Below are 72,089 nucleotides of genomic sequence, written 5' to 3'. Positions count from 1 at the left end.
AGAAGATCATGCAAAGGACCAGTACACAAGAAATCCATAATGTTCAAGAGGAAGGGTGGACCAACCACCAATTCCAGAAAATCTGCAAGTCAACCAAGCAAGGTAAATTCATTTCAATTTCAGTAATTTCATTTGTATACAAGCTAAATTCATTTCAATTTTAGTAATTTCATTTGATGCATTTCAATTTGAATTGAATTGTTATTGCAGTTCTCAAATGCTTCATCTCAACAAGCTGCAAGACACACATCTTCATCCCAACCATCTGCCACTCATCATGTTTTATCCCAACAAGCTGCTAGTACTCATCCATCTTCTTCCCAACCAACTGTCACTACTCAGTCACAACCAACAATGCCTTGTGGAGCAAGTGCAAATGCAAGTACAAGTGGATTTGCAACAACTGGAATGAATTGAAACAGAAGAAGTTTTTTGTGATTGAAATGTTGTTGACATGTGTAGACTGCCCAAACTTGCTCCGCGCGCCCCCCTTTTAGAGAGGGCGCGAATTGTGTTCTTAGCTACTACAGTTTGGACTCCTATCACGATTCTGAATCTAATCTCACAAAGTGCAATGTAAGACTGATAAATCACCAAAGAGTCCAAATCCGGCAAATCGTATTGGAAAATCGATTTTAATCAAAAAGCGCCAAACATGGACTACTTTGCCAGATTTCAAAGTCGCCACCTAAATATTTTATTTTGAAAAATTTAGGAAACCTTGACTCATGCCTAAAGCCACGTGTCCGTCATCATCAAAGTTGCCTCGGCTCGAGAACTTGGGTACGAGGAGGGAAGGTCATGAAATGAGCACCCCCGCTCGCCCGATCAAAGATCGGCCTTTACTAAGCATGATATGTTGTTTTTATAAACACATGTGTTCTTATTCCGGTTATTAGCTAACATTACTACGTGATGCACACAGCACACAAGTATAGACTCAATCGCAAGAATTAGAACAAAACATCTCATGTTTGTTTTTCGAAAATGGTTTGAAAGTGCTACTCGCAAGTAGGCTAATACGCAGATTTGCCACCCTCAAGTGGGCTTTAGAAAACAACATGATTTTTCCACTCCGCAAAGTGGGCTTAAAACGCACATTTTGATGAATTGTTCCAATTCAAGCAATGAAGCCTTCATCCACAGGCATTCATGCAGTTAAACACTTAAGCAGTTAGCCTCATGGCAAGCATGCTATTATGGCAGTCACTTACACACATGCAATGATGCTAAAGCATAAACACTCACAGTGTACTCCGAGCCAAAACAGAAGCTATGTTAGAAATCAATGCATAATCCTAGCTATGTTTGAAATGCCTAATGCAACACATGCAAAATGCAACTAAGTAGGCTCGGCTATCTAAGATGGCATATGAATGCAACACTCGATAACATGTTTTGACACGTATTCAAGTAAGTATTGAAATACGATGCAGTTTGAATGATGTGCCGAGCCCGGTGCATGCAATACGAATGAATGATGCACGCATGCAAAACATAAGTATGCTAATTGAAATATGCCCTAAAACTAACCACCGAAAGCTGATAAGTAAAAGGGAGAAAGACGTGGGGTTGGAAGACATGCATCACACACACGCACACTTATTATAAAATTTGCCCTCTCGGCGGAGGGTCCGAATGAAAGAAAGCTAACTAGCTACGCTAATTAAGCTAACTATTACAAACCACTAAATTCATTAAAAACTTTAACTAATTAATTATAACACTTGCATGAATGAAATAGCTAACTTATTCTAAGTTAACAAAAGTGATTAAATGGCCTCAAGGATGAGGGACATGCATGCTCGGTCGGCTTCCTCCCGGAAATCCACTATCGTGCCTCATGATGCCTCTATTTGCACTCTTTTGGACTTCTGAAAATTGTGCCAACTTCCAGATTGCTTTTGACCCATCTCAGGAACATGCTGAGGAATGATCGGCCAGAGATGGTGGCCATCGGCCAGAGTTGATGGCCATCGGCCACTTCTGATAGCCGATCGGCAGCCTTGGTGGTCGGTCGGCAGCCTTGATGGCCGGTCGGCCACTGCATCCTATAATTTCTCCTTTTGCTGTAACAGAGCACAAACAGAGGCATGACAGTGTATTTGCAAGGGAATGTGTGTGCAACCACACTCCTTCTCATGTCTCTAGCTCAAAGGAGTATAGTGCTCGGCTCTCAAGCCACCAATCGCGCATTTCAATGCATGATGGCCAAAGAGTCAAGCTTGCACAATGTCGATGAATGCACAAATAACACATAGGACTCGAGAGGCCTCCACCCTATAAAACGCCCCTCATTTCTCGTGTTTGGATCAACATCCGATCCAAACACAATGCAATGCAACACACATGCAAACAACATGCTATGCAAACAACATGCTAATCTTGACATGTTAAGGTGGTATGCACAAGACTCTAACATGTAAACATTCACGCACAACATACAAGAACACTTAAGCATTAAACACTAGTGAAGGATACAACACTAGGACCATGCAACACAATGCTCAACGGACTAAACCAACACCAAACAAACCTCATGCATGCCAAAACAGTGGCCAAAATGATCTGAAATGATAGCATAAATGGCAAGAGAATGATGCTCATGCATTGGCTCACAAACAAGGCATAAAGGTGCAACTCTCAAGAGAACCTAAAGAGTGAAAAATATGGAAGTGTGGAAACACTATATGCTCTGAAATAACATGCCAAATAATGCCAAAACAAGCAAATACCTCAAGCCAAGCATGTAAGATACCTCAAAACTCAAAGCCATTCAAGGTAACAAGCATCATACGACCAAGAAGCCTCAAAACAGAGCTAAAGCATGTTAAAACATGAGTAAAAACTTGCTGGAGTGGAGCCAAAACATGCTAGAATAATGGGCCAAAACACCAAGTATACTAGGCTAGTGAGCAAGGTTTACACTACAAGTGTAAGAAGTATGCAAGAGGTGGCTCTACCAACCAAAATCAGAGTTAAAACATGTCAAAATAACACCAAAAACATGCTGAGATAGAACCAAAATAGGCTAGCATGATGGATCAAAGTATTGAGCACACAAGGCTAAATGGCAAGATTACACTACAAGTGTAAAAAGCATGCATGAGGTGACTCAACCAAGCCAAAACAGAGTTATACCATGTTGAAATAAGGCCAAATATAGGCTGAGAACAAGCCAACACATGCTAGAAACACATGCTCAATAATTAGGCCAACAAGGCAAGCAAACAAGACAAAAGGAGAGGGGACCACACCCTCTCATTTTGGACCTCAAAATCACATTTCTACCACTGAAAATCCACTGGATTTCAGTGGTTAAAAGGCCAAATAAATATTGCCTCAAAGGCCTTAAAAGATGGCACCAAGCTCAAGCCAATAAGGCACACAAAAGGATAGAACACCCTCAACACCAAAGAGGCCTCAAACAACCATTTTAAGCACTTAAAAACAAAGGTTTTTGTAGTTGAAAGCTAAGCCAAAAGAAGCATGCAAAGATGGCTAAGCACTTAAGAAAAACAAAGCTTAAAAAGGGTAACTACTCACCCTTGAAGAACAACTTCAAAACCAACAACTTCTGAGGCAAAAACCAACTTTTAGGATCCAAAAAAGATCCTCAAGCACCTCAGCAACAAAGTGATGGTGCTTTACTAGGTGTTGTAGTGCAAAAGTGAAGAGAAAATACACTTTAAGGCACAAACTAGTACAAATATAGAGAGAGAGAGAGAGAGAGAGAGATATGTTTAGCCCTAATCCAAAATTCTTAACCTCTGAAAGGGGAGAGGAGCCTCCCCTTATATAGAATCATAAGCCTCAAGCTTGTTTGACAAGCTAGAAGCTTGTTACAATCCCTCCATACACGTGTATGGAGGATGCTTTCTATGCCCAACAGCTGGCACAGCTGGCACCAAAATATCTACAAAAGCAAAGAAAAGGGCCTCGGCCAAAAACAATGGCCGACCGGCCATCAGTGATGCTGACCGGCCACCACTGATGGCCGATGGAAAGAAGGCACGGCCGATGGGCACGGGGCCTTGCCGATGGGTTGTAGGGCTGGCCAGCAGGCCACCCCCTTCCCTCAGAAACAAAGCCACAAGCTCTTGGTCCACAACCAAGCACAAAACAGACAAGTTGAAAGGATCCAAGGCAAGGCGCACAACTAAGACCTTCAGGAACTGAAAATGAACACGAGCATGGATGATCATCGAGTGTTCAAACGATGATGTCCAAGTCTTGAGGACGGTCAAAAATGGGGTGTCTACAACATGTTGGAATGTTATTGAATTTTACTGATAGCACCTGTTCTTTTTGTTTAGGGTTTAGATTGTTATCTTATGTTGGAATGCACAAGTTTTTGTAATTGATATGTTGGAATGCACAGGTTTTGTAATTCAATTGTTGACATATGTTGATATATTGATGCTTAATGAACATGCTTCACATGTTGGAATGTTATACAGGTTTTGTAATTGAATTGTTGACATGTTGGTCTTAGGGAGCAGGTTTTGTAAACATATATTGATATATTGATGCTTAATGAACATCCTTCACATGTTGGAATGTTATACAGGTTTTGTAATTGAATTGTTGAACTGTTGGTCTTAGACAGTCAAACAGCATAATGCTTCAAAAATATATTTCATTTATAGCAAAAATAGTCTTCAATATTACATACCTTCCATCCTCGTATTAGGTTACATAACACTTTTTTTTTTCTTTTTTTTTTCTTTCATTTGAGAGTATTTGCATTATAGCATAAAAATAGTATCCAACTTCCTAGTAACATTCTTCTATACAACTTTTCTTTTTTTTTAGCCTTTTCCACTTCTAACTCCATATGATTTATTCGTTGCACGAGTCTTGGTAGTAGATCACATGAGCGGCGGCACAATGGTGGGTCAATCCACTCAAAATATTCACAAGTGGCATGAATCTGAAATTTTTAATAAATAAGTTTAGATTTTTTTTTCAATATTATATAACATAAAAAATAAATTAATTAATTATTAAATATTGAAAGTGATTATCCCATAATTTGCACATCCTATAAATCTTCTTCCCATATTTGCATTTGTCCAAGCTGTTCTAATCGGAGATCTTTGGCCACAATAGCATGTACAAACTAAACTTTGTCCATTATAGTGGGAACCTTGAGAGGATGACATCTTTAATAATGGAAGTGGTCCTAGAAATTTTTTGGTTAGAAAAAGTGTTTGGAATTTTTTTTGGCTGGAAAAGTGGGTTTGAAATTTTTTTTTGCCGGAAAAATCTGTTTGGTTGCTTCATTTTTTGTTAGTAACTGGCAAAATTAGGGGCAAATTGGTCATTTCACACTTCCATTTTGGCACAAAACACAGCGAAGACATGCTTCTCTGGTGAGTGTTCCACATGTGCTGTTAACTCTGCCAGTTCCCGTCACTTTCGTACTTTAGTCAAAACCACCAGGTGTTTATGAGTTTATTTACAAACGTCAGGGGTGATGTAAAAAAGCGTTAAACCACAAAGGGTAAAATGTAATTATCCCTAAGATTTTATAACATAAAAGACATCTAATATTTTTATAATGTCTAATATCCCTCAATATCGATTCAGAGAAAATTCAATCCAGAGAAATTCTCTAGATTCTAGTCTAGAGATTTTCTTTGGATTTCCAGAGAATTTCTTTGGTTTTCGTAAGAATTTCCCTGGGTTCAAACCAAAAAATTTATTTGCCTTCCCAATCATGATGTGCAATACACAAATCGATCACCCAAATAAGCAACAACAACAACTAATATACATATATCCAGAGAATTCTCTAGACTTCCCAGAGAATTTCTCTCTAGAGAAATTCTGGGAAGGTCAGAGAAATTCTTTGGATTCCAGTCTAGAGATTTTCTCTGAATTTTCAGAGAATTTCTCTGAATTTTCTCTGGATTTCAAGTGAACAATAAAGCATAAAGTTTGTTTGGTTGCCAAGAAAAATAGGCGAAAAATAACTTGTTCAATATAAAAACACATAAAAAGCACAACATAAAAGTCCAAAGAAATTTGTCATAATTATAATTTTCTTTGGATTGTAATAACAAGCTTTTAATTTTCTCTGGACTCAAATAAAAATTTAGAGAAATTCACTTTCAAGATCACAAAAACAAAAACACATTAATATCAAAAGACAAAAATACTCTTTCTCTTCACTTTACCAAGAAAAAAATAGAGAAAACAAGAGAGAAAATCCACGGGCATGGAGTTCTGGGAATTTCTCCGAACTTCCTAGATCTCGAAAGGCTAGAGAATTTCTCTGATTTTTGCAAGAATTTCTCTGGGTTCAAATCATAAAATTTCTTTGCATTCCCAATCACGATGTGCAATACACAAATCAATCACCCAAATAAGCAACAACAACTAATATATATATAGAAAGAGAGAGAGAGACTCACTGAAAGGAGAATTTCTCTAGATTTCTAGAGAATTTCTCTAGCTTCAAGAAACAATAATGAAGAGTTCAAGGACCAAAGCATCTAACTTCATTGTGATTTGCATTTGTCCCAAAATAAAAATATCAACCAAAAAATCCAGACAATATATATTCAATGCAATTGATCTACAAAATATAGAACAACAAAATCTTCATAGCCAATTGTGGGAGCCGAGTTTTAGGGGATGTAAAGAGGCCGAATATTATTCTTGGGGAATCGAGATATATACACTGCATTCGGCCCCGTCTTATATAAATTCAGAGGTATCCTAATCGGCCATAGAACCAGTTGAGTGAGGAGCCGAGTGGGGGTTGGTCTGCAACAGAAGGAGCTGAGTAAATAATTGCACGGTGGACTAAAGGTGGGCCCAACCCTGAGGCCCAGAGGAAAATATAAATAGAGGAACATCAACCAAAGAGAGGCATGTGAGAACAAGTAAGCTTAACTTAAGATAGAAGTAACCAAGAGAGTAGATACTGACTTATCCGTCAGAGTGCTAATTCCGGCACCCCCGACCGGAGTGTTCATTCCTTTTTAGGTGACTTGCTGAGGATCTCGAGCGTCCCATTGGATCTAAAGAATATTTCCAAACCACTTCTCCACAATTAGTAACCAAGAGAGTAGATACTGACTTATCCATTGGAGTGCTAATTCCGGCACCCCCGACTGGAGTGTTCATTCCTTTTTAGGTGACTTGCTAAGGATTTCGAGCGTCCCATTGAATCTAAAGAGTATTTCCAAACCACTTCTCCACAATTGGCACCGTCTGTGGGAATACTCAAGCACATCCATGGCAGGCATGACGAAAGATCCTCCGGTAGTCGCTGGCGACCCTATGCCACAAGATGAAACCACTCCAAGCAATATGCTTGGGCCAGAGAATATTACTGCAAGAAGGGCCTTGAACTTCGATTCACCCTCGACATCAACACATGAGACAATGCAAGCAATTATGGAGCAAGCAATGCAAAACAAACAGAGGTTGGAAAACATGATGGCTGAGAACGAGCGCTTTCGACAAGATTTGGCCTTGGAGGTGGCAAAATCCCAACAAGCCGCGCGCCAAGACTCGGGACGACCTCTGAGAAAGGATAGTCGACGATCTTGAATTTGGAGACATGATAGTGGCAGTGGCTCTGACTCATCATCTCCAGAATCTACAAAGAAAGGACGAGTCGACATCTCCAGTTCTTCTGAGAGAAGGCCGCGTGCATGGAAAAAGCGAAGAATAAATGATTCAGATGAAGAAGATCAACATGACCCATTTGTACGACGGATTGCAAGGGCAGTGCTACCCAAAAAGTTCAAAGTGTCGTCATTCACCTTGTATGATGAAAAGCCAGACCCCACCGATCACATTCGCCATTACAAGCAAGCCATGACGCTTCATGCAGACGACGAGGCCCTCATGTGTCGAATATTTCTGAGCAGTTTGGGACCACTAGCTATCAGGTGGTATTATAAACTAGAGCCGGCATTGATCAAGAGCTTCCACCAACTCCAAAATCCTTCAGGGCAAGGTTTATCACTAATGAGGTCCAGCCGAAGCAAGCCGATTCTCTGTGGGCAATGCAAATTCAACCAGGGAAAACCCTTCGTGCATATTCCGCGCACTATTGGGAATGTTTTAATCTAGTAGATGATGCCTACAATGACTCCATGGCTATTACCGCCTTCAAGATGGGGTTGTATCTAGATAATGCCCTCCGCAGCTCTTTAACCAGACGGCCCCCAAAAACGATCTGGTCATTGATGAAAAAAGTCAAGGAATACTGCAAAGTAGAAGACGATGCCCTACGGGTCAAAGCCGGGAACAAAGCCACTAAGTCGGCCCCGCCTGAAATCGTGCAGCCGATAAGCATTGTACCACCATGGAGCCCTGAATCACGGAATCGGGCTAAACGAGATAGAAGACGTGATTCGCACCGATCGAATGACCAATGTTCACATCAAGCTAATGAGCAGCTTCAAGTGGATAGCAGGCGTGCAAGGCGCACCAACAAGAAATACACGGAGTTATCGGAGCCAATCAGTATGGTTATGTCTAAAGTTCAACACTTGCCGTTCTTTAAATGGCCGTCTAAGATGGTGGAACCTCCCGACACGAAGAGACGGGATAAGCGGTGCGAATATCACAAGGACCATGGTCATGATACTGACAGTTGTTATGCGTTTAAGGATCACCTTGAGGAGTTGGTACAAGACGGTTGGCTTAAACAATACGCCCGAAAGGACAACTCAACCAAAACAGTTGCCTTGCGGCAGGAGTCACCACCACTCGGTGTAATTCATATGATATATAGCTTGCCGACAGCTTCCGCAGTGCATACAATTCAGTCGTATCCTAACCCCCAAAAGCAAATCACACCGGCGAAACGCCCCCATGAAGCTGAGAGTATTTCTTTCGATGATTCCGATTTGGTCAGCGTAACGCTCCCACACATTGATCCATTGGTAATCAAACTACGCGTAAACAGATTCACCGTTGAACGGGTTCTCATTGACCAGGGGAGTACTTCGGAAGTTATGTACTACAAGACCTTCATCAAACTCGGCTTCACTGAGTTGGACCTATCTCCGACCTATTATCTGTTATTCGACTTCAACGCCAATCCAGAATACCCGTTGGGCAAAATCACATTACCAGTTCGAGCGGGCTCCCGATCAGTGGATGTGGAGTTTTTGGTTGTCAAGCTTCCTTCGCCGTATAATCTCATTATGGGACGAACTTGGCTGCATACCATGCAGGCCGTGCCAAGCACCTATCATCAACTGCTCCGCTTCCCGACTGAACGTGGCATTGAACAAATCCGTGGTTCCCAGAAATTGGCACAAGCTTGTTATGTCCTTGCCGCAAAGACACCAAAAGAGCTGGAAGTGAATTCTATTGAGGTGCCGGATCGAGAGAGCCTCGACGATGTTGGGCAGCTCCCAAGTGAAAAGGCCACGGAAGCCCTAGATCGAGTTGAAATTGATGGGAATCCTAACAGATTCTTCATGGTCGGCACCTCCCTGAATAAAGTCGACAGGCAACAGCTAATTACCTTTCTACTCAGCAACCTTGACGTATTTGCATGGTCACCGTATGAGATGCTGGGGGTAGATCCATCTATCTCTCAGCATCGTTTAAATGTTGACCCCAAATGTAAGCCGATTATTTAGAAAAGTCGACGGTCAGCCGTAGAACACACTGTTATCGTTGTTGAAGAAGTTGACCGGTTGCTTAATGCTGGGGCAATCCGAGAAGTCACCTATCCAACATGGTTGCCGAATACTGTGGTTGTAAAGAAGAAAAATGGGACTTGGCGTGTTTGTGTGGATTTCAAGGACTTGAATAAAGTTTGTCCCAAGGATTGTTTTCCCCTCCCCATAATAGACCAACTCGTAGATGCCACGGCGTGTCATCAACGTATGAGCTTCCTTGATGCCTACAAAGGCTATCATCAAATTGCCATGCATCCAAAAGACCAAGACAAAACTGCATTCCTCACCCCAAGAGGAACCTATTGCTATAAGGTTATCCCTTTTGGGCTGAAGAATGCGGGGGCAACTTACCAAAGACTAGTCACTGCCATGTTCAATGAGCAACTCGGCCGAACTATGGAAGTGTACATTGACGATATGGTGGTCAAGTCTAAAGAAGAGTGGACTCATCTAGCCGATCTGGAAGAGACGTTCGACATTTTATGCAAGTACAAAATGAAGCTAAATGCTTCCAAGTGTGCATTTGGGATCGGATCCGACAAATTCCTGGGCTACATTGTCAATCACCGCGGAATCGAAGCTGACCCGAGGCAAATCACAGCAATCCTGGAACTCGGTTCTCCTCGATCGATCAAGGAGGTCTAAAAGTTGATAAGAATGGCCGCCGCACTCAACAGGTTCATCAGTCGTTCCACTGATCGCTGCCAACAATTCTTTCATACCCTACGGCAGGGTAAAGCTTTTGAATGGACCTCTGAGTGCAAAGCCGCTTTCAATGGTCTAAAGACCTACCTCCGATCAGTTCCACTCTTGACAACACCTTCGGCAAGCGATCCACTCATTTTATATCTGGCAGTTTTCGACTGGGTTGTCAGCGCCGTACTATTAAAGGAAGAGCTTAAGGAGCAGCGGCCAGTGTATTATGTGAGCAAGGCAATGGTTGACGCTGAAACACGTTACCTTCCGTTGGAAAAACTCATCCTAGCCCTCGTCATAGCAACAAGAAAACTGATGCATTACTTTCAGGGGCATACCATTGGGGTACTAACGGACTACCCCCTCCGGATAGTACTCCGTAGTGCAGAAACATCAGGGTGCATTTCAAAGTGGGCTCTCGAACTTGGCCAGTACGATATTCAGTTTCTGCCTAGAACCTTAATTAAGGGGCAAGTGATTGCCGACTTTGTGGCCGAATTCACTGGAGGCCATAAGTCTGATCAGATTCAACCTAAGCTGAACTGGAGAATTTACGTTGGGGACATTTGGCAGTTGTATTGTGACGGATCATCCAACCAACGCGACAGTGAGGCAGGCGTAGTGATCATGGCTCCCGATGGGGCAATAATCGAGCAGGTGGTCAAATTTGGCTTTGAAGTATCGAATAATGAGGCCGAATACGAAGCATTGTTAACCGGCTTACGGAATGCACTTCTACTTGGTGCTCGGCGACTGCTCATCTTCTGCGACTCAAAGCCGGTCATCAACCAATTGAAAGGGGAATACGCAACTAAAAATGACCGAATGGCAGCTTACATGAAAACGGCGAATTCTTTGCTGGCAAAATTCGACCATCACGAATTAAATCAAATAACCCAGGATTAGAACACGCACGCCGACGCCCTGGCTTGCCTAGCCTCTGCCATCAACTCAGAAATTAAATGAACAATTGAGGTAGGATTCATCCCTGAGCCAAGCATTACCTCTTTAGAGTCAGTTCAGATCAATGTCATAGAATCAGGTCTGAGTTGGATGGACCCTATCGCCGTATTCCTCTCTTCCAAACAGCTCCCGACGGACAAGAAAGAAGCACATAAGCTGCGAAACAAAGCCCTATGATATTACTTGGATCCGCAATAAAGGCTCTACAAGAAATCCCTTTCTTGTCCATACCTAGAATGCATTCATCCGGATAATGTCGAAGAACTCCTGACTGAAATTCATGAAGGTAGTTGTGGTGCCCATTCTGGCGGACGCTCTTTGGCTCATCGAGCTATGACACAGGGGTACTATTAGCCGACAATGAGAGCTGATGCCGAGTGTTATGTCAAGAAGTGCGAACAGTGCCAGAAGTTCTCCCCTCTAACCCATTTGCCTGCTGAAGAGTTAAGTTCTATAACCAGTCTTTGGTCGTTCGCCCAATGGGGACTTGACATCGTCGGACCACTACCCCGTGCCCCAGGCAACAAGCGATTTTTTATTGTCGCAACTGATTACTTCACGAAATGGGTCGAAGTAAAGGCACTAACGCACATTCGAGATACTGATGTGAAGTGTTTTGTATGGAGAAATATCATAACACGATTTGGCATTCCAAGAGCACTTATCTCAGACAACGGCACCTAGTTTGATTGCGGCGTTTACCGAGAATTGTGCAGCAAGTATGGTATTCGGCCTTATTTCTCCACCCCAGCTTATCCACAGAGCAATGGTTAAGCGAAAGCCTCCAACAAAGCCATTTTGGACAGCATCAAGAAACGGTTGGAGATATGTAAAGGAAAGTGGGTTGAAAAGCTCCCCAGTGTATTGTGGGCTCATTGCACTACACCAAGGCGATCAACTGGAGAAACATCGTTCGCCTTGTGCTTTGGAACTCAGGCAATTATTTCCCCGAAGATCGGCTTACCCACTCTGAAAATGAAGGTCTTCAATTTGGGCCGTAATGACATGATGCTTACTTTGGATCTAACTCTGATAGAAGAACGACGAGACCGAGCCCTCGCATCTGTGGCACGGTATCAGTAGCAGCTCGTTAAATCATACAATCAACATGTGCAGTTGCGACGTTATATACCCGGGGAACTAGTTCTAAAGAAAGTTCTTCCTGGTACTAAGAACCCCGCCGACGGGAAGCTAGGTCCCAACTGGGACGGCCCCTATCAAATTAAATCAATCGCCAGCACAGGGGCTTATCGGCTCAAAGACATGTCTGGGAGGAGTTTGCCACGTCCTTGGAATTCCACGCATTTGCATAAATTCTATCGTTAACGCGACCTGTGGGGCATGATACTTGTTTTGAATGTTCACCATGTATACATTTCACTTTCGTAATGCAAAGTCCCATTTTCTCATTATGAAATTTCATTAAATCAGGAGTTTGCCAATTAAGCCTCCAAATTCGAAGCCCCATGAGTGCATGCCACTTTTGGGCCGAATAAGTCTCTAGATTCAGAGCGCCCTTCGTGGATATTACGATTGGCCAAGTTAAAAGCCTCCGAATTCAGAGCCCCATTCCGTGAATGACACGTTTGGGCCGAATAATCCTCCAAATTCGGAGCACCCTTCGTGGATATCACGATTGGCCAAGTTAAAAGCCTCCGAATTCAGAGCCCCATCCGTGAATGACACGTTTGGGCCGAATAAGCCTCTGAATTTGGAGCGCCCTTCGTGGATATCGCGATTGGCCAAGTTAAAAGCCTCCGAATACGGAGCCCCATCCGTGAATGACACTTTTGGGCCAAATAAGTCTCTGAATTCGGAGCGCCCTTCGTGGATATCACGATTGGCCAAGATATAAGTCTCCAAATTCGGAGCCCTATCTGTGAATGACACGTTTGGGCCGAATAAATCTCCAAATTTGGAGCGTCCTTCGTGGATATCACGATCGGCCAAGATTGAAAGCCTCCGAATTCGGAACCCCATGAGTGCATGACACTTTTGGGCCGAATAAGTCTCCGGATTCGGAGCGCCCTTCGTGGATATCACGATTGGCCAAGTAAAAGCCTCCGAATTCGAAGCCCCATCCGTGAATGACACATTTGGGCCGAGTAAGCCTCCGGATTTGGAGCGCCCTTCGTGGATATCACGATTGGCCAAATTAAAAGCCTCCGAATTCGGAGCCCCATCCGTGAATGACACATTTGGGCCAAATAAGCCTCTGAATTCGGAGCGCCCTTCATGGGTATCACGATTGGTCAAGTTAAAAGCCTCCGAATTCGGAGCACCCTTTGTGGATATCACGATTGGCCAAGTTAAAAGCCTCCGAATACAGAGCCCCATTCGTGAATGACACGTTTGGGCCGAGTAAGCCTCCGGATTCAGAGCTCTCTTCGTGGATATCACGATTAGCCAAGTTAAAAGCCTTCGAATTTGGAACCCCATCCGTGAATGACACATTTGGGCCGAGTAAGCCTTCGAATTTGGAGCGCCCTTCGTGGATATCACGATTGGCCAAGTTAAAAGCCTCCGAATTCGGAGCCCTATCAATGAGACACTTTTGGGCTGAGTAATTATCCGAATTCAGAGTGCCCTTTGTGGATCTCGTGATTGGCCAAATAAAAGGCCTCCGAATTCGGAGCCCCATCCGTGCTAAACAAATTTGGGCCGAGTGAGCATCCGAATTCGGCGGGCGTTTCATGAGTTGTGATTAACAAGCGTAAACCTAATTACAGAAAGATGAACAAGGATTGATAATATGTTTAAACATAAACTGAAACAACATGCAAACATGTAAATTAATACGCTTTATTGAATTAATCGATAAATATGTAGTTCGCTCCTAATCTATGATTAGAGCGGTACAATATGTTTAATTTTATTCGGCATCCCCCTCGTCATCGCTTTTCTTGACTTCGAAGGCCGCAAAGGGAAAATGGCGATTGTGATACAATGACGACGCTGAATCGACGCCTGTTACTCGAAGAGCCTCTGCGGCCTAGAGAGCCTTGATCCACCCGTGCTTAAATCCATGATTCTCGCATCGGTAGACCTCCTCGGCGAGCTGTTCCTTAGCCCTCTGTATCCCAACTTTCCGGCCATTGTGGAAGCCTTGCTCATAGGATCTGGTCTTTGCGGCCTCCATCGCAAACATGCTCGCCGTATCGCCATCAGCAATTGCGTGACTTATGAGCCGTTGGGTCACCCTTTCCTCCACGATCAGGTTAGGATGGCCAGCCAAATGTGTCTCGGCAGTCTTGGCCTTTTTTAGTTCACGCTCGGCCTCCTCCACACGAGCTTCTAAGTTTCTTATGCGCTCATTCTTCTGCTCTATCTCCCGCTGCGCGGCACGTAGACGCATACCTACTTCATAGGCGGTATATAGCCCTTTCACTGCTCTATGGATACCCTCCCGAAACACTTTGAAATCCTGTTGACTGACCATCGACTGCTGGACTTCTGGTGGAAAAATCTATCAAGCGAACTCGACTGCCACATTTGGGTTATGAACAATTGAATCCGCTTCCGTCATCGGTTTATTCTCCACAAAAATCGCAAAACTCAACGGGCGGGGTGTCACTCCAGATTCACCTCTCGGTCGCGGTCGAGGGGAGTTTCTCTGTTGTTGTTTTTCCCTTCTGAGAGACCTACTTCGACGGCATGGGGACTGACGTTTTTCCCGCTCTCTCGATGTCCTGCTTCCCATACGCAGGGGCTCGCCACTTCGATTCACCTCTCTATCCAGCTCAGCCAATGTCCTCCATTCTCCTTTGCTGTTGAAGAATAGTCTACTTGACATTCGCACTTGTCTAACCTTCCTCAACAGACTGGTTTGAGTAGTCTGAGCACACTAATGGGACCTACGCGCACGAAACACACCCCATTATTCCTTACGGGTGCAACACCCCCGAGGTGGTCTCATTAATGCTAAACTTCAAAAGCCTCATGCCAGATAATCGGCCGAATATCTAAGCCTGGCGTCGATCTACTCATGTGCCGCAGCCACTCCATGAACTAATAGCATTCAGCATTCCAGTTCATGCATTGGCTGGGGCAAGGGCAGATTAATTAATCCAATCAGCCGAATATCTAAGCCCAGCACCGATCTACTCATATGCCGCGGCCACTCCATGAACTAATAACATTCGGCATTCCAGTTCATGCATTGGCTGGGGCAATAACAGATTAATTAATCCAATCGGCCAAATATCTAAGCCTGGCGCCAATCTACTCATGTGCCACAGCTACTCCATGAACTAATAGCATTCGGCATTCCAATTCATGCATTGGCTAGGGCAAGGGCAGATTAATTAATCCAATCGGCCAAATATCTAAGTCTGGCACTAATCTACTCATGTGCCACAGCCACCCCATGAACTAATAGCATTCGGCATTCCAGTTCATGCATTGGCTGAGGCAAGGGCAGATTCATTAATCTAATCGGCCATGCGACAAGGCCCTAAGCCGATTTACTTGTTCGGCTAGATTAAGGTTAAATTAATTGCCAAGTTACACTATTATCTAATCGGCAGCTATGCAATGGGATATTTAATTTACTCATCTCATGATCCTACTTTCTATCGGATCGATAGTTAGCATGCACAACAGACAGTAATCATTTTATCCAAAATAGTGAAAAGCAAACTCTTCATTAATATCAAAAATTGCATACAGCTAATAGTGAAATGAAAAGGAAATTTTCATTAATAAACTGAGCGTAGATAGTAGCTAATTTATACATGAAAATTACCTTGACCTAACAGAAATCTGCTAAACAAAAATTACAATTGTACGTGAAAGATGCCTAACAAAAATTAGAATATCACCCAAGTCAATCTTCAGGGTCAGACTCTAGCGGCTCAACATTCACCTGCTCGAACGGAATCAGCAGGGTGAATGTCACATTTGCAGTAGCAAGGGCTTTAAGCCAGCCGTGTTTGAAGCCCCGATTCTCGAGCTTTGGGACTTATTCCACATAGTTCTCCAATGCGGCATCCTACCCAGCCTGGAATGCTTTGGCACACTCGGAGTCGGCTTGCTCATTTGCCTTCTTCGATTCTACGAAGACAGCTTCCAGCTTGGCAATCACCTTCTTGGCTAACTTGAGTGCGTCCTCGCTCACATTTGCCCTCTCATCGGCGGCCAATCTGAGCTGGTCAGAACCCCGCGCCTTTTCGGCCTCGACTTCGGCCCTCAAACTTTCATCCGCAGCTCTCGCCACCTCGCGCTCGGCCCTTTGAGCGGCTTCCATAGCCTTGTCCTTCTCGCTTTCAATCTCCATCTTCAGAAAGGCAATCTGTTCAATAGCATCATGTCGACGGCGGCCTATCTCGGCTATCTTTCCCGCCGCCTGCAAAATAGGGAATTAGAATAAAAACATAGTAATAATAATATAGGCGGAAGGCGATAGACAAGGATCAAGTCATGTACCAATAGGGCTGACTGAGCGGCTAATGCTATCGTTAGCAAGTCAGGTTCCATCTGAAAAGTTGCCCTATCAGCCGGCAGTGAAATAGAGGAGGCCATACTCAAGGCCATGGCCGGATCTTTAAGAGCCAATGCATCAGAGGAAATTGACAGGTTTTTTATCCTTGGTTAAACCACAAATGGCACAATTGAGTCGGACTCCTCTATGCGCGGTCGTTCGTCCACAATCAAGGCTGACTCTTTCATACGCAACTGTTTGTCGGTTACGAATCCCTCGAAGCCGACTCCGCTCTCAGCAAGACGCTTTTCCCCCCTCTGATCGCTACCTTGACTCATTCGTTCGACTGGCCTCTCCGACTTGGCAGTCTCAATTTGAGCCGTTTTTTTCACAACAACTGGTGGAGAAGACTCAGTCATGGCAGCAGGTTCAAAACAGAGGGTCTCGGCCCTCCTCCTAGACGGCCATCCGTTCGGCGTTTTTCTTCTTGGCAAGTTGCGTGAGTGATAACCCAACCATATCTTCAGGGTACGCGCTGGGAAGGTCCCCTAAGTCTGTAAAGATGTCTTTGAAGACGTCCCCTCGAGCGGAGGTGGACAGAGGGTTGGATGAATTGAGGCCAGCTTTCTCAAAGGCCAACTTCAAAACCTCGTCTACGTTGACTTTAGACTAGCTTGACTCCTCAGCGACCTTTTCGGCTACTTCCACCTGCTCCGAATCGGATGCCTCTAAACCAACTTGCCTCAAGTTTTTGAAGTTAGTTAAGATAAGGGCTGTAAGATACTCTTCGCCCCTTGGAACTGGAAAGTTGTCCGCCGCCGAAAACGTCGTATACGTCGACTCGTATCGAAGAAGAACGTGGGCCGCCCTCCCTTGTTTTTGAAGGCTTGAACGGCCGATGTATTAGAGCGCGACTTTGATTTCCGCAAGAACGGAATCGTCGGTTGAAACCAAAACTTTCTTCAAATCGTTTCCTGTACAAGTAAAACCATAAGACCACGAAAATAAAGCTGAATACATATAAGGAAAATAAACGCAAGGAGCTATATGGCCACCTAGTTCGCCTCTCCGTCTAGGAATAGGATCTAGACGGTCTTCGCCTTCACCGAATTCCCAGTTACCTCGGACAACGACCATGACATCATCAACTCGCTTGCCAAAGCTGGCAAGCATAGTCACCAATTGACAATCGGTGTCCTTGACCCTAAGGAAATAACACCCATATCGGCCAGAAGACTTGGCCAAGGCATAACAATGCCGAATAACAGGTATGCCGAGATTGATCCTAAGGCAACGATTTAACTCTATAATCCCCATTATGATTCGGAAGAAATTTACATTCGGTTGGGAAGAGATTAGATCCCAATGGCGAAGGACGGCCCTAAGAAAGGAGTGAAGGGAAAAACGAACCCCGCCCTCAGCAATTGATAAGAGAAGGAAGACGATTGTGCTTTGGTCAACCCTCTCCATATTAAGGGTGCCATATGTCACGAGCGACAGACGGATGTCGTCAGGGATGGAAAAATGGCGTTGAAAGCCAGAGACTCGATCCGCAGAAAGGAGGTCTTCCAAATGCTTTGCCATTTTCGTCAGTCTATGGAATATACTAAATTGAAAATAAACAAGGAAATGGGATTCGAAGTAAAGAGGAAGAGGACTTACAAGAGACGGAGAAGACAATAAAGAAGAACAGAAGTTGTAGAGGTGTATCGGAAGGCAGACCAAGAGCTTCAAGTATTCAAAAACAATATACACGCATTCGAAAAGACGACAAAATTTTAAATCATAATAATAAATGAAATAAGTGTACGAAGGAGCGGAAAGTTGTAATGATGACCGAAAAGCATGTGCGTTCTGACATTCGCGTTAGAATGAGGTTAACCGCCGAATTTTGGCTTTGATTTTTCAAGTTCGAAACCAAACACGCCAGCTAACTATTGTTAGTGGAGTGTTTGGGGGGCAATTGTAGGAGCCGAGTTTTAGGGGATGTAAAGAGGCCGAATATTGTTCTTAGGCAATCGAGATATATACACTGCATTCAACCCCGTCTTATATAAATTCAGAGGTATCCTAATCAGCCATAGAACCAGGTGAGTGAGGAGCCGAGTAGGGGTTGGTCTGCAACAGAAGAAGCCGAGTAAATAATTGCACAGTGGACTAAAGGTGGGCCCAACCCTGAGGCCCAGAGGAAAATATAAATAGAGGAACATCAACCAAAGAGAGGCATGTGAGAACAAGTATGCTTAACTTAAGATAGAAGTAACCAAGAGAGTAGACACTGACTTATCCGTCAAAATGCTAATTCCGACAACCCCGACCGGAGTGTTCATTCCTTTTTAGGTGACTTGCTGAGGATCTCGAGCGTCCCATTGGATCCAAAGAGTATTTCCAAACCACTTCTCCACACCAATCATCACTGAATGTTGTAGAGTAACAAAAATATACACAATGGCCACAATCCAGAAAAAATATATAGTGAATAACCAGAGAAAATTACACAGTGGCCAAAATCCATAGAAAATTCACACAGTGACCAAATCTAGAGAAAATTCACACAGTGGCCATAATCCAGAGAAAATTCACACAATGGCCAAATCCAAAGAAAATTCACACAGTGGCCAAATCTAGAGAAAATACACACAATGGCCAAATCCAAAAAAAAAAATTCGCACAGTGACCAAATCCAGAGAAAATACACATAGTGGCCAAATTCAGAGAAAATTTACACAGTGGCCAAATCTAGAAAAAATTCAAGGGTAATCGCGGAAAATTTTCCACATTACCATGTTGCGCACAACTTGATAACAATGCACGCCAGAATGCTGCATCTGAAGCAAATGGCATTGTCATTGCAATCTTTTCAGCTTCCTCCAATTGCCCTGCTCGACCCATTGTTCCGCTAAACATGTATAATGCTCGAGCAACAGCTCTAACCCATAATCAAATCTCATCCTGCTCAACCATTGTTCAATCTCCCTAACCAAACCCGCATTGTAAAAAGCTAAAAGAATTGTAAAAAAGCTATATTCATCCGAGACAAGCCTTCTAGCCCCCATCAAACCAAAAAGCTCCAACACCGAATTCCAATCCCCTTCCTGTGCATAACTCACCATCATTGCATTCCACCGGATAATACTCATCTTCGACACAAGCTCATCAAACAACCCATATGCTTCTGATACCAAACCACACTTCCTATACCCATCAACCAACGCAATCTCCACAACCATACCCAAATCGAGCCCAATAACAACCGCATGACCGTGAATTATCCTACATTGCTCCAAAACAACAAGCTCCGCCGCTGCATGAAGTGCTTCCAATACACTATACATTATAGACCCAATAACACAACTTCTCATGTTAGCAAAGCAAGATAAAGCCTCAAATGACCTCGAATTTTGCACTAACCCAAAAATTATAGACCCGTAACAAACTTGGTCTCTATGAGGAATTTTGTCAAGCACTTCACTAGCATCATCTGGATGTCAGGTTTTGGAATAGAAATTGATAAGTGAAAAGCAGTGAAGGGTTGGGCAGATAGAGAGAGCTTGAGAGAGAAAGAGTATGGAGTTGAAGGCCAAAAGAGAGAGAATGAAGGGAAGAGCAAGGCTTGAAGAGGGTGGCAAGAGTGCGGTGGTTATGGTGGATGGGTGGGTAGGTGGGATAGCAGAGCATGGAGACAAAGTAGCAGAGAAAGAGGAAGGAGTTAGAGAGGGCGAAAATGAGGGTGGTCCAGGAGACGATATTGGGAGAGGGGATTCGTAGATCAGAGTTTGATGTTCTTCTTATTCAGCTGCCATTGTTGAAGCTTAGTAGTGACACACAGTGCAGACAGACAGACAGAGAGGTGTAAAAGACATGATCAATCTACATCATCATGTTCTTCGAAAATCTCCATTACAACCTAAAATAACATTGATGGACTTTAAACATCAAAAAATATTATTGTAGACCTCTCCTCCTACCAAAAGTTGGGTAGGGATCTTAGATCAATTTTTCCCTTTTTATAATCCTTATAAAGAAACACCTTTTACATGGAAACACATATTTCATATTTGAGTAAGACAACTAAAATTAGCTAAAAATCAAGAAGCAATTGTAGTTTGCAACAAGTGAAAGACCGAGAGGAGACCTATAAAATTCAACAAATACGTCCTAAGAAATTTATACACCTCACAAATTATAAGCGGTATCCACTTCCACTCCCAATTCAACTCTATTCTTCTCATTAATCTTGTCTGCCTCCAATCCTTTCTTTTGTAGCTCTTCCACTTCCACCCCTTCGTTTCCCTTTATTGCCACACATCCCTATTTATCTCTTTTCAATAGTGTCATCCGCTTTGCCCCTTTCTTTCCACAATGCCACCACCTCAACTCCTTTTTTCCCCTCCAGAGGTGCCTGTTGTTATTGATTGGATCTGATTCACTAAAATCAACAATAGCTACTAATGAAAACAAATGAATGAGTTGAAAATTTGGATTGAAGACTTCAACCGAGCTACTCCATGGTAGGGTGGTTGATCTTCAGATCTTGTTGGTGGCTACCAAATGTTGTTGGTGGCTTGTTAACAGTTATGAAGACTTTGGTTCTCCCATTGCATCTATAAATGGGTAGTATATAGAAGAGATTCAAGCATAGTAATCAAAATAAATCAGAATGTAAGCAACAAAGTGTGAGTGTGAGTGTGAGTGTGAGTAGAGTGAGAGTATTGTCTCATTTTTCTCCATTATTGTAATATTGTAATTTCTCTTTACATAGTAAACTCTGTTGCCCGTGAACATAAACACATTGTCAAACCACGTAAACTGTATATTTCTCTTTTTTTGTGTATGTTTGGTGTTCGTTTTGGTCTCTTAGGCACAACACCTATCCTTCCCTCTTTTTAGCATTTTTGATAGCTTGGTTGATGTTTATAAAATTTTAATTCATCAAAAAAAATATTTTTTATACCATATATTATAGGGAACAACTAATTTGATAGTTCCTTCTAGTTTTCATAAATAATTATTATTTGTTATTATAAGCTTTCTTCACAATCTATTGATTTTTTATATAATTTTTAATGCAATAATCTGCAATAATGGTTTAAAATAGTTTAAGCTCTTAAATTATCCTTAAAACATTAAATTATTGTCTTTATTAGAATTTGATCTATTTTGAGAAAAAAGGTTAAAAGTTGATTTTTTAATTTTTTTTTTTTTTTAATCTTGTTTTTACTTTTTTTTTAAAAATGCACACAAAAAAAAATAATAATAATAAAGAGATGATTTGATTGAAAAAGAATAAAAAAAAAATTAAAATTAATTTTTAATCAACTTTCTAAAATAAACCTCTATATCACTCTTAAACTAAACAGGGTCGGCCCTGGGCATAAGCCCACAAGGCCATGGCCTAGGACCCTTCAAAATAAACTCAAAAAATGGGTCCTTTCTTATTATAATTTAGTATAATATATTAGGTATATTTTAAGTTTAAAAAAAATTTTAAAAATGTCCAAACTAACTTAAATAGACCCAAAAAATGGGCTTTTTCTATTATAGTTTAGTGTAATATATAAAATATATTTTAAGTCCAAAAAAAATTAAGAAAGGCCCAAATTAACTTAAAATAAATTGATCTATTAAAAAATTAAAAGGCTCATTCAAAAAAATTAATATTATTATTCATTGAAAATAGACTCAAAAAAGGGGTATTTTTTTTAAGGTCCCTGATATTATGATTTTATAATATAAAGGACATCAAATATTTTCATGATGTCTAAGGTCCCTTAACAGGATCCAGAGAAATTTTAGTCCCAGAGAAATTCTCTCCAGAGAAAATTGAAATCCAGAGAAATTTCAGTCCCAGAGAAATTCTCTCCAGAGAAAATTGAAATCCAGAGAAATTTCAGTTCCAAAGAAATTCTCTCCAGAGAAAATTGAAATTTCTCTGAGTATCAAATAAATCCAGAGAAAATTGTGGAAAGGAAATTTCTATGGCTATCCAGGAAATTTCTTTGATTTCGCAAATTTCTCTGGCTCTATTAACTACAATTAAACCCATGTCTAACAAACCCACAAACCCACAAATTTCTCTGGTCCAAAACCAGAGAAATTCTCTTCAAACCAGACAAACCAGAGAAATTCTCTGGATTGAAACCAGAGAAATTCTCTCTATTTACAGTAAAGTTGTATTTTTATGAACAGAACTTGATGATTGAGTTCAAAAACCAGAGAATTTCTCTGGTTTCAACCCAGAGAAAATTCAGTTAAAAAATTAAAGAATTTCTCTAGCTTCAACTAGAAGATCACTTTTCTCAGGTTGATCCCGGTTATGTTGAGTGCCAGCATTTACTTCGACTTGAGGGCGGGGCTGAGATTGTGAAGGGAAGAACTGAATGGAGGCCGAAATATGCCAACTGCGTTGGGACCCTTGGTTCACTTCCAGCAGAAAGCAGTTAATTGTTGAAGTTCTTCATTGCTTGGAGTGGCAGTACGTCTTATCCTTCGTGTCACGATGCCCATGTAAAATCCCTACCCGAGTTCCTGGATTATATATGGTTTTTCATTATATATATTTCTTCTGATCTCTGTTCTTGTTTGGGAGAATAGAGAAAAGTTCTTAAGCCTTTTGTAAGTAGATCTTATTGTACTCTCTCTCTCTCAGCTGTGTCTGAAGTCTTCGTGATTACCTTACCTTCTCAGATTGGCAACTCATTCATTTTTATCATTTTTGCTGGCAATTCTTTATTATTTATAATTAAATTTGTTTTTTGGTAGAGCATGTTACTTTTTTCTCATTGTGCTGCTAAAGTTTGTCTAAATGTGATGGCAAAGTCATGCTTGGAGGTCATCTTACAGTTTTGACAAGTAACCATTACTTCAAGATAGTTGAGAAATCTGAAATGTTATGTTCCCAGAAAAATTATTCAGAAAGTGTAGAAAATCTGAAATGTATGAAGCATATTTAAATTTAGGGTGGTATTGTTCATATTCATAATGAATTTGATTTATGCATTTTGAAATCTGGGTACTTTTGAGTATATCTAGCATTGATGATCAAGCTCATGGATGTAGCCCTCATACCTTGATATTCTCTTTTCTATTGTAGGAGATGAAGATGAGCGCCTGGATCGCAAGGGCTTCGGAGACGAAGATGTATGCGATTGTGATGAGAGGAAAGGAGAGAAGGAGAACAAGGCCGGGAATCTCCACTGGGTAAAGTTTTGGGAAGTGTTGGAAGATGAGGAGGACTGAGAGTCAGGTTGTTGGGGATGGCGGTGGGTCAGATGATGAAGACAGTATAAAGGACTGAAATTTCTCTGTTGTATGTTTAGGGATCTTAGACATCAAAAAATAATTTTGTGGATCTCTTCCATTATGAAAAGTGGGAGAGGGACCCTAGACCAATTTTCCCCTCAAAAAATGGGTCTCCCCTACTATAGTTTAGTATAATATATTAAGTATATTTTAAGTCCAAAAAAAAAATTAAGAAAAGCCTAAATTAACTTAAAATAAATTGATCCATTAAAAAATTAAAAAATTCATTTATTTAAAATAATTAATATTGTCATCCATTGAAAATGATTTTACAAAAAAAAAATTAGATTATGCAAGTATTATTGATTTATTTGTTTCTAAAAATACAAAAAGAGCGAGGATCAAGCGATACTTATTTGTTATTTAATGTAATGCGAAATATTTTTATGATTTTGATACAAATCTTTTGTCTTTTACTTTCATTTTTTTTTTCATTCAATGAAAAAAATAAATATGAAAAACCTCAAAAATTTATTAATTGATTATCGACTTTAGACTTCAGAAATCTCAAGATCGGACCTGAAAAATGACGCTTTTGTGCAAGCGAAAGGTGACCAACCCAAGTCTAGTCATCAACTAATCTAACTATCAAAACTTCATTTGACACCAACTAATAAATCCATTTCTTGACTAAAAAAAAAATTATTTTATTAAATAAAATTTTAAAAAAATAGATCATCTAGCATACTCAATTCCCCCTCCCCCAAAATAAATAAATAAATAAATAAATAATAAAAATTTAGCTATTTAAAAATAAACTAATTTTTTTAAAAATTATTATGAATATGTCAAATGAATTAATGTTTACAATTTTTATTAGATTATTTTTAATCGATAAATTAGTTTTTTTTTTTTTGGTACAAATTCCAAATCGAAATCTTACATTGTGCCCAAAAAGAATTAAATAAAAAATATTTTTAAAAAATCTAGTCCCAACCGAAACCAGTGAATGGATAACCGGGACGCCAAAAGGACTAGGAGGCGGCGGCGGTAGCGAGAGAGTGACGATGCCGATGGTGGGCGTTAACGTTCTTAAAGGCGGCAGCTTTCTCTTCTTCCGAAGTTACGGCGGCGGTGGTCGCCGCCCACTGCTAAACAACGGGGTTGGTAGCTGGAAAATCGGTGGTCGCCCTCTTTCACTATCTCTTCCTTTTCCCAATTCCCTTCCCAAAATTAATAACAGAAGATTTTTCTGCACCACATTTCAGAATGGTGTAGATTCTTCTTCTTCGTCATCTCTCTCAGAAACACCATCATCTTCTCCCTCTTCATCCACAGTGGTTGGTGATGGTGGTGGTGATGAAGAGAAAGATGAGATAAAGAATGCAGCCAACACGCTCGACATAAGGGTTGGGCGAATCGTAAGAGCTTGGCGACATGAGGAAGCCGATTCCCTTTATGTTGAAGAGGTCGATATCGGCGAGCCCCAACCCAGAATCATTTGCAGTGGCCTTGTCAAGTATATTCCTCTTGATCTTCTTCAGGTATCTATCTTTTTGTCCCCTCTTTTTTTCTCTGCCACAAAGGAATGTTAAACCCTTTTAGCCCTGTTTGATTGTCTGGATTTTATACAATGGGTTGGGGAGAAAAAAAAAAACTTGGGTAAAATTGAGCGAGATGAATCAACTTTTTTTTTCTTGTCAAGACTAGAGGATTTAGATGGATTCAAACCATTGTTTGACTATAAGTGAAATGAGAATCTAGTTCTTGAAATTGTAACGGCATAGTGATTGATAGTGATGTTTGTTTAAAATTTCTTGAGCTTTGTGCTTTCTTATCCCTTAAACTACAAACACATCATCCATGTCGGAAACATCAATTTTATGCTTTACACAAAAAGATGAAACATTACCAACCAAGTAAATAGGTCCACCCACTCTCCCTCGTCATTTGGAGTTGTCTTTTAAAAACTTGAACCGAAGTCATGGCATTAACAATATCTTGATTTTTAATTTGTGGTGTTTGTGATATATTCTCTCATCAAACGAAGATTGAATATAAATTCAAAGGATTTCGTTCAGTGCAACAATACATTGGCTGCTGCTCGTAGTTATGAATTTGATCAATCTTAAATCATTTCAAGCACATCAATCACTATTGAGAAGCCCTACCAGAAGCTGGGGGTTGGGGGTTGCAGGTGGGTGGCTGAAGAGGGGGAGGGGGTTGTAAGTGAGTTGCAGGTGAGAGCGGCAGGTTGGGGGGAGGAGAGGGTTTGGGGGTGGCAAGGGCAGCAAGGCCAGTGGGCAGTGGAGAAGGTAGAGGATAGGAGTGACGGTGGACAGTAAGGGGTTGTTAGTGATGGTTGGCAGTGAGGAGTGGGGGATGGGTGTAGTGTCTGAAATTTTTGGGTTTCAGTACTTAATATTAATTCTATGATCATGTGATAATCAAAACACTATGTTTATTAACATGCAGGACAAGAAGGTAGTTGTCTTTGCTAATCTGAAGCCAAGGAATATGCGTGGCATCAAATCATTTGGGATGCTTATGGCTGCTTCTGATGCATCACATGAGAATGTTGAACTTCTTGTGCCTCCCGAGGGTTCACTACCTGGTGACAGGATATGGTTTGGCTGTGCGGATGAAAAAGAGAACCTGCCTGATGCTGCCTCACCAAACCAGGTAGTGCTTTAGAGAAGAATTCATATCTGACTACTCAACAAAACCCAAAAGAAAAGAAAATGATGAAGATAAATAGAAAGTATTTTCATGCTCGTCCTATTAAATAAAGTGCTGTGCATTGACATGTTATTTTGCCCAGCTAACAAAAATGATATTTTTTTCAGAAGGGTAGTTTATGGTTTTCATTTTAATTACATGCATACTGTATATAAAAAGATTCACAATTTAGTTCTCTTCGATTTAGGAAAAAAGTGTACAGTTTTGTTTATTTGGCACATTTAACGTGCTATTGTTATGTTTGGTATTAGCCTACTTGAGGTTTTTGTGTCTGCTATGACAGTTTTTGTTGGGTACGACAATTTGGGTTTTATTTGGTAATCGCGCAGCTTATATCAGAACTCTTGAGTATGGAAATGGGTGTGTTAATATTTTGTGCAAATTTTCTTGTGGCTTTATTCCACTTGTTTCTCTTTGCAATCAAATCTTGCCTTTGAGAACTTTTACTACATATGGAAACCTCCCTGTTGCAATTAGACATTTAGTTTTAAGTTCCTGCAATGTATGCTATTGCAACTTTCTATCTCGCCTTTTATATATTTGTCATGCTACTCGTCCGAGGAGTTGCTATATTAGTTAGATTTATGTACCTAGATAGAGAGTGATTAAAAGTTGAATAATAAAATGTTCATGATGGATAAGTAGAAGCTGAGAGATGATGTGAGAAGCCAAAGGCAGGGATATTATACATTTTTCTGTATTGCCTTAGTGATACAACCCCATCAGGCTGTGTTTTAGGATTCTTTTGGCTTTTTATCAGTGATGAAAAAGAGTATTGGCTTCACTTTCCCTTTGTTATCTATCCATTCTGTATTTCTTGTTTTGTTTTGGTGTTCATTTTTTTTTTTTTTTTCTTTTGGTCATCTTGAATCTTAATTGATGTCTCATGGACTTCATTTATCTGTATTACAACTTCTTGTTTTAAAGACCAAAACCAAAGGACTGAAGAGTAGCCATCAACTAAGATTTGATTGATGCTTTCTTTAACTCCTTTTAATACTAACTAATTGTTTTATACTTTTTGCTTAAAAGAATTTATGACTAGAAGCAGTTTTGTTAAACCACTTTTTGAAATGATTAAGTAAAAGAACTTCTAATAGTTAAAGAGATGGGCAGATAAGCTTAAAATATCGTGTGTGGTCAGAATTGGACTACAAAAAATCAGTCCTCTTTTGTTGAAATGCTCTCTTGTAAATAGGAAGGCTTACATTTATTTAGTATGCTTGTATAATATATAGGGGTGCAACTCGGGCGGGTTTAGTCGGGTTGGGAAGTTGTCCAAGCCCAGCTCAAGTTGTGCTGAGATCTGCCCAGGCCCGAATTGTAACCCGAGGTTGTTTGTCCAAGCCCGACCCGAGTTAAACCCGAATTGTCCAAGTTGCCCGAATTGTCCGAATTATATATATATATATATATATATATTTTTTTTTTGCAGCTACATTATTAAATTATTAAAATTTGACTCTATTTATATTTTTTTAATATGTATAGAAAATCATTAATACTATCAAAACAAATAAATTATATAATGTAAGAAAGATGCCGTTATAGTAGTCTTTACAATTTATGAGTGAATAAAAAATAAAAAAAGTAAGATTTTATTTTATTTATATATATAATATATATTTAATATGATTTAATAATCTAAATTACTTTAATATCATGCAATAGCTAGTAATTTTTTTATATATATATTTAATATTTTTATATATCTATATATGTATAATTCGGGATTCGAGTTGCTCGGGCTCTTTGATGTCTTTGCCCAAGCCCGTCTAAATTTAATTCGGGCTTCTAAATTTTTGCCCAAACTCGTATCGAATTTGAAAATATCTTGTCCAAGTCCTAAAAAAATTCGGGCTAGGTTCGAGTTGTTCGGGTTGAGCCCGCCCAAAATGCACCCCTAATAATATATATGGATGTGATTGCATTTGTATATGATTAGTACGTTACAGTTTTTGTTCAATTGTTTTCGTGTGTTCAATAAAACCTAAATTTGATGAATTTTTGGGGAAAGGGTACTGTGTTACATTATGACGTTTTATTTGGCATTGTATTTTATGTTTTGGTTGTCTTTTTTCTCCCCTTGCTTTTTGCTTATTTTTACTCAATTTGATTTTGGTAATACATGCAGATTCAGAAGAAAAAGATCTGGGAATTAGTGCAGCCTCACCTGAAGACTGATGCTTCTTGTGTTGCTGCACTTGGAGGGCAGCATTTCATGCGAACATCAGCAGGTCTGGTGGTATGCACATCTCTACAAAATGCAAACGTATCGTGATATCAAACTGGGAAATTCATCAAATATGACTTTTGAACCTATTCATCTAACACATCTTGAGTTTTTTTTTTTTTTTTTTTTTGAGCCAATGTGTGGAATGTTATGTTTAAGGGTCAAGATTTATGAGATGTAATGGAATGGAATGTTATCTTTGAGCCAATTTGTTTAGTTGTTTTCAATTCAATAAGCAAATGAGATTTCTACTCGAGCTAGTCCTAGTAGTTTAGCTACTTATGTTTGCTAACAGCAGTAGACTGAGGTGTAAATTAAAACATGGAATGATCGATATGGTTTTTGGTTATTGAGATTATTATCACTTCTTTGTTTTTGTTGAAAATGTGTGTACATAAAATGTTTACCATGAGAATGTGCATGGAGTTGCATGTGTAACTGTCGTGTAAAAGGGATGCACAATTGATTCTATTGAGATGAATGTATGTTTTTAAGTGGAAGAATATTATGATTGATGTTAACTAAACTGTAGTGAAGACTAGCACCCAAAAACAAAAACAAAAACAAAAAAAAACTATTGACTTGCTTGGGTTAAGTGCGACAATAAAGATTTAAATCTTGGGACTCCTTTTGCAGTTTTGGATATTACACGATGTAGTCGTGGGACTATGTCCTAAGTCTCGATTATAAGCTATGATTCTCCTTAGGAGTTAATCTCTTCTTCAAAGTTTCTTCCCTGATTCCTCGAATATTGACATGATCTTTGCTATAAAAATGAGAGTTCGATTTTGGAGTAGATCACATCACAGGATTAGTAAGTTCTTTCAAAAGGCCTTGAAAGAACTAAAGCTGGCTAAGACTTCCATAGACCCGATCCCAATAAAACTACATAGCAGATCTCACAACAATTGCGCAAATTACAGTTTACATAATGAACAATGATACATTCCTCTAATTTTGAAACTCTAATTGATACATTCCTCTAATTTTGAAGCTCTAATTGATCTTTAATGATGTGACAGAAAATAAAATAAAATAAAATAAAATAAATCAAGACTAAAACATCACATCACACTGAGATTCACTCCCATTAGAGCTCATTAGAAATTTAATAATATCTTTTATTAAAGCCCCCAATCATTTTTCTAAAAGTAATGTTATCCTAACTTCTTATCCATTTATTTTTTATATATTTTTAGAAGGCAACATTATAAATTGTTACTATAATTGCCCCGCACAAGTTAACTAGTTATACAACTCAGCCAACAGAAGACATATTAAAAGCAAAAATATAGATATCCCTGAGCCAATTTTGCAAGGCAGAACACGGGAAATTTTCTCAAGAAAAAATTTTAACAGAAAAACTAGCAACAAAAGGATAAAAAATTTTGATCTAAAATTTGACATTGCTGCTGCCTTTGACTCGGGCACCTGCCAGATTTCCAAGTATCACAACATTCACACAAGCCACTTAGAACCAAAACATCAAGTTGTATGAACATTTGATAAGATGGTCAAAAAGGATCCTCCCTACAATTACATTTTAAATGCTGAAAAAGTCTATTAAAAAAGAAGAATAATGGTTCTTACCCATCAACAAAATTACGTCTCAAATTCCTTATTCCAACATATATATATGTATGTCTATATATATATATGAAAAATACATTTAGTACAACAACATTCCTCTAAACCTAATTCAAGCCAGAACTTCATGTCATGACAGACGGCCAAGCACGGGCTATACAAGAATTTGCTGAAACTAACCTGCAACACAACAAACAAGATTAAAATACCTGACATATTTGCCCTTTGGCTCGACCACTTTTAGGGATCAACAAGAAATAGTGACATACCACAAAAAACATGTTACAGTTGCAGAAAAACCACTGCAGCAATCTTTCATCCAACAATATCCTTCAACCAAAACATGATTGCAGAAGGAAACACAAATAAAATCAGCAAATACACCACATTTTACATATTTGAATCAGTATGGCGATATTACACAACAAAGAATGATGAACATCAAGTTATACTAGTAAGAAATTGGACCTACCCAACAACCATATCATAAAGTACAGAACTCCCAATCTTCTCTTGACATGTCAAGAAATTCAAGACCACCATCTTCAAACATGATCTGTGAAAACAAGCACGTAACATTACTGACAAAAAAATAATTTTCCAGATGAAGAAAACAGAACCTTTCCCTTACCAAGTGTTTTCTGGTATTCTTATCAAACCGTTTAATAATCCCAAAGGACCTGGAATATGCAAAGTATGCATTGTAAGAATTTAGCACCCATATAATAAAGAAAACAATACAGAAGTTCGCTTCATTATTGAAGCACTGCCTCAAATGAGTTCAAACAGTTAAAAGAAATAGCACCAGAACACCTTCAAAATTGAAAGCCTCTTTCTAGTAAAACATCCAAATTCTAAGGAAATCATGATTAAGGTGTTAGAAGTTAGTGGCAACTATTTTGCTCCTTTTAGCTATATATAAAAACAGGATGCAGCCCGTCATTTGAAAGGCAAAAGTGTCACAACCTTCTATTTCCAAACGTTAATTTTTACCGTTTCAATGAGTTCTTCCATATCTTTTGAAAGGCAAAAAAAGTGTAAACTCCTCCACACATTTGTTATAATTTTCAAACTCAGATATAGGTTTTAAAACTTCAATGTATTACTGGCGGTTACCCACAATCAACTTCAATTTGATTTGGGAATGCAAAAGTGCTTTTCTTTCTTTTTTTTATTCTGTCTCTCTTTGTGAGATCGTATACAAATAATTAAGGCTACAAATACAATCCAACCACAAGCCACCACTCAAATCATCTAATCTCCACTAGAATGTAAAATACTAAAATCACCAACTTCACCCCTTCCCTTAGGGCTAGTACATATATATGTATAAAAAAGCTAACTAACTGGAGTCTCTCAAATCCCTACACTGCAATGAATTAAACCACAAACCTTGTATCCCAGTGGTATCTGTGGTCATTATCTAACTGTACATGCATATATATATACACATGCTGATATACCAAAGAATAAAAGAGAAAGAAATGAATTAACAGCAAAGATACAATACAACAAATGGTAAGAAACAAAATCAACCCGTCATTCTCATATTGGTTTATGAAAAGACAAGGAAAAGGCATAACGAACACTCAAATCAGTTGTTTCCAAAAGTTCTATAAATACTAGCGTGAAAGGATAAAGAAAAAAAAAATGAATTAAATTGTCTACGAAGCCATGAACTACAAATGGGAAAAGATTCTGAGCTTCCTTTGGAATTGATCCTCAAAAGTCAATTGAAAAGGCTACCTCAAGTGTAAGAAAATTATTGGCATAAAATAGAACACTTGAATGAAAGGAAAGGAATATGCATTTAGGATTACCTCTTATCCATGGGGCGAGCTATTCTAATAACTTCACCAATGCAATTATGAAGGCCTCTCGTCCGAGTAGGATCATACCTCGAACTTCCTAAGCAAGGGGTTAAAAAAGGAGTGACATCAGTTTAGAGAATTTCAGCCTAAATATAAATTAGCATAAAATCAAATATTAAAAATAATAATAATTGTCAAACTAGAGAATTTGCTTACCTATATGCAGAACTCCATTGCGATAAACCTTTCCAAACAAATAATGCCTCCAATTAGTCCACATTTTGCACCCAAAAAAATAATTAAAAAGAAAAAGAACAAGAAAATAAAACAAAACAAGGTTAACAAGGCTACAGAGCTTATACAAGTGGCAGAAATGAGATAGCTCAACTAGAAAATCATAGTCAACTTATTAGAGAGAAGAGCAAAAAAGGGTTATGGAAACACTAATTCCCTAGGGATTTGCATTTTGAAACGTACATTTTAAATCACAGTTAACTTTCATTCCCAAACAAGAGATCTAAAGTGATCCTATTCATTTAATCCCATTTATCTCATTGATGATTTCCTTCTAAGAAAATACATCAAATACAACCAATTGAGAACTTGGAGGGGTTTTGGCCAAAAAAAAAAACAGATTTAAAAAGGCATTTAAAATGATAGATTTGTGTTCTTACATGATTAATTTGAAAAATGATAGACAAATGTCTAATTGTTGAAAGAAATCAGTCCTCACATTTAAAAGTGCCTTGATAAATATCTAGAGCATGTATTGTACCATGTTCCCTGTTCCACCAGCCAAAACAATCCACATTCCAAGAAACATTCAGCAAGAATGACGGGAAAAAACAGAGATCTATTATCTAGTAATGCATAAACAAGTCAATATGAATGAAGTATGTGTCCCCTCACAGAATTAACGAAACTGAAGAACAACCAGTCCCAGCTAGCCCCTCTATGGATACTTTCCAAATAGATATATTTGAAAATGATTATTGATAATTTATACACAAATACAAACTACTCAGAATAATTCGAGGAATACATACAAAGTGGAAGATGTCATCATATGCCAACAAATTTTTTTTTTCAGCTCATCGTGTACCAACAGTCATACTCAACAATAATAGTCAAACACCATACATACATTGTTAGAATTTCCCATCTTTACCTTCACCTACTCCACTACACACTCCACTTCACCTACCTCCACATTTCCCATCTTTACCTTCACCTACTCCACTACACACTCCACTTCACCTACCTCCACTTCACCACACACTCCACTTCACCTAACCCACTATCACCTCCACTACACCTACTACCACATTTTCTTCTATATATAGATTGTATAGGAATTGTAATTTATCGATCATCATGTATCTATCAATCAATCAATAAATACATAAATTCTTACATGGTATCAGAGCATTAAGTTTTAGACCTATATTTCTTTCTCACCGGCGGGCAGTCGGTCGGCAACCTTGCCTTCACTGCCCGCTGGAGATTGGGTGCACATACCTTCACTCTTGTTGTGTTTTCCAGCCTCCATAACCCGCTTCACTGCTTTTGCTATTGTTTCTCCCTTGATACAATCACTTCCTGCTCCAATCTGCCATTACCGAGCACCAACCCCAACCCCAATTCTCAAAACCTCAGTCACCAACTTCTCATTATAGAATTGCTTCGCAAATCGTGGCCAAGTCACCATTGGGACGCCGGCACAAACACCTTCCAGGATCGAATTCCACCCGCAGTGAGTCACAAAACCCCCAATCGATTCATGATCAAGAATCAAAACTTGAGGTGCCCAACCTCTTATGATTAGTCCCTTGTTCTTCATTCTCTCCTCAAACTCCTCCGGCAACCGCTTCTCATCACCGTCTTCTTCGATCTTGCCTTTCCTTCTCTCCCGAAAACCCTACCGATCGGCGCATCCTTGTCTTGCTCGACGGCTTTGCTCTCAAGTCCTCGCACTCGATCTTCTTCACAGCTCTTTAGAATCGCGGAAGGGGTGGCCTATGTCGCCGGTCACGACGAAGAATCCAGACCTGTCATGGTGTTCCGCATTAAGCAAGACTACCAGAAGTTTCATTCTCAAAAAAATGTTTACTCGTTTACTGGTGTTCACTCTGGAAGTTGCCATTCAAACTATGGCCAGAAATGTTGAAAAATTTGTTCTGCTCTTTGACGCGAGCTTTTACAGATCAGCATCAGCTTTCATGAACAAGCTGTCACCAAACACTTTACAGCCATTCTCTCTCTCAATTCGGAGAACATATTTTCTCTCTCCCCCTTTACTTTTTCTCTCACCCACGTTGCCCCCATTTCTTTATTTTATTTTATTTTATTTATTTATTAAAAAAAAAAAAAAAAAAAAAAGACGAGGCAGCCTCTAAGCTACTTGAGCATATAACCCAAAAGGGGAAGATGCTCTGTTATTACACTTTATCATCACGGGGCTTGAAAATAGCACCACCAGCACTAGCAATAGCACATCATCCCTTTCTTTTCTTTTCTTTATTCTCCACTCACAAAACATTTTGCACCTCACCCATTGCTCCACTTTCTTTCTTTTCTTTTATTTTCTTTATTTATTTATTTATTTTATTATAAAAAAAAAAAAAAAAAAAAAAACAACAACAACAACAACAACAACAAACACGGAGGAAGAAGACGAACTGCAAACTCATTTTATTCATATCGGGCCTCACCCCGATCATCATTTTACACAAAAAAAAAAAAAAAACAAAAAAAAAAAAAAAACAAAAACAAAAATACAAAACAACCACACCCACAGTGGGATTTTTCTTTTCCCTTCTCTATTCTACTGCAGGTCTCTTCTTCTTACTTTTATCTTGGGTGTCCCGTGCCAGTCCGGTCTCCGTGTTTCCTTGTCCACTGAGCACGTTCACTCCCCCATACTCCTCCACTGCAGCATATGGAGGACCTCCAAATCGGAACATCACGGTGGCCTTCCGCTTCAGCTCCTTGCTTTCTGCCCTTAGCACGCTTATCTCTGCTCGCGCATCCTTATACATGCGTTGGAGCAGAGCCAGCTGGGAGTTTAAATGTTGCACCTCATTTGTCCTACTCTGCAGCCGGTTCGACAAATTTGTGACCGCCGTCATGCTTTCCACACATGCCTTCAAAGTATACTGATTGGCCTCCACATCCGACTGCACTGCCATTCTTTGCTCCACAGACCGCATCGGAAAGTTCAATGGAGCAAACTCCGGGGCGCTTGGTTGAGGTTCCAGTGCCACCGCACCCGTTATCTCTCTTGTTGACTCATTGAGGTCGGGAAAGAGAGTGAGTAGACCTCGGGATGAGGATGCCGTATTCTGGATAGCTGAACGGGAAGAAGAGGCCATTTTTCTGGGCAACAGAGTGTTACAGCGTATTACAGAGTTTCTCTCTCAGCACAACAGTGTTACAGCCTCTCTCTCTCAGCACAACGAAGAGTTTTACAGAGGATTTCGCAGTTTTTTTGCTTCTGCCTCGGCCTCAGGCTCTGTCATGGTTAAATAGCCGAGGCAGCCACGCGCATCGCGCGCCTCTTGCCGCCCGACACACTGGCACGCCTTTTCATGGCACATCTTTTGATAAAATGGACACGCCTTTTGATGGCACACCTTTTGATGAATTGGGCACGCCTTTTGATGGCACGCTTTTTTGACAACTTTGGGCACACCTTTTGAGGGTGCAACTTTTTCAGGGGTCCGACAAGACTCTGTAAACTGTCCCGACATTGATTCCGGTTAGCTCCTTTATGGGTCCGACAAGACTCTGTAAACTGTCCCGACATTGATTCCGGTTAGCTCCTTTATGGGTCCGACAAGACTCTGTAAACTGTCCCGACATAGATTCCGGTTAGCTTCTACAAGGGTCCGACAAGACTCTGTAAACTGTCCCGACATTGATTCCGGTTAGTTTCTACAAGGGTCCAGCAAGACTCCGTAAACTGTCACAACATTGTCTTCTACAACGGTCCGCCATAACCCCATAAACTGTCTTCTATAACGGTCCGACATGACCCCATAAACTGTCTTCTACAAACGGTCCGACATGACCCCATAAACTGTTTTTCTACAACGGTCCGACATGACCCCATAAACTGTCTTCTACAACGGTCCGACATGACCCCATAAACTGTCTTCTACAGCGGTCTGACACCGCCATCCAGTGTCCTCTACACCATTATGACACCACCATACCGTGTCCTCTACAACGTTATGACACCCCCATACAGTGTCCTCTACAACGTTATGACACCCCCATACAGTGTCTTCACCAACGGTCTGACACGACCATACAGTGTCTCCTATCCTTTTTTATTTTTATGTATTTTCTTGTTTTGTTACTCTCTCCAAACTCAAGTTGGTTAGTCTCTCCTCCTTGAGTTTGCGGGGGGCTGTTAGAATTTCCCATCTTTACCTTCACCTACTCCACTACACACTCCACTTCACCTACCTCCACATTTCCCATCTTTACCTTCACCTACTCCACTACACACTCCACTTCACCTACCTCCACTTCACCACACACTCCACTTCACCTAACCCACTATCACCTCCACTACACCTACTACCACATTTTCTTCTATATATAGATTGTATAGGAATTGTAATTTATCAATCATCATGTATCTATCAATCAATCAATAAATACATAAATTCTTACATACATCTTTGCCAGATAGAATTGCTTTCACTTTGGGAGATGATACAGCCACTTGACATGCAACAATTTTCAATGCAGCATCCGACGAAGGCACCTTAGGCTTGCTAGGCTTAACCCCCAGCGTTTGCCTGCAGCCTGCAGCACCACAATAGCAATCTTGATCTGCACCAAATTGAACAAACCTGCCAAATTTATTAGGTTGGCTTCAGCAGATAAAGATTTCTGAAAATAAATATTCTGGTGGTAGCTAATATGTTAGCATATGCATAAAACCATGCTGCAGTGCAAAATAAAGAAGTGTGAACACATCATCTAATGCATGCATGAAGAGAAAGAATCAGCTCATACTGATAATCATAGGTCAGATTCTCGCCCATTTTTATGTCCCGTGTTGCAAAAATGCCAATCCTTGTTTCACCGTCAATTATCCTAACATAGAAATTTGTGCAAGACTTTAATAATAACCACTATAAATATGAATCAGCAATAAGGATCAGTAAAGAACCATTACCATTTCTGCATTTCAGTATTTGGACAACAACTATGATTTATATATCTTGATTTGTTTCCTTTGTATGTGGCATCAATCACCATATCCCGGTTAATTTCACATAGATAAAAATTTGTTTCTCCACGGTGTTTCATTTTCCAAAGCCTTTCCTCACATGTTTTGTCATCAATAACTGCATCGAAGAAACACAATTCATCACAAAATTCCACAGGAAATAATCTACAAAATAAAGATAATAATTCTGATAGAAAAAAAAACACAGTTCCAAGAATGCAAGAAAGAATATCACCTTCTCCCACGTATTCTATTACAAACTCTCCTCGCTTAATATCTTCATCTGCCACAATCCCTGATCCACATTTCTCGGTCTACAACCAATGCATCAACTTAACACGACATTCAAACAGATAAACATAACAATAAACAACCACAAAAAACCACATGATGCCTAAATAAATTCAAAGCATTTGTCTAAAATGAAATAGACCAATGAAAATGGACAACAGTAGTTATAGAGCCATTTGAGAGAAATAGCTTAAGCTTTTGGGACAATTGATGACCTAACACAAAATCAGAGCTTTGATTTCTAGGAGGTCTTGCGTTCAAGTCTCTCCATTTGCATTTCGTCACTCCATTTGGTATGTTTGCTTGTTTGAATTATGTTTCTCTCTCCACATGCAAGACGGAAGTGCAAATGAAGGAGGGTGTTAGATAGTTTGATATACAATTTGGTCTAGCTCCAAATAGCTTAAGTTTTTGACCCAGTAGGTGATCTAACAATATGAACTTGATAGGCACATACAAAATGATGTTGCATGTCATATGCAATTCGAAGAAGTTGAACTAGAGATTAATTCTAAGCTAGTTTTTGAGAGAGAGACTCTAAAACACAGATTGTAAGTTAAGCAACATCACAACATCACAGTAAGACAAGTAGAAGATGAAATAAAATCCAAGTATAAAATTGATTGCCAAGAGAAACCTAAAAGTGACTTTTGCAGTCTCGTGAATCAATTACCCAAATAAGATGGAAAGTGCTTCCAAATGGCAAAGCACAATTATACTTGACAATCATTATGTTGTCTAATATGCTTCCTCTCATCCATGTTCCATCCACACACATCGTAACAAAATATTTAAACAGAAGTTACCTTCACTAGTTTCATCTTTTTTGGAACCCTATGCTGGAATGGTTTATTGAGACATGAATTCCCACATTTACAGCCTGAAGAGCAGGTTGATAATAGCATTCTGGAGAAAGACAACAATCAGTGACACCAAAAATTCGCCATGCTAATACAGAAAGTGGTGATCAAATTGATTCAAGCTAAATTTCAACTCAAAAGGCACAGAATGGATAAAGTCATGTCACATCCTTTTCAATTGTTAAGAGAAACAATAGCAGTAATGAACTGAGGGGCATGGATAGTTAGATGACCATAATGATGATGAATAATGTATTTTCTTATTACATTTTCCAATACCTGAAGACACCTTCAGCAGTGTTAAGAAACAAATGATCATGATTTATATCTTTTGTAGATTGGTGTATACATTGAATCTAGAAAACTAATTACAAACCAAATATGAAATATTAGACTTCAATAGATACAAGTCCACATTTGACTAAATTAAAATCTTATCATTCAGCTTAGACAACCTCCACAAAAATAAAAGATAAAAGCACCTCCAATAATTTAATTTTAGGATTCAGTAAACAGTTTTTAGTTACTAGAACAGTTTGCTGCAGTAAGCTGCAATAACATAATGACATAGGTGCAAGTCACTAACCAGCACATCTGATGCATCACCGAAATGTTTTTTGATGTTATGAACAGTATCTTGGTAAGATGTCTCACCAGTCACCACTATACTGCACAAGATGTATGCCAAGTACGTGCAAATCATCATAAAATGCATAAGGCAACTGCCCAGTATGATAGAGTTTGTCATATTTTAACCTTATGATCATCAGATTTGGAAATTGTTACTGAATTTGTACTAGGATCAGGACTTTGCTTTGAATTTAATAGTGTAGATGCTTATAAGATGTACCTATACTGGGCAGTTTTTTTAACTTACCCAAAAAAAACTGCTCAGTACAGGTACATGTTACAAGCATCTACACCATTAAATTCAAAGCAAAGTCCTGATCCTAGTACAAATTCAGTAACAATTTCCAAATCTGATCATCAGACGGTTAAAATATGACAAACTCTATCAGAAGCAATTTATAACTCAAATTCAAGACATTTTGATACACTGAACTATGACAGTGAACGCAGACTGTCTACTATCTAACCATCACAAATCAGTGAAACTATTTTACAGCTGTACCAAGAGAGAGAGAGAGACTCCTAAAGTTCATCACAAACCACTAAAGTCTGACTTAATACCAAAAAAAAAAGAAAAAAGGTAGAGTAAACATGCTTGACTAAAGCCCTTACCCGCAATGGCAATCTCTACCACACACACCAGAAGCCCCACTTGATGAGCTACAGGAACAGAATATACCATCATCCTCCAGACGCCTCTTAATCCTCTTAGTGAGATAGATGTCTAAAATTGGTTAATTTTAACAAAATCACAAACGGAAATAGAGATTTATAAGAACAGTACCATTCCAGACAAATAACAGAAGAAAAACCAAAAGAGGAACATGGATCAACTGTTTTAGCAGATAATAACAGAGTTGGAAACAAGGTCAGAAATGAAAGATTAAGGCATTTGCAATTAGTGAAGAAATGAAACTAATAAGATCAAAGCTAAAGAGCACTATTCAAGAATAAGAGAGAAAAAAGCAAAAACAGAGAGGCGGAGGGAGAAAGCTTGACTAATAAAAATAGTAGCATAACAAAACTTTAAAACTGATTAGCAGGATACTGCGCTTTATGAAGGTATAGCGCATAGGCTTCCATTTATTAAACCAATTTGGAAGTTCAAATTCAACTGGATTCCCAATCTCCTTCAGTAGTATGTTGAATATGTGCCCCATGCTATTGTGCTCAGCCTTCTGATTTACATATAAAAACATTAAAAAAATGAATGAGAGAGAGATAGAGAACCATAAGTAAAAGCACTTGCTCAAAATAAGATTATATACAATATAAACCAAACCAAACCAAGCCTTAAGCCTCATCAAATGAGGTCGGCCACATATCTAAGGCCATATCGTTAGTCAAATTAAGGAGATTCATATCTCTATTTACTACACTAACCCACGTCAATCTAGGTCTACCCCTTCCCCTAACACTTCCATCTACCGTCTATATCGCATCTCTTCATTAGTGCCTCTGTTGGTCTCCATTGTATACGACCAAACCATCTTAATCTATTCTCCCTTAACTTCTCTTCTATCGGTAGTACTCCTATCCATTCTTGAATATACTTATTCCTAACTCAGTGAGGACAAAATGAATCAAAGAAAATATCATCAACAGTAATATCTAACAAAATAACATTTTTTTGCCATAAACCCTTAATGTCTTCAATCTTGTCCTCAAATATTCCCACATTCCTTTCCAACCATATTACCCATAACATCGCACAAGCAACACTCTCCCATAGAACTTGAGATTTGCTATCAAGGCCAAACCTTCTAAAATCAATTACTAGCATCTAAACACAAGATGAACGTAACCCCCAATCCATTTTTACTAATAAAAATAAAATCCACCATAAGGCCAACACCAGAGGGCAATGCAAAAACAAATAATCAATGGACTCTTCCTCCATTCTACACATGGCATACCACTAAGAATATAAAAAGCAATTAGGTCTCCTAATCTGAAATGTATCATTGGTATTGAGTTTCTTGTGAGCCACAATCCATACAAATACTTTAAAAGTTCTATTTAGCATACAATAGTCTCAACTAGGGATTAGAAGAAAAAATAAAAATTAAAAAAAAAAGGCCACACAACAATTTGAATCAACCAGACCGAACTGTATCAATTGAATTTGGTCAGTTTTCTTACTAGGTCTGGTCAGTTCAGTTTTACTAGATAAAAATTCTTGATTCTGGTTTTTAAATTGTTAGGACCAAAACAAACCGATACTATAGTTTGTTATATCTATCTTTGATCCATACAAAACGGTTTGGCCTGATTCTATCTCTATCATTAATTTTGTACGTCTTCCCAATAAAACAAATCCCAAAGAAACCATAATAAGAACTAATGTTGCTCTCTTCTGGTTCTCACACTTTCCAAAAAAAATTTCTCTTTTCAAAATCTGTAGTCCTATCAGGGTCAATCAAGATTCTCTCTCTCATCTCTTCATTTTCTTTATTCCTTGTTTTATCATTAAATTGTCTTTAATTCTATCTAACACTTCTCTTTCTTCTCACTCTCAATAATTTGTTTCTCTCTCACATGTTCCTCTCATTCTAGTTTTTTTAAATAACTTGATTCCTTTTAATGATAGGCTCCTAGTGCTTTTATTTTTCATATAAGAAATGCAAAGGAGGAGATTTCATAATTCCTACTCCTTTGACCTCTTTTCCTCTCCTCTCTCCCTGCAAATCATAAGCCCTTCTTTTAGTGTTTTGAACTCACAATAGTCGATTTAAAAATTGATCTAGTCTTTTTTTATATGGATCTGGAGCTTTATATCATCTCTTTAGTGTTGTCCAATAACCCACTTAAGTCTTTCTTGCTTTTTTCTATTTCATGCTGGAGATGTCGAGGCTGATAGGAATCTTTCTCTTCATGACATTGCAGATGGTGATGGAGATCGATGACGGGGATCGATGCCAAAGAGCTACGGCAGCAAAAAATGAGGCAAAGCTTCTAATTTTTTGGTGATCAAACTTCACTAATGGCAGTTTCTATCATCTCTCTTTTTTATGATGCATGCATATATGATGTTCAATCTTAAAATCCTCAATTTTGATCCGTGTTTAAATCGTGATTGGTCTTTTTTTTTTCAGTTTTTTTTCCCCTAAAAAATATGGTAGACAAACAACTAAAACAAACCAAACCAAACTGGCTCAATAAACCACAGTTTGGTTCAGCCATTCAGTATGTTCAGCTGGCCTCGTTGCATTTGAGCACAAAACTTACAATTTCGTTTCAGTGGGAAATTTCCCCTAAACCCCCAACCAAACCGAACCGATACACTAGTCTCAACTCTTCCAAGATATTGTATGCCTATAAAGTGCAAGAGTGCCTATTGAGTACAAGTATGCACCAACATTCCATCAATACAGTGCCACCAAGTAATTCATAATGTCTGTTCAAGCTCCACATACAAATATGTCCATTAAGTTACACAATCACATGCAAAATTTATTTGACAGTAGACACATTCCCACCAAAGCAAATTGTCAACCCCCCCTCTATGGGATAAATATAACACTAGTTTGCAATTTATAATATTTTTTATGTACATATGCATCTTACCTTGAGCCAACACATAACCCTACCTCTCCAAAAAACAAAAAGAAGAAGAAGAAGAAGAAGAAGAAGAAGAAGAAGAAAAAGGAATTGTAGCCATTGTTCCTAGAGACTGTGAGAGAGAAACAAAAAGGGAAAAGTGAATATTGGTGAAACACCCTTTAATGGCCTACCAGTCATCCCTTAAATATAATATTGGCAATATGGTTCAACAAAAATTGAGTGACAGAGACATGATTTATGGCAAAGAGTAGAAACAACCTTCTTAATAGAAGGCATTGTATTGCTGAGGTTCGCAGCTTAAAATAGTGAGCAGTAATTGCCTACACAAGCAACAAAGGAAGTGAGTATTTGGATAGAAAAGCTAAAGCACTACACCAAATGGAATAACACGAAAGATGGCATATCTACTGTTGATAGACAAGATGCAGGACACATCCAAACATTCTCCCCACATGATTTATAAATGAACATTTTCTATAGGTACATTCATAAAGTAACAATGCCAGAGATCACATTAAAGAACAAGTTAACGGAGATTAAGTCAGTGTTAAAGGAACAAAAATGTTTTGAATCATATTCGAACTTAATTCCTTCTTAAATTGAGCCAAACCCACATTCACAAATAAACCCTAGTCATAAATTAATGCAAATCATCTGTCAGTTTAAAGCAAAATGTAAATTAACAAAATCACTTGTAAATTTGAATACTAGTTGAGCAAGCACAAACTAAGAACTTCTTAGTTGCTAATAACTTGTGAAAGTCAACCCAAACCAAGCAATGAGCAATATAGTGTATCTAAACATTTGTCACACATTCTTTGAAGCAACCCAACAAAATTAATATTCTGAAAATTCATACTGAATATGAGAGGGAAAACGCCACTTTAAAAATCCACAAGAAAATGGAATTCCGCACTTTAAAAATCCATAATATAATGGAATTCCTCTAATTGTTTGGTTGTTTAGGGAAAATTAGGAGGAAAAGAAAATTGTAATTCCGAATAAATCTTTACTTGCATTTACCATCTTTGACGATCTATAAAAAAAATTAAAATTAAAATTAGAAAATTACGAGAAAGATGAAGAGAGCGAAAACAAGAAAGAAAGATATGAATTTGACTGTAAGAATTTTCGAAATCTGGTATTTGGAAAGGGATTTTGGGTTTTAAAGAGGTACCTAGGGCTTGGCTTTTCCGGCGAGATTTTGAATCTTGAGTCGTTTCTTTATGCGCTCACGGCGGCTGAAGGAGGCAGAGTGGTGTGGGTGTGGCGGAGGCTTTGTTTTTCCGGCTAGATTTTCAGTTTTTCCGGTGAAATCTTTGGATGTAACACCATTGAAGACATATTGGGGGTGTTGGACGTAAAAATGTAACAGTTACAACAAGATGCACAAGAAGAAACGAGCCAAATGGCATGGTTCCCTATAAACAAATTATTTTAAAACCACAAAAAAAAATAATAATAATAAATAAATAAAAAGGGTAAATTACACTAACCAACCTAAATTAGGTTTTAAAATAAATACAATAAATTTTATAAATTTGATATAAGTATAATAAATTTTTTTGACATTTTAATTTATATAACATTTTTCTTTATTTTCATTAAAAATTCAATAATCGTTTGAATGAAAAAATAATATTGTTATTTCTTTTATAATGAAATATATATTTTATGTTTTCATATTATCTGTATTAATTTTGATCTATTTAATATTACTAGAAATAAAGTTAGTATAATTATATCAAATTTATGAAACTTGTTATATTTTTTCTAAATTTCAAAAGAGGTTAATGTAATTTATCCTTAAAAATATATATATAATTTTTTTACATTTCTCCACTCTTTTTCTAGTTTAGATTTTTTTTTATTTTAAATTTTAAAACAACAAAAATGAATAATTCTAATAGAGAAATAATAGGATGGTAGAAGTTTTTATACAAATGTGCCTACCTAAAATAGGAAATTAAAATTTAAAAAAAAAATTGTGAAAAAAATATGAAGCATTGTTGGAGATATTCTAATGTGCCGTTTGGTAACACTTTCGTTTTCAGTTTTCAGTTTATATTTACAAAAATTTTAAAAACTCAAATAAAAACTTGTTTGGTAAAATTTTTGATTTATAAATCAGTGGTCTCAGTTTATAAATTTGGCCAAAAAATGAAAATACAAAAAATGTGTTTCCATTTTGAGTTTTCAGTTTTTTTTTTTTTTACCACTTAACACTAGCCACCACCCGCCACAATTTTCAACCACCGTTTTCCGCCACCACCACCCACTACCACCTGCCACCACCACTCACCACCCATCTGCCACCACTACCCACCACTCGCCATGTCCGCCACCACCACCCACTACCCACCTGCCATCTACCCGTCACCACCAATCACCAGCCACTACCATCCACTGCCCGCCACCACCACCTGCCACCTACTTGCCACCACCACTCACCACCCACCTGCCACCACCACCCACCCACCACCACCACCCACTTGCCACTCACCCGCCACTACCACCCACCACGCACCACCACCATCACCCACCACCCACCCGCCACCCACTTGCTACCACCACCCAGTACCCACCACCACCACCACCACCACCCATCATCGTCACCCACCACCCACCCGCCACCCACCTGCCACCATCGACCAACTACCACCACCACCCACTTGCTATCACCTACCACCCGCCACCGTCACCCACCTACCCACAACCACCACCACCACTACCATCACCTATCACCCACCTGCCACTACCACCCACCACCACCATCCACTCGGTACCACCTACTACCCGCCACCGTCACCCATCCATCCACCACCACCTGCCATCTACCCGTCACTACCCACCACCACCCGCCATCCGTCACCCACTTACCACCACCACCACCCACCACTCGCCACCACCACTACCACCACCCACTCGCTACCACCCGCCACCGTCACCCACCCACCCACCATCACCACCCATCACCCACCATCACCACCCATCCGCCACCCACCTACCACCACCACCCGCCACCGCCACCGCCACTACCACCACCACCCACTACCTGCCATCGTCACTCACCCACCCACCACCACCACCCGCCACCACCCACCACCACCTACCATCCGCCACCCATCTGGCACCACCACCCACCACCTGGCACTACCACCACCACCACCACCACTCACTCGCTACCACCCACCACCCGCCGCTGTCACCCATCTACCCACCACCACCACCACCACCCACCACCACCAGCTACTCACCACCCACCGTCACTACTTTCCACCACCTTCTTCCGCCGCCACTTGCCATTTCTCACTATTTTTTATATTTTTAAATTTTTTAAAATATTTTGTCAATTACCAAACACGTTTGTAGTTTATGTTTTTCTAAAAATAAATAAAAAATAAAAAAAACCAGTTTATAAAATTTTTGTAAATATAAACTGAAAACGTAAACGTTACCAAACACACTAAGAGTTGGTTTGGTAAATATTATTTTAGTAAATTTGTTTTTATATAAGTGAACCAACCAATTTTTATACTTGGCCGGTTTGATTCGAGGCAATGTCAATTGGTTTCTGAATAAATACTTATTTCTTTCTCCTACATAATTTTATTTTATCAATTTAAGAAATTTCTAAATTTTGGAACATAAAAATTCAACCGTGCTGGGGACCCCCAGTGGGGGGTGACCCCAGCACCCCCACTCCACATGGGGCTCTGTGATTGGTAGATAGAAAAAAAAAAAAAAAAAATTCCAGCCAATAACAAAACACTGGGGGTCACTGGGGGTTTGAAAAACTGAGGGTGCAAATCATTTTTGATAAAAATTCTCCTAAAAGTTTTAACAATATTGAAATTAGGAATGGACAATGATTGGGTCAACTAGGATATTGGGTCAGAAAGAACATAGATCGGTAGAAATACGTGGTGGAAGTGACAAGAATGGATGAAGAAAGGGTAACCAAAGGGAATTTGGATCATCGGCCGCCCTACCCGGCAGCCCTACCCGGCAGCCCCCCAAAACGACGTCGTTTTGGGGGTTTTTTTTTTTTTTTTTTTTTTTTTCTTTCTTCTTCTTCGTTCTTGATCCAAAACCAGAGGGGAAAACCAGAGGGGAGGGGAGGGGAGGGGAGAAGAGGGAGGAGGGAGGGGGAGGTCCGATCGTCGCCATCGTAGCTCGTCGCCTCACGCCGGCCGTCGCAGCATAGCTCGTCGCCCCACCCCGGCCGTCGCAGCACCGCAGCACCGCCGTCTCCTCCGCCTCCGCCTCCTCCTCCTCCTCCTCCTCCTCCTCCTCCCCCACTGGTTATGGCCCCCTCCAGTCCGGCCCACCGGCGGCTCTTCTTCCCCTCCCCCTCTCTCTCCTTCCCCTCCCCTCCCCTCCCCTCCCCTCTGGTTCTGTCGAGCTCGACGAGGAAGAAGAAAAAAAATCAAAACACCCCCAAAACGACGTCGTTTTGGGGGGCTGCCGAAACGGCTGCCGAAAACGGCAGCCGAGGATCCTTGCTCAACCAAAGGGTGCAACAACAGAAAAAGTGATAAATGAAGGGGTTAGGATTTTTTTAGAAAAAATAAAAATAAAACATATGAGTAGGTTGTCATTATATTAAAAAATTCTATGCTTTTATTTATTTATGTTGATTCTTCCACTATTTCTATTTTCATAAAATACTCACTTTTGTAAAAACTTGTCCCACCTTCTAGTTTGTAAGTTATTCTCCCATTTTGTTTGTATTATTAGATAATTATGTTGATGGGGCGAGTTTGGACCATAATAAAATAGTCGTTTTTTAAAAGAACTTTTTGTTTTAGTGAATTTTTTTTTTAAAATATACATTTTTTACTTTTTAAGTACGAACGATGTAAAATGTTAAAAAAAATAATACTAAAATTTTATAAAATTCACAAAAAACAAATAAAATTTTACAGATAATTTTTATTTTATTTTTTATCTTTAATGATTTTTATTTATTTATTATTTTTTTGATCCGTCTAATAGAGTATAACATAAAAAAATAAAATTATTAGAATTTTTTTTAAAAAAAAAGACTAAAAAAGAAAATAAAAAGATACTAATAATCTCAACTCCAAGCACACCATTAATGTCAACAATGTATTGAAATTTCTCTCAATAGTTAAGTGAACGCACAAAAAATAAACAGCCTTTATTATTTGAATATTTATCCAATTCTTAGCACAACTTCGAAGCTTAACTGGAATGAAATTTTGAAGACTAGAGAGAGATAGTGCAAACGAAAAGAATTTATAAAGAATTCTGCCATGCATTAAAAATAAAATAAAATTATATCTGTAAATCGGTGAGAACTAATCAAGTCATGCATGAGAAACCACCACAAATAAGGCAAACACACATTCCGTATCCTTTTTGTGAGGGTGTAAAATCAACTACACTATTTAATTTTAAGCTTCGTTCATGTTCAATTCCTCAAAATTTTAAAATTTCAATTAAAACTATTTCAAGATGTAAACAAATCAATAATTTCAAAGACGCAACCAAACATAAGAAAATGTATTTATCCCAAATTGGTTTTGAATTTTATCCAAAAAAACTATATATAAAAAATATTTTCCTCAAAACAAGCAAGGTGTAATCTTGAATTTGTTTATTCCATGCTGCTTGCTATATAGTGACTCACTCAGGCAAACCAACAAACATGTATTGTAGCCAAACAAACAGCATATGCCGATAAAGATTGCTGTTCTCACAATATACCAACAAACACGAAACTAAAATATCAATTATGTATGGATATATTATCTATATAATAATGAAACAGAAATCCAAATTAAATTCGATCCAACTTTCATTAAACAGGTTCCAGCAAAACAAAAAAAATAAAAACACAACCGAAAACGAAAACATTTGACATCTCAAGGAATTCATTCAATAACAACAAAGCACAGCTACAGCATGGTACGAGACCTTGAGATTCTCTAACTGTCCCATCAGCATGAGTGCTAGACAGCAACAACTAAAAAAAAAAGGTTTCTCATTCTTCTGCAGCACTAGCTGCGCTTAGATCCACGCTAAGGTCAACAGCCTGCAAAAACATAACGATGTTAGTTACTAATACTAAAATTTTTTAGGCTCCATTTTTGACGAGGGAATTTCAAATGAAGAGACTTGAGATTGAATTTTTTAAAAATATAAGGATGATTAGCTATTGAAGACAAATCATAACTCAATAAAATAATATTTGCATACTGACAATATCAAAAGTAAACATGAATGTCATAACAGTGAACGATGCCTTTCTTCTAACCCTTTCCCCATTATAGAAAGGGTGTAATCAGGACTTGCCAACTTATTAAGTGTTAGAAATCAAAATACAATAATAGCATCACAACTGAGATTGCTAAAACATAAATGACATCAGAAAATCTTGCATACGACAAAACACTTGAACCAAGGGTGACAAATCTGTATGAACAAGAGCAAGAAACTAATTGCAATGGCAGAAATTATTCATACCTTTCCAGTAATCATGGCATACATATTGAGCACATCTGTCACAGTCGACTCAAAGTGAGTTGTGGCATCATAACTCTGTTGAACAAAGTGAGATAATTAAGCAAAATTACCAGAGGTTATGCTAATGGGTTCATGAATGGCATTTAGGAAAACCTACCATAGATATAAAACAATTGTCCAGAGAAGGCTCATTGACTGGTTCGTATCTGTCATAAGTATCAAAGAACAATTCATCCACAGGTCCCAGAAGATCAATTCCTGCCTTTAGTTCAATTTCAGGGTGATCAGTCTCTGCCTCGGACGACACAAATGCAATGTATTTGCCCTTTGGTGCAACATTGTGAGTATAAGAACAACAGAAAAGATACCTGCACAACCTCAGAGGAATCAGGTAAGGCAGTTCTAATTAGATGAGATATAAAACCTCAAATGTTGGCATTCGCACATTTGCAATACTGAGTTAAAATCAATTGAATTTAAAGTAATATTGATTGGAGACTTCCAAAACATTTTAAATAGTATTCATGACAATGTGCAGCCTTCCTGTCCAAGTTAAAGGAATTCACCAATTACAAGAAAATGAAATTGGCGGTCAATATCTCTTCATGGATGTGTACTATAACATTCCACTATTACATAGAATGAATGAAATCATTCTTCAGTGCCATAAACGAGATATTGAACTCATTTGAACACAGCACATAAACTGTTTCGATTTCCATAGAAGACCCAAAAACTACATTAATCAATTGATACAATTACCCAACAGAATTTTATAAACTCAATGGCCACTTTCTAACTATTTAGCATGTAAGCTGGTCCTTTATTTGATTTTCAGTTCCCTTCCCTCATTTAAATTTAAAACCACAGAGTAAGAATCTGGTTAGTTCTCTTGCTAAATTTCTGATTAGACTCTACCAAGAGAATCATACTCAACCTAAATCTTAAATGAACAGCATGAACAATATAACATAGTTCAAGAAAACTGGAAGCAGAAATTTCAAATCTAATTCATTTATGAAAGGTGGGGGAGAACTCACATATCTGATTTACGACCCAACTGCTTCTGTGGCAGAATAACCTGCACTGAGTGAGAATCGTTTGTGTTTGGGATTGGGTGGCTCATAATGGCAATTGCCCTTGCAACCTTGCCAACTTTTCTAGCCTGTCACACACCATGCTTCACAATCAAATTTCTTTTTTATTAAAATGACATAGAAATAATAGGTCAGATAATGTTGACATCAGATACTTTACTTTTTCTGATCCAAAAGCCTTGTATGAGTATAAATAAGTTGGCTTATTAATACATTATGCACATCCACATATTTCTAATTAAACAGAAAAAGAAAAAAACCTTATAAATAAAATATTCAGGTGTAGTTACAATCTCTTGCATGAGCCAAAGCAACCTATAGGCATCAACTAGGATAATGTCAACCAGCAGCTGGAAAGCTGGAATAAACTCAACAGGCTATATGCTAGTTACCTTGTTGGGTAAGTAGGAAGGATCACATACAACTTTCTTGCACCTAGCTGTTTCACCTTCTGATGTAACACCTACGACCTTGCCTTCTTCATCAAACTCTACCTGTCATTTGAGCACAATCAAACTTATTGGTGTGCCTCAATGTAAATAAGATAGCACCCAAAGAGAGAGAGAGAATAGAAAAACAATCTTCAAAACTGAGAAACAAGACAAAAAGGTACCTTACACTCAGGTTTATTCAACATATACGTCCCACCATAAACAGCACTCAGCCGAGCAAATGCCTGAATGAGCACATCACCAACACAAGATTCAGTATTATACCACGAGTAAATGAACAGAGAAGAAGATAACAAATGTTACAAACCTGAGGGAGCTCTCCCAGTCCGTACAATGGGTAAATGTATGGTGACCCTCCTTGAAAACGTGCAAGAGACTCAGCATAAAGCTGTCACACCATATGAAGCAAATAATTAAAACAAATGCCCAAGAAGACCTTGAAGTTTAACTATACAAACCAACAGAAAGATTGTAAACTATGTATCCCACTTATCTTTCACCTTCATTCTTTTCACAGTATCCAAAGCAGGCTCATCTAAGTAGTGGTCATCTCTGTGAAGTGCAAGCGCATGACCGATAAAATCCACAGTATTGTCATCAAGACCATATTTCCTGTCAAAAAGTTAACAGAACTGTAAGCAGAATGATGGTATTGAGAGGATGCCAAGTGGGTATCACAAATGAAATGTAAGCAAAAGGAATTGGAATTCCTGAAGTTTGTTAGGATAAGTAATACACACACAAGCAATTGAGATAAATTATTCTCTTCCTCAAATTGACAAAGGATGGAACAATAACCAAGGGAAACAACATTATTACAGTATCTTCCAAATAATTAGCCGTGTAGAATTTGTTATTATCACTTGATAAAACAACATGGTAGTAGCAGGTTGTATGACTGACAAACATGACCATAATTTGAATTGGAATATCACTTAAGAAACAATAATAAGTGTGGTAGCATACATAGATTTCAAGTTTTAATGACATGCACCATGAGCATTAAAAGTTTGAACACCATTGCTCAATTTGAGGAAAAGTGCACACACAAAGTCAGTATATATACATATGTTTATTTGCAGTGCAGGAAGGAAAGTGGGAATTCAGTGAAAACATCTAAAATGTTTTGAAAACAAACTTCAAACATGTATCACCTGAACATTGAGTTTGGAAAGCTCTTTGGGACATTTTGGAAATGCTCAGGAAACAAACACTATGCACACTTTCAAGGAGACAGCATCTTTTTTATGATTATGAAGCCTTCTATCAACAATGATTTGTGAGTTTTCTTTCAAAACTCTTTAATAGTTCCCTAAACATTACATTGCAGTTTGCCATGGCTTTTCTAATGGTTTATATTCATTTCATAGAAAAAACCTATCGTTCTTATGTAGGTTCCAGCCCAATTCCAAATCAATGTCATTTACATTTATATCCTTTCTTCAGACTGCAACTGTTGTTTCCTTTTTCCCTTGTTATTTCCAATTTTGCCTCCAATTCTCGTAAGTAAGCACCAAACATCATTGAATCACTTTTGAATCAAGAACCTCTTGTTTTTCAAGTTCAAGAACTAGGAAACCATATGCTAGTTTTAAACCTAGCTCCTCTACTAAAATTAACCTAACTTGAGTAAACAAAATTTAATGATGACAGTGAACACTTCACCCATAGTATTGTAAAGGAATTTGAAGATGTGTAATAATGGCATGACCATTAAGTTCATTGAATAGAACTTTTTTTTTTTTTTACCATAAGGTGTTACAAATCAATGTGTCATTCAGATGTCAAATAATGTATCATATATGCTCCTTCAGAAGTACAAGTAGGGCTGGACATTGGCCTGACAAATCATGAAGCCTGCCCATCATTTATAGGGTTGGGATTGCATGTAGTCCCGGGCTTAAGAACTTTTTTAGGTTCAGCTGTAAATGGGGGACAGGCTTGGAAAGAGTGTTTAAAGCCTGGCCTGCACTGAAATTATATCTACAATATATTTATGTTGTACTTATGTTTTAACTTTATTTTTAGAAAAGGGAAATTTTTATTAAAAGGTTTGTAAAGAAGCTAGTTAGAAGATTTGAACTATTGACCTTTATTTTATAGAGAAACACCTAAGCCATTTTAATTACCAATCATTAAAAGCCTTTCCGTAATATGGATGGGCATTGGCTGTTGAGTTTTTCTTTTGAGTACGCTTAGGACTATAAGGTCAAGCCCAACGTAGGGTCAGACCGGGCTTGACCCACAACACTTTTCATTATTATGTAGTGCCAGCCCGGTTGTACCAAGCTTGTAAAATCTTCTACATCAAAAAGTTTCAGGCCATGTTCTACTTTTCAACTTTTGAAACTACACCACTAAAAAACACTGACCAGAAAACATTCTCATTAATCCAAAAATGAGAAGTGAAAATCAACAAGATAATACTGAGAACATCTTTCAGGTTGAAATTTCTCAACAAATATATGAGACACACACACACACACACACACAAAAAAAAAAAAGAGAGAGAGAGAGGGAGAGAGAGAAGAAGAAGAAGAGCATACGCAATAAGCTCTCTAGTTGTCACCCTAGTTAGATCCATGCCCTCGTGTGTTTTGGGATCACTTTCAATATAATCTTGGACATAAATGAAGAACTTGCGAGCACGACGCTTTTCAAAAATACCCATGAGAGGAGATTTGAGGGCCTCCATGTCAGTTGCCGGCACCTTGTGAACCTATAGCACAAGGCTTATTATGAGTTAGGTGAATTAAGAATATCAAGGTTGGGAGCTTAACTGATAAGAACTTCTTGTACTCATGTGTCTATGCTAGTGTGAATGAAAAAGAGAGAGCTTCCAACATATAACAAAGTTATCATACCTTTCCTTTATTGTAGACAAAGCTACCATCAACGGCTTTGAAGGACAAATATTTGGTAACATCTGTGTGAATGAGGACTCGTACAAGAGTACCATTTGCCATCATAAACTGAGAAAACAAATATCACTCAGAATATCTTGAAAGTGGAGAACTTTAAGAAAATACAAAAATGGTTAATAGAGTTGAGAAGATAGAAACCTTTGGGATCATATCCACATTATAATCCCTACTCGAGCCCAAATTGGCTGGAGGCTTATCACTTCCCCTAAACCTCGTCCATAACTGTACATTAATAATTTGGTCAACACAATTAGATGAATATAGCAAGTTGCAATTGGGGTTAAACATCTTTCAAAAGACTTTAACTACATAAACCTGAATAAGATTGAGTGAAGTTGACTCTCCTCCATAGTAGTCATTTCTATCCATGTGCAAAACCTGGTACATGAGACATAGAATGTCAATGATCGAATAACAATTAACATGAAAATCTTTAAGTGACATTTTAAATAAACCTTGTTTATTCTGAAAAAACAAAGCAACATTACATCTAGCATTAGCAACATAACATCTATCATAAATAATATCTAGCCTGAGCAACAATAAATAATCTTAATACTGTCCAGCTATGTTACATGGACTTATGTATGAGTGTTAGGTGAGTATGTGTCTAGGCATCAGATTCTTCAAATTCCTATGTCCAAGGACACTGAGACACAGCTAGATGTTCATATTTCGTAATATTCTCTTTTATTTTATAGGGTAAAATGGTGTTTACAAAGTAACAAAGAGCATTGTATGCATAAACGGTGACCACAACCTATTCTCATACAATTATTATCTCAGTTAAATAGTACAATGCCAAAAACCTTGTATTTATAATTTAAAAATAGAAAACTAGTCCAATTATTATTTTTTGGAAACATAATAAAAATATCCTAATATTTATTTAAATCCAAAATACTAATAATAAATCTACCAATCAAATTTGTGGGTCCAAAAAACACGCTATCAATTCTCCTACGCTGAAAAGAACCTGACTTTGGTGAGTTAGGACCACATCTAAGAATCCCATTTGAAGGAGAGACACGCTGAATCAACAAGGAATTTCTCTTCAATTTAAAGACTCTCGAATCAGCGGCACAAGTAAAAGTATATTTCGTTGAGCCATCAATAAAAGAAGGGCAAATTTCACTTTACCCCCTAAGAACTTTGCAAGTGCAATTAACTAATGTTAATAGTGTGTTTTAATCCACAAACTAAAAGGGGCCTAGTGCAAAGCAGTCCTACTTCCTCCTCCCCCACTAGCCAACCCTAATTTCAAATTAATCTGACCCATAACAAACCCACCACATATACAAATATATAAACAGAAAAAGAGAAAGCCAGTAAAGAATTTATTGAAGTGCACAGTCAACGTAATGTGCACATTACATTACCCCTTTCTTTTCTTTTACATAATTTTTCTCTTTCCGGCCATCCTGTATCACTTGGTAGGACAACCAATATGAATGCTTTCTTCCTTAGTTGAAAAGTCATTGCCCCAATCAAGTTGTTAATTTAATAGACACACTTACACACAACAGCTAAGAGAAACAATAATAAATAACAATTAAGAAGAAAAAAATCTTGCCTAACAAAGAGAAGACAACTACTGTCACTAACCATGCCTTAAATATATTAGTCCAACCCTAAATAATATGTGGCCACCAAAATGAAAACTAAGTCCTAAAAATGCCCTCAAGTTCAAACCTCCAACCTTAGGGTTAATACGTCAAGACTTAACCACTGAACCAGTGAACAAAAAATGAATCAAACCAATCTCCAAATTAACTACAAACTCATTCTTAAACCTAACAGTTTATTTATGCTTGTTTACTCGCATCAAAATTAACCGTTCATAAGCACCCTAATTAATTTCATGGTTTCCAAACACCTATATGCTTATCAAGATATTGAAATGTGTTTTGCATGCACAGATGCAAACCATGTTATATTATATCATCCTTTTTGAGCACCATGTGCATCCTCATGGCCCATAGGGACTAGCAAGTTTTTCCGTTGACATCATCACATGCTCATGTAGTCATTTGGATGAAGTTCATGAGTGACAAAGGAAGTTCATGTGTGCCAATTTCCTACAACCAAAGAAAGATTTACAAGCACGGGATATCTAAATGCTTCATGTTTGTATAGATGAAGCCAGATGTTTATCGTTGTCATTTTCATTTTTTTACATTTGACACCTTTGCCAGCAATTTGGTTCACTAAAAAGGTTTACAATTACAACCCAAAAACAAAACAAAACCAAACAAAACAAAACAAAAGAAGAATTACATTTCGATCTTCCTGTGCAGATAACAATTAGTTAGATTAGAATAAGTATTTATCTCTTTCATTGTTCAAAATATTTTTTCTATCAATCTTCACATAGATTTTACGATAAATCTGCATGCAACTAAATTTGGGTTGCATTTGGATTATGGATTTGAGTAGGAATTTAGAAAGAAAAAGGAAAAGGCGAGGGAGTCCAGGATCCAAACATAGCCTTAGTAAACCAATTTTGCCTGGAAATCAAACAGGAAGGCCTGCAAACAATACTAGAACTGCAAATTCCCTACCCAGCAGCAAATAATACAACAATTATTCCCAAAAAAAAAAACAAATTGAAGGCACTCCTTTGCAACCTGAAACTCCACCCATGAACACACATAGGATTCAAAAACAGACATGCCTTCAGATTTCCAGGAAAAGGAAAATTGCAGAATTAAAGGCCAATTTCAAGAAATCTCAGCAACTGAAAACAGCTTTATCATGGATCATAAATAAATAAATAAACTTTGGAGTAACCATCTTTTAAGAACCAGATTTCAATAAATCTCAGCTATATCAGCAACTAAAATGTCAAATTTTCTATCCACCACCTTTTATTTTATTAAATTTTTGTTTTTTCTTTTTCTATTCATTTGTTTGTGTGAATCCGCGGGATCCCAAATAAATAGTCATCGAGATCGTTTCCGATCTCAAAATAACAACCACCTAAGACCCAATTCAGCTCACAAAGAACTAACAGATTTGATCAATACACATCAAAAACTAAAAATTAACAAATACCCATATGAACACAATTATTTTCCTGGAAAATGAGTAAGAACACAAGGAGAAGAAGAATGGGGAAGACCTTAAGGCCATCGACGGAGAGAAGACCGCTGAGGATGCATTCTTTGAGACCGGTCCCAAGCACAATCACATCGTACTCTTCATCCATGCTTGGATCGGCGACTGAGAAAGACTCAAAGATCTAGCGATTTTAGTGTAACAGATCAAATGATCGAGGCAGCAATGGATTGGAATCGGGAAAGCAAGGGTTTTGTGGAATTAGGTATAAATGTATATATAGAAGAAGATAGATAAAATAAATATATTGAAAATTAAATATAATATTTATTTACTGATATAGCAGGTGGTGATGGCATCTCCAACATTTTCAAATTGGAAGATGTTTGGTGGCTTGAATTTTTGTAATTTGAATGTGTTAAAATGGTATCTTTTTATGTTTAAAATGATATCGTTTTAAATGTTTCGAGTTATGATTTTTCGAGCTACCTAGTATTGTTGTTTCAAATTATTCAAAAAAAATATCTCTAATATTTTTCGTTTTTTTTTTTTTACTTAAAAAGAAACTTATATGTTTATCCAAAAAAAAAATTAAAAATTTTATAACTTTACCATTATTGAAATTTTTACTCAAATTTATATTTAAATTTAAGTTTATTTATTAAAATATTTCATGTTAAATAAAGCTTTTATTCTTATGATCTAAATACAACCTCAATAAAATGAGTGTATGCAAATTCGGATTATATTCTCTTGAATCCAAAATATTATAAGCTAAATGTGGCAATCTTTTTAATGCAACTTATGAAAGCTATTTATAAATATATTTTTTAAAATATATTTATGAGTGTTTAGTACAATTTATATTTATTGTTTATGAAATAGAAATAACATAATAAAATTAAAAAATGAAGCTTTTTTGATAAATTCATTTTCTAAGAGTTTTATTCCATCCAACTCATATTCTTTTTGACTATTCCATTAGGTCCAATTTGAGATAAGAAGACCAAAATACCCTTTTCATCTACTTATGTTCCATTTAGTTCACATTATTTTCTTATGTTTCAATAAGTCCTATGGGTGACATAATTATCAAAATACCCTTATTGTGAATGTTCACACTGTCAATATAAATGTTTATATCGTCAATGTGTAGAGGCCCGGCTCATGTCGATCCTCGTGGGTGTCCGGAAAAATTCGACTCGGGCCGGGCCGGCCCACAAGCCAAAAAAATAGGCCCGACCCGGCCCGTTGATATATATGAATATTCACATTGACAAGTTAACATTCACATTGATAGGAGTGTAAAATTGGCTTGCGACCCGTGGGCGGCCCGAAACCAGCCCGTCGCCCGGAGCGGGCCCGGGCCGGCCCGTTCACAATATGAATATTCACATTGACATATTAACATTAACATTAACATTAACATTGATAAGAGTGTAAAATTGGCCCATAACCCGTGGACAGCACGAAGCCCGGGCCCGGGCCCGGGCCTTGGTCTGGGCGGGCCCGGCCCAGGCCGTTGACAATGTGAATATTCACATTGACATGTTAACATTCACATTGATAGGAGTGTAAAATTAGCTCGCGGCCTGTGACCGGCCTGAAACCCGCCTGCGGCTCGTGGGTTGCCCTGGGCGGGCCTGGCCCGACCCGTTGATAATGCAAATATTCACATTGACATGTTAACATTCATATTGATAAGAGTATAAAATTAGCCCGCGCCCAGTGGCTGCCCGAAACTAGCCCACGGCTCGTGGGCGCGGCCCGGGGCGGGCCCGGCCCGGCCTGTTGACAATGTGAATATTCACATTAACATATTAACATTCACATTGATAAGAGTGTAAAATTGACTCGCGTCCCATGGGCGGCCCGGGGCGAGCCGGGTCCGACCCGTTGACAATGTGAATATTCACATTGACATATTAACATTCACATTGATAGGAGTGTAAAATTGGCCCGTGGCCCGTGGGCGGCCCGAAGCCAGCCCGCTGGCTAGGGCGAGCCCGGCCCGGCTCGTTGACAATGTGAATATTCATATTGACATATTAACATTAACATTGATAAGAGTGTCAAATTAGCCCGTGACCCGTGGACAGCCCGAAGCCTGGCCCCAGGCCGACGCGGGCCCGGCCCGTTGACAATGTGAATATTCACATTGACATGTTAACATTCACATTGATAAGAGTGTAACATTAGCCCGTGCCCCGTAGCTGCCCGAAACACGCCCACGGCCCGTGGGCTCCCCGAGGCGGGCTTGGCCCGGCCTGTTGACAATGTGAATATTCACATTGACATGTTAACATTCACATTGATAAGAGTGTAAAATTAACTCGCATCCCATGGGCAGCCCGAAGCCCGTGGACGGCCCGGGGTGGCCCGGGTTTGGGTCCGGACCTACCCCGGGCTGAGGGTGAGCTTCGGGCAGTGGACAAGTTTTACACTCCTATCAATGTTAATATTAACATGTCAATGTGAATATTCACATTGTCACGGGTCAGGCCAAGCCCGCCTCGAGCTGCGATCGGGCTTCGGGCCCCCCACGGGCTGCGGGCCAATTTTACACTCCTATCAATGTGAATGTTAACATGTCAATGTGAATATTCACATTGCCAACGGGCCGGGCCCGCCCTGGCCTGAGGTCGGGCTTCGGGCTGCCCACGGGTCACGGGCCAATTGTACACTCTTATCAATGTGAATGTTAACATGTCAATGTGAATATCCACATTGTCAACAGGCCGGGCTGGGTCCGCCTCGGGCCGCCCACGGGCCGTGGACAGGTTTTGGGCAGCCACGGGGCGCGGGCTAATTTTACACTCCTATCAATGTGCATGTTAACATGTCACTGTGAATATTTACATTATCACGGGCCAAGCCCACCTCGGGCTGCAGTCGGGCTTCGGGCTGCCCACGGGCTGCGGGCCAATTTTACACTCTTATCATTGTGAATGTTAACATGTCAATGTGAATATTCACATTGTCAACGGGCCGGGCCGGGCCCGCCCCGGGCCACGGGCGGGCTTTTGGGCGTCCATGTGCCGCGGGCCAATTTTGTACTCTTATCAATGTGAATGTTAACATGTCAATGTGAATATTCACATTGTCAACGGGCCGGACTGGGCCCGCCCCAGGCCGCCCATGGGCCACGGGCGGGTTTCGCGCCGCCACGGGACGGGGGCCAATTTTGCACTCCTATTAATGTAAATGTTAGCATGTCAATGTGAATATTCACATTGTCAACGGGCCGGGCCGGGCTGGGCCGAGTCGGGCCTGTCCTGGGCTGCTGTCTAGTTTTATACTCTTATCAATGTGAATGTTAACATGTCAATGTGAACATTCACATTGTCAACAGGCCGGGCCAAGCCCGCCCACGGGCCGCGGGCGGGTTTTGGGCCGCTACGAGGCGCGGGCTAATTTTACACTCCTATCAATTTGAATGTTAGCATGTCAATGTGAATATTTACATTGTCAACCGGGCCCGCCCCGGGCTGCGGGCGGGCTTTTGGCCGCCTATGGGCCGCGGCCCAATTTTATACTCTTATCAATGTGAATGTTAACATGTCAATGTGAATATTCACATTGTCAACGGGCCAGACCGGGCCCGCCCCGGGCCGCCCATGGGTCGCGGGCGGGTTTCGCGCCGCCACGGGACGGGGGCCAATTTTACACTCCTAATAATGTGAATTTTAACATGTCAATGTGAATATTCACATTGTCAACGGGCCGGGCCCGCCCTGGCTCGGGGGCGCGTTTCGGGCCGCCCACGGGCCAATTTACATTTCTACAAATGTGAATTTTAAAATATGAATGTTCACATCATTAAATTGCTAATCGTTGAAAAAATATTTATAAGGGTATCAAAATTAAATATAAGGGCATAAGTGTCCAAGAAAATAGTGTAAATCAAGAAAATGGACTTTATGGAATAAAACTATACATACATGGGACTAAATGGGTTAAAAAATTTCTTCATGGACTTCTTGAGTTAAAACACTTCTAAATTGGACTTATCAATAAAAATCCCATTAAAAAATTTCATTATGAATATGAAACGCAAGTGGCAGAGAATAAATTGAGAATTTTAGATGCTTTGTTTGTTAATTGACATAAAGCATATGGTGTTATATTTACTCATGATGAGATGCTTAATGGATTGAGTTCAATACATACTAGGGAATTTTTACGCAACAAAAAAGCAGTTTTTAGATATCATACTTAGATGTATCATTAGAAATGATTAAGGATAAATAAATTTAGTAGTTCATTAATAAATTATTAAAATTAATTCTAAATTTACAAATGATTTCTTTCTTTTTTTAACAAAAAAATCAAAATGTTTTCGCCAAAAATAAGTTGGTTGATGAAAAAAAAAAAATGATATTAACTTACTACTACAACTACCTATCAAATAATATAGTAAGGAAGCACTGGGGTGTTTGGGAACCCAACTTTGAGGCTAAAATAGCCTCAAAGTCTAATTTTGCCCACTAACCTCAAAAAATATGTAAACCAATGATTTATATTTTAAAAAAAACAAAACAAAACAAAAAGTAGGCTCGGCAGACCTACACTATCTGTGACAGTGTAGGTTTAGTGTAATTATAGCCTAGTCCCAAATGAGTAAATGACCATTTTGTCCCTTTAGACTAATTTTGAAAAAAGTAAAAGTGGGGACAAATTTGTCATTTCACTTTAAACCTCATTTAAAACACATTTTTCATTACAACAACTCAAATAAAAATCCATTCTAACACTCCAGGTAGAAGTTGCTTGGAGTGTTTTAAATAAGTGCACTTTTTGTCTTTTTGAACTAAAAAGTTGAGAAAAAAAAGATGGATGTTTGGATTAACTTTTTATTTTTTTACAAAAAAATGTGTAATAAAAAATTGTATAAATAAAGTGTATAGCGGAAGAAAGTTGACTGGTTGTATGGCTACCCTGCTGCCTCAGCATGTCTTACATAGAAAATAATTGCCTCATTTAGGGCAAAGTATTTAGATAGTGATGGTTGGTCCGTGGGGGCCACCATGGGTACCATTTTAATAATTTGAAACGTTCAATATGTACAACTCGTCGAGTATTATATGCCTATAAAAAAACACGTTGATCGGATATCGATAACTATATGATCGGATTAGTTTTTTTCAGCAGTTAACTATCACACCATCCGTTTTGTTTATACAAAACTAATTTGATCATATATTTAACGATATCCGATCAACGTGATTTTTTACAGACATATATTACTCGACGAATTCTACATATTAACGGTTCAGATTATCAAAACGAAACCTTTAATGGGCCCCCAAAGGCCTAACATTACTATCAAATTTTGTGGTTTTACATATATAATTTTTTTTTTTTGGCCCAAAAAGTGTATAATGGCCTTCCTGCTTCACAAGTACGGCTGACAGCATCCATCAAACTTTTGTATTATAAAAATATATAAAATATTTTTTTAATATTTTTTATTTGTGAATAGTAATGACTTTTTTGCTTTTTGTGTAATTTTTTTGCTTTTTGGATAATTTTGGACTTGTCAAACCTGACCAAATAGCCAAAAAGCCTCTAAAATAGTCACTTCCCAAAGTCCCACTCTATTTATACACCACAAATTCTCTCACTACACACTCTTCTCAATTTTTTTATTATTATCCTTATAGTCAATTACATTTTTAACCTTCACACAATTTATCAATCCACACCACATCACCCCACCCCACTTGTCCTAACCCTAACCGTTACCGCTTGCACTGTTGTCGTCGTTTCCTCCTCCTCCGGCAATTCTCCTTCTCATTCCTCCATCCCCCACTCATCTTTATTTTCATTTTTTTTCTTTGTTTATTTTTCTATCGATCTCTTTTTCGCTCTCATCAAAGGTGCGATTGTGGAGACCCAAAAACCCTAGGGTTCTCTCTCTCTCTCTCTCTCTCTCTCTCTCTCTTGTGTGTGTATGGTGAATGAGGGCTTGCAATAAAGGGGATGCAAAGATGGATCACGATGACGGGGTCGGTCGCGATGGCGAGGGTAAGAAGAGAGGTTTATTCGTGATGATGATGGTAAAATGAGGCTATTCATTGGTTGGATGTTTATGGGGCAACGAGTGTAGGAGCTGAGTGGTTGTGCTGGTGCTTGGAGATGGAGGTCACGAAGGTGTGGTTGGGTGGCCAGTGTTACTAGTGATGGCAAGCTGCGGTAATTGTCGATGATGATGGAGTTTAAAGAGAAAAATGATGGATTGAGGATGGAAAACGAAGAGAAAGAGAATAAGATTAAGGAATGAGCAGTGTCGGTCAGAGGGTGACAGTGGCAGAATGAGATAGGAGGGCCGACAGTAGCCGTTGATAACAGCGGGGACGGTAAGGTCACTTAGGGTTAGGGTTAGGGTTAGGGTTAGAGGTAGGGTTGTGATTAGGAAAATTTGAAAATTGATGGTGTATATTGAGTGAAAAATAGAATATCAAAATTAAGTATAGTGTAGGGGTGTTCGCAGTTTGGTTGGGACTAGAAAATCTCCAATCCGCCATCCGCTTGCTGAATTGGCAAATTGGAAAAAAATCAATCCGCATCCGTCCACCAGATTGAAGGATGCAGATTGAGCAGATTAGCGGATGGTTGCGAATCGATTTAGCAGTTTAAACTTTTTCAAATTTTGAATATAATACAACAACTTGTCAACATTTTTTTTTTTAAATTTTTTTTATAACAATCCAACTCAATATAACCAAAAGATTATCAAGTCAATTGTCAAATACCAATAATAAATACGTATAAAAAAATCATGCATTATCAAAACTATTTCATTACTTTTTTTTATTTAAAAACTATTTAATTTGAATTTTTTTTTTTAAATGTCAAAATTAGGCCTTATATTTTCCACACAAAAATACCAAATATCAACACTTGACATTTGATAAAAAGATTTCTAAATTAAAAACAAATTGAAAACACAACAGAATATCTAAACTATTTTTCAATTGAAAATACAAACATAATATCTAAACAAATTGAAAACATAGAGTCTTACAAATTACTAGAAGTGCTGGCAGTTTGGCGGTTCGGTTACGGCCAAAGGAACCTCAAATCCGCCATCCGTTCAAAACTAATCAGATTGGAAAAAATCAATCCACAACCGTTCACTCGTCATCACGCATCCGTCCAAAATGCGGCAGCTTGATTTGGTTTGGTCAATTTGGACGAATCAGAATATCCCCTACTCACCCCTATTGAGAGAGTTTGTGGTGTGTAAATAGAATTTCCCAATATAATAATATTTACCACTCAACATTATTAAACTTACATCTAAAATAAAATCAAAATATACCTTTTATATAGCAATATTAGTTTAACCAGTAACCTATAATTATTTTGAAATTTGAAATTTGAAATATGGTAAAATTTATTTTACCCCTTATGATATTGCTTTAGAGTACTTTATTAAAAATATGCAAATGTCCACACGTGATTTTGGACTAAAATGCACAACTAACTCTATTAACAAAAAGAATAAAAAGATATCTAAGCCCTCATTATTGTCTTTCTTCCATGGTTAACAGAAAATAAAACCACTAGCCAATATAATAATTTAGAGCAAATTTCACTTTATCTCCTGTGGTTTGGACCATATGCGGTTTACCCTTTAACATTTGGACATGACCATATAACTCCCTTGTGGTTTATAGACTGAAGTGCATTATTAGATTTGTTAATGATTTAATGAAAAATGCTAAAATATCTTTGTATTTTTATCATTTGTTTGGAAGATAAAGTCCACTTTAACCACTTATACTTTATTCCATGTGCGATTTAACCCCCTGTACTTTATTCCATGTGCGATTTATCCCATTCAAATTTGGAAATGAGCATATAACCCCTTTATGTTTGCTATGTGTTTCACACTTGTTGTTAAGTTTGACGAAATGTTTAACAGTACATTTTAGTCCATAAACCATGTAGAGATTATGTAGTCATTTCCAAATATTAAAAGGATAAACTGCACATTACCCAAACTACATAAGGTAAAATGAAGTTTACCCCATATTTTACCCAACCACAACCATGAATTTGAATAGATAAAAAAAAGACACAAATTAATCTTATTTAAAATAAAAAAAAAATTAAAAATATACCATAAAACTTATACATACACCCTAAACATAAGAGTAATATGTATATATAAAAATATATCATACATTGTTTAGTTCTATATATGGATTTTGACGTTAGAGCATATCCAATGCTAATTGTCAAAATAATATTGCCAAAACTATAATTTGGCATATTACAATAGCAAAATACTAAATTATAGTAACGGTATTCCAATGGTGTAATGCCATTTTGGTATATTCCCAACCAATTTTTCCACATATTTTTTAGATAGTGTTTGGATATAATTTGTTGAGTAGTTTTTTTTGTCTTTTATGACCTTTGTAATATATATATATATATATATATATATATATATTTACATTCTACCCGATTAGATAAATACAAAAAAATTTTAAAAAAATGAAAAAAAATATATATAAATATAATTCACCCCACCATTCACATATCACTACAAAATTTTTAAAAAAAAATTTATTTTTGAGTTTTTCTTTGTCTTTTATGACATTTTTAATTTTTTTTAAATTATATATTTAAACCACTAGACAAATATAAAAAAAAATTAAATTTGAAATTTTTTTTATGTTTTTAAAATTCCAATTTACCCACCATTCACATGCTATTAGGACTACAAAAACGAGTCGAGTCAAGCCAAGTCAAGCTTTGCTGAGTTCGAGCTCGGCTTGTTTGTTTATCAAACTCATTTATTGAGTTTGAGCTCATCTCGATAAGTAACTAGGCTCGAACTCGACTTAGTTCGGCTCATTAATATTAATAAAACTCGAGCACGGCTCGATAAGATTTTTTTAATATTATTTAATATATAAATAATATATTTATTATATAATTTAAATAAAAATAAACGAGCTGAACTTGATAAGCCAAGTTTATTCAAACTAGAGTTCAGCTCGTTTACTAAACAAGCCTAATATTCGAGCTCGAGCTCGGAGCGGAGCTGAGCCAAGCTGAGCTTTTAAAGATCGAGCCAAGCTAAGTTTTTAAAGAGTCGAATCGAGCTTGTTTGTGAATAGCTCAGTTCATTTGCAACCCTACATACTATAATAAAATTTTAAAAAATACTACCTATTTCAATAAAAAATACAATAATGATAATGCAAAAATTAAATTACATAACTATTTCATTTAGAATCTTCATTTCAAATTTCATAACTATTTCATCCATGCCTATTTCATATATATATATATTTTTTATCAAAACTATTTAAGATTGAAGCCTTATATCTCTTTCTCTCATCCCCCAGAGCAAACAAAGTGGTTTTGTCTCTCAAACTCTGGTTTACTCACCCACACCCCCTCTATCTCTTACCTAGAACCACCACCACCACCACCACCAAATTTACTATTTTTTTTTTTTTTTTGTAAATAAGTCATAAGATAAAACAAGAAAATTTACAAGATTCTGAGGGGTATACCTGTGACAACCCTCACCTCTGATTAGTGTTAATCTATGATTAAGCATGATAAGTAACTGATAAGAATGAAATTCTGAACTGATTGTATGAGTGTATTGTTTTGAATGCATTTCTATCTGTTTGATTTCTGAATGAATCTGTTCATGTTTTAACTTTGAACTGCGAATTGAAGGTCTTATCGGCGACCGAACTAGAAATTGATTAGTGTTTTATGTTAATTAAAATTTATATGATTTTATGGTAGGTTTAATTAAAATTTGGTTTGGAATGATTAAATTATATTAAATAATGATTAATGGTTGAATCAAAGTTAATTACACTTTTGCCATGCTTAGTGGGCCATTTTAGGGGCATTGTTTGGAGTTTAATTCATTCTTGATGCACCATTATTCAGCCATTTTCTTAGGCCAAACCGAGGGAGAGTAGGAGAAATTGGTTTCATCAAGAGCTTTGCTTAGAAACTTAGAAGACTTGAGGGGAATTTGCAAAATTGAGCTTGTACATTTTGAATTCAAGACCTAAGGTAGGGAATTCATCCCCTCATCTATGTAATTGAGTTGTTTCTTGCATGGTTCATGGAGATTTGGAGTTTAAAGTCAAGAATTATTGTGAAAGAGTTGAATTGAGAGTTAATTCATGCGTGCATGTTCATATCATAGCATTTTGAAGTTGTTTTTCATGGAATCCTCACATGCAAGTTCATAATTTTGTTGTAGTCCATGAATTCACCATGTCTCTCTATCAAATTTCCAGTTTAATCTTGGCTTGAAGTGTTGAAATTCAAGAGAGATCATGCATGTTGCATTTAAGTTTTATTCTTGGAGGTTTCTTTGAAATTGTGTTGAATTGTCTCATATTTGGGCTTGATTTTACAAAATTAATCTTCAAAACATGTTATAGTATGAGTTTGCAAGTGTTTTCCAGAAAATTGGCCCAAAAGGTTGAGTTTTGATGTGTTGAATGCTTGGTTTGAGCTTTGAAGGCAAATCTGGAAATTCCAGATTTGGCTTCCACGCTTGAGCAACCATCGTTTTGTTCAGAGCTCCGCTCGAGCGACGGAATGCTGGCTCGAGCGTAGATTGCGAGCTCTCAGGTTTTCTGCGTATGTAGACGCATGCTTGAGTGAAGGAACCTACGCTCGAGCGAGGATTGTGTCTCACGCTCGAGCGAGCATCGAGCGAGCGTCAAGCGGAGATTTTCAACATCCAGCACTTTTTGCATTTTTACAGACCGCTCGAGCGAGGAAGTCCACGCTCGAGCGACCCCTCTATTTTGGCACGCTCGCTTGAGCGTAGAAAACTACGCTCGAACGAGACCCCTGCTTCAGCAAAAATTTGAAAAGTGTTTTAAAGTGTATTTTTGCATCCTCATTCCATCCTAGGCATTCCTAGGCCTAGTTTAAGGCATCTTAATGAGAATAATGTTATAGAACCACACCAAATCTAGATAAGGGGCTAAGTTATTGATTCCCTAGTGCGTAACTTAGTGTGTGTTCGTTCTGTAACTGTGTAGGGTTGGCATCCGAGGACGCTCATTAGCCTATCCGTAGCCCAGTGCTCTGTGAGTAACAATGTTGTAAAGATATGTTCAATTATGATTATTTTCTGAATGATCAACTGTACTGCTTACTGAAATGCTATTGTTCAATGAATGAATATTTGTCCTATTTGTAAACTGTACTCGTGGCATCCATAGCAACCTACTGTTACTGTTACTGCTACTGTTACAGAGATCTCTGTCAGTTCCCATGTTGGAACTACTACTGTTTACCGTTATGATGGTCATCAACTGACTGTTCAGTCTGTTAAGACCTACTGTACTGTTTTGCTATTGGATGTACCACATATGACTGCTTTGGTTTCTAAATGATTGATATGCCTGTTTAATTACTGAAAAGACATTCATTCTTAACCTCTTTACACAGTCGTTATTTACTGGGCTTTAGCTCACTGTTTATATTTATATGTAGGTGTCCAGGCACCAGACCGATGCTAAGAGCGTCAAGTTAAGCTCCCGTTTTGTCAAGCCAACCACCGTGCCTCATCTCAAGGTTCCGAGTCCGTTCAAGCTAAGGCTATTTTGGGGTGTCACAATTTCACCCTTTTGTTTCTGATCTGTAATAAATGTTTAAGACTTGACTGTACAGTTATAGTTAGGGATTTGGTCCCTGACATGGATGTTTGTGTGTATGTCGCATGTACATATGTTTTGGTTATCAGGTGTGGCATGTTTATAAAAAGTCTTTTTGCATCTAGATTGTCACAGCTCATTGGACATCTTTTATTTACTGTTTTGGCTTCCGCCAGCCCATTTACTCTGTATTACTGTCATTACTGTTAAGTAGGCCTTCGGTAATCACGGATTACTGGCCGGTTACGGTGATAAACCAATAGGGGCTGGTTTGGGTCGTGACAATACCCCACACCCTACCAAAGCTATACAGAAAAAACCAACTAAAACAAAATAGCTACAAATAAACTATACTAACGGAAACTATGAGACAAAATAAAGAGGTTGGACCATACAACCTGTTCAATGTCCATATTTAAACCCGAAATAGGGAGAATGAACAAGTTCAAAACCCCAAACATCAGTAACATATCACAAAATAAAGCGTTGCCATCAAACTGCTCGCTCATATCACTCCAAAACAGCAAGCACCAGGGCAGTATATCCCAAGAGAGTACAGACATTGCACCTGAATCATCCTTCAATAGCAGCAACAGTGTATGTCTAGCTAGTAAACAAGCTTGCCTCCATAAACCATGCTTAATAGCAAACAAAAAGAACAAACCTATCTTGTTATGTTTTCCATAGCAGCACATGCACATAATCCCCACCCAAAGATAATATTTCCCTACACAACCTGTAGGGATAGGGAATCAAAACCAACAGCTACAATCATCTAGGACTAGACAGCTGTAGACTCTATACAAATAAAAAAGAAATGAACTATTACAATATTTAAATAAAAGACAAAGTATTTTCCATTTGGAGATTTTCCACTTAGACTGGCGCAACAGTGCAGCTTGGTCTTTGTGTCTCCATCTCTCATCGAAGCCTCCAGCCGGCCAGAACAAAGTTGTTGTTCATGAGACTTCTTTCCCAACACAGATTAGAGTAACCTGGAAGTAACATTAGTACACATGTGAAACAAACAAATAAGCAACATCCATAACACAGATTATAACAAAGCTCACAATTTATGAGGGCTGAATCACTCAACCCACAATATTCACACGCCTCAACAAAGAATAACAGTGTTAGGGGCTTGGTTAAAATCATGGTACAATGAGTGAGAAAAAGAACTACATTAACACTCCAATAATTTATAGCTCCACTCACTCAACCCTCACCAACAACATCCCCTGTCTAGTACCAGCAATTATATAAACCTGCAATAGCACACAAGAAAAAACAATTACATTAGCACTCAATTTTTGGCTTCCATCACTCAACCCACTTTTGGAGGACTAGCAACTCTTATTTATGGGCTTCATCATTCTATACTTGCAAAACAGAGACACATTAACTAGAACAATCAAAACCATCTCACTATAGAAGCTCACCACACTTAACCCTCAATATATGCTCACCTTCACTCAACCCACAGAAGGTACCACTCCCCCCAATGTTTAAGGATGGTTGTAGGCAACCTCCACTCTTGAAGAAACTAGCTATCAGTCTGAGACTGTTTGATATTTTTAAGGGCAAGAGCCCTATGTCTGACCATACCAATAATGCTCTACAGAATAACCTCTTTATGTTTTATCTCATTACTAAATATTCTACTATTTCTCTCCATCCAGATCTACACAGTGCAACAGAAGCCAAGTCTCTTGATGATTGTAGCTAGAGATTTGCCCAAGCAATCTCTAGCCATAACCTCAGTAAGACCCAACCAATTTGTGCTCTACCAACTAGCATTGCACTTGGTGAGCATAGCAGTCCAAACCTTAGAGGAGAGGGGCATTGGAAGAATAAGTGATCATGGTCCTCCCCATTAGCACCACATAAGGGACAGATAGGGTTGGGGGTCAGGCCAAACAAAGTAAGTCTGTCACCAATGGTCAATCTCCCCAAAATAGCCATCCAAACAATAAAACCCACCCTAGGTATAGTGTAAGAGCCGCACACCAGATTAGACCACTAGACAGTGGGCCATTTAGATCTCCAAATATTCCAAGCAGAACCAATGCTGAATTTGTCATCCTTAGATGGAAGCCAAATAGTGTTATCTTTACACCCAAAAGATGGTTTAAGCTCAGGAGGTGTATGGGCTATGATCTCCCTCACCTCCCGAGAGGAAACATTGGGCCAATTCCAGTTCCTCTCCCCCACAATAGAAACCACTTTGGCTTGCCCATTTAAAGTAGTGTCAATTATGAGACTATAACCATTTACTCTTACCATAACCATTCCCTCTTTATTTCTTTCTCTTTCTGTCCATCTTTGTCTCTTATAGTCCCACCCGTCTCTCTCTTTTCTCCATAACCACCACCACCACAAACCCTGAATACCGCCTACTTCTTCGACTTGACCCTCTCTCCGGCCAATCCTTCACCTCGGACATCTGGCGAAGATTAGTCGCAGATCATCTCCCAATCCCTAATTGAAACCATCTATCTCTCTCTCTCTATCTCAATCTGCTGCAGCGAAGATTAAATCACCTCTCCCTTTCTCTCCATATCGATCTACTCTCTAAAATCCTCCACTTTGCTTTATCAGGTTTTTATTTTATTTTTAAATATTTGCGTATTTGTTTTTATGGTAATTTTTATATTTTATGATAATTTTGGTTGATTATTGTGGTGTTGCTAGTTTGTTCTTGGATTTTTTGCACTGTGTTTGTTTGTTCCATAAAAATTTTGAAGTCGAGTTTTGTTTATTTGGATGATGTGGCAAGTTTGGCAATTACCAAATTTGACAAGGGTTATAATCACCCATATGAGCAAGGTTGTTGGAAATGCTTGCTAAATTTTGGTAATGACAGCTCCAATAGCTAGCCATTGGAGATGCTCTTACATGTGAAAGCAAGTTGATGTAAGTGTAGACACCCTATTTTTTACCGTCCTTAAGACTTGGACGTCATCGTTTGAACACTCGATGATTACCTTTGTTTGTGTTCGTCTTGAGTTCTCAGAGGTTTTGGCTACACGCCTTACCTCAAGACCTCTCGACTTGTTTGTTTTGTGTTTGGTTTTGTATCAAACACTTGTTGTTTTGCTTCTGAGGGTGGGAAATAGCTTGTAGGCCATCCCCACACCTCACCGGCCATGGCTTGAGGCCACCGGCCTTTGTTTCCTTGCCACCGGCCATTGGTGATGGCCGGTCGGCACTATTGATGGTCGGTCGGCATTGTGTTTAGTCGGCCGGCCACTGATTTTGGTTAATCGGCCACTTTTTCTGGCCGAGACCTTATCTTGAGGAGGTTTGAACCTTTTGAACCCTTAGTTTTAGCTTCTTGAGGAACCTTGAACCTTTTGAACCCTTGGTTCTAGCTTCTTGAGGAAGCCTGGACCATTTGAACCCTTGGTTTTAGCTTCTTGAGAAAGCTTGAACCTTTTGAACCCTTGGTTTTAGCTT

The 72,089-nt window shown here is 38.5% G+C and overlaps 4 protein-coding genes across 5 annotated transcripts; 1 reads left to right on the top strand and 3 right to left on the bottom strand.

Moving 5' to 3' along the window:
* Positions 1-19,586: 19,586 nt before the first annotated feature.
* LOC114314299 (pentatricopeptide repeat-containing protein At4g33170-like) lies at positions 19,587-20,075 on the bottom strand. The gene has a single exon (XM_028260775.2). The coding sequence runs from the start codon at positions 20,073-20,075 to the stop codon at positions 19,587-19,589; it is 489 nt and encodes a 162-aa protein (XP_028116576.2).
* Positions 20,076-24,935: 4,860 nt separating this feature from the next.
* LOC114314321 (Nucleic acid-binding, OB-fold-like protein) lies at positions 24,936-29,329 on the top strand. The gene is made up of 3 exons (XM_028260801.2): positions 24,936-25,526; positions 26,458-26,664; positions 28,856-29,329. The coding sequence occupies exons 1-3, from the start codon at positions 25,050-25,052 to the stop codon at positions 29,000-29,002; spliced, it is 831 nt and encodes a 276-aa protein (XP_028116602.1). The 5' UTR covers positions 24,936-25,049; the 3' UTR covers positions 29,003-29,329.
* A 1,096-nt stretch (positions 29,330-30,425) lies between these two features.
* Positions 30,426-44,359, bottom strand: ASHH3 (histone-lysine N-methyltransferase ASHH3). 2 transcript variants are annotated; one of them, XM_082872647.1, is made up of 15 exons: positions 44,120-44,359; positions 43,201-43,262; positions 40,427-40,556; positions 39,991-40,102; positions 38,695-38,794; positions 37,833-37,911; positions 37,544-37,715; positions 37,381-37,461; positions 37,037-37,214; positions 32,569-32,596; positions 32,362-32,449; positions 31,173-31,221; positions 31,014-31,097; positions 30,811-30,871; positions 30,426-30,721 (listed from the first exon to the last, which is right to left on the bottom strand). In XM_082872647.1, the coding sequence occupies exons 2-13, from the start codon at positions 43,216-43,218 to the stop codon at positions 31,026-31,028; spliced, it is 1,107 nt and encodes a 368-aa protein (XP_082728773.1). In that variant the 5' UTR covers positions 43,219-43,262; positions 44,120-44,359; the 3' UTR covers positions 30,426-30,721; positions 30,811-30,871; positions 31,014-31,025. The 2 variants fall into 2 exon arrangements, with proteins under 2 accessions (XP_082728773.1, XP_082728774.1); XM_082872648.1 differs by lacking the exon at positions 43,201-43,262 and having other exon boundaries at positions 44,120-44,355.
* Positions 44,360-48,690: 4,331 nt separating this feature from the next.
* LOC114314318 (guanosine nucleotide diphosphate dissociation inhibitor 2) lies at positions 48,691-57,370 on the bottom strand. Its single transcript, XM_082872646.1, has 13 exons — positions 57,029-57,370; positions 54,223-54,285; positions 54,046-54,129; positions 53,848-53,955; positions 53,530-53,702; positions 51,484-51,595; positions 51,291-51,371; positions 51,145-51,207; positions 50,924-51,025; positions 50,475-50,599; positions 49,592-49,802; positions 49,435-49,509; positions 48,691-49,003 (listed from the first exon to the last, which is right to left on the bottom strand). Exons 1-13 carry the CDS (start codon positions 57,113-57,115, stop codon positions 48,953-48,955), a joined length of 1,335 nt encoding a protein of 444 aa, XP_082728772.1. The 5' UTR covers positions 57,116-57,370; the 3' UTR covers positions 48,691-48,952.
* Between the last annotated feature and the right edge of the window lie 14,719 nt (positions 57,371-72,089).

This window comes from Camellia sinensis, chromosome 6 (assembly GCF_055761805.1).
Source record: "Camellia sinensis isolate YWXY chromosome 6, ASM5576180v1, whole genome shotgun sequence".
NCBI lineage: Eukaryota > Viridiplantae > Streptophyta > Magnoliopsida > Ericales > Theaceae > Camellia > Camellia sinensis.
This window is presented reverse-complemented; position numbering and strand designations above follow the sequence as displayed.

What these genes read in the sequence shown, in the direction of transcription:
- LOC114314299 (XM_028260775.2), bottom strand. Translation starts at nt 20,075, where the DNA reads ATGTATAGTGTATTGGAAGCACTTCATGCAGCGGCGGAGCTTGTTGTT.
- LOC114314321 (XM_028260801.2), top strand. Translation starts at nt 25,050, where the DNA reads ATGCCGATGGTGGGCGTTAACGTTCTTAAAGGCGGCAGCTTTCTCTTC. An exon ending in TTCCTCTTGATCTTCTTCAG is followed by an intron (nt 25,527 to 26,457) that starts GTATCTATCTTT and finishes ATTAACATGCAG; the next exon opens with GACAAGAAGGTAGTTGTCTT. An exon ending in ATGCTGCCTCACCAAACCAG is followed by an intron (nt 26,665 to 28,855) that starts GTAGTGCTTTAG and finishes TAATACATGCAG; the next exon opens with ATTCAGAAGAAAAAGATCTG.
- ASHH3 (XM_082872647.1), bottom strand. An exon ending in GGTAGAGATTGCCATTGCGG is followed by an intron (nt 38,795 to 39,990) that starts GTAAGGGCTTTA and finishes GTCTTTCTCCAG; the next exon opens with AATGCTATTATCAACCTGCT. An exon ending in AATCTGACCTATGATTATCA is followed by an intron (nt 37,215 to 37,380) that starts GTATGAGCTGAT and finishes TAAATTTGGCAG; the next exon opens with GTTTGTTCAATTTGGTGCAG.
- LOC114314318 (XM_082872646.1), bottom strand. Translation starts at nt 57,115, where the DNA reads ATGGATGAAGAGTACGATGTGATTGTGCTTGGGACCGGTCTCAAAGAA. An exon ending in ATGTGGATATGATCCCAAAG is followed by an intron (nt 53,956 to 54,045) that starts GTTTCTATCTTC and finishes TTGTTTTCTCAG; the next exon opens with TTTATGATGGCAAATGGTAC. An exon ending in ATGCCATGATTACTGGAAAG is followed by an intron (nt 49,004 to 49,434) that starts GTATGAATAATT and finishes ATGTTTTTGCAG; the next exon opens with GCTGTTGACCTTAGCGTGGA.